The 72089-nt window shown below is 42.0% G+C and overlaps 2 protein-coding genes across 2 annotated transcripts in view; both read left to right on the forward strand.

The window, feature by feature from the left end:
- Positions 1-6545, forward strand: part of hs6st1a (heparan sulfate 6-O-sulfotransferase 1a) — a 109426-nt gene extending 102881 nt beyond the window's left edge. Inside the window, exon 2 of the mRNA XM_048237820.1 lies at positions 5738-6545. Coding sequence (XP_048093777.1) covers positions 5738-6473 — 736 coding nt within the window. The 3' untranslated portion in view covers positions 6474-6545. The remainder of the gene's footprint in view (positions 1-5737) is intronic.
- An 18809-nt stretch (positions 6546-25354) lies between these two features.
- Positions 25355-58300, forward strand: uggt1 (UDP-glucose glycoprotein glucosyltransferase 1). The gene is given in 41 exon segments (XM_048237947.1): positions 25355-25411; positions 26282-26423; positions 26700-26782; positions 30770-30900; positions 31195-31298; positions 31514-31688; positions 31980-32076; positions 32628-32709; positions 32832-32932; positions 34295-34357; positions 34360-34393; positions 36284-36344; positions 37605-37696; positions 38523-38673; positions 38862-38981; positions 39183-39268; positions 39387-39522; positions 39862-39993; positions 42228-42392; positions 42766-42886; positions 43737-43835; positions 46382-46476; positions 46851-47057; positions 47603-47734; positions 47933-48063; positions 48800-48895; positions 49186-49288; positions 49421-49500; positions 49787-49976; positions 50216-50374; positions 51040-51125; positions 51285-51369; positions 52607-52695; positions 52911-53015; positions 53527-53611; positions 54042-54224; positions 55023-55183; positions 56619-56733; positions 57067-57183; positions 57709-57871; positions 58130-58300. Coding segments are annotated over 41 exon segments (4620 nt in total). The 5' UTR covers positions 25355-25374; the 3' UTR covers positions 58156-58300.
- Positions 58301-72089: the final 13789 nt, after the last annotated feature.

Raw genomic sequence — 72089 nt, forward strand, 5'->3', positions numbered from 1 at the left:
CAGGCCTGGACGCATGTCATCTCATAATCTAGTTTTCTCTGCAGTGCGTCTCTGAGGTCTAATCCCTGTGTGTGTGTGTGTGTGTTAGAGTGCGGTTCGGGCCGCAAATTTCTGTCCGAACTTAGCCAGAGTTGCCCTGAACCGACCAAACCCGCATTCCAACACCATAATACCACAACAACTCACAGGCATTTTCATTTTTATGTCCGCAAACCGCACCGAGCCCCCAGATGATGCCTCAGTTATTCCCATGCTAGTGATTAAACATTCACGTTTGTGGATAGCCTGTTTTTCTTTAGCCCATTAAACGGAACAAGTGGAATTCTTGTCTACAGAATCAGATGAGCGTGCACACACACAGGTCACACACAGCGCACATTAACAAGAGGCCCAAGCAAGTAGAATTCCCTCACTGTCCCTCTGTCACTGATCCATGTGCAGCATCAACGTTAATTGGGGAACTCGAGAAAATCCTCCTCACTTTGAACGAGATGACCTTATAGCCTACCGGTAGCCTATGTCTTTACCACAGTAGGCTATACAACGCAAATAGGACTGCCTTCACATAGTAGGCCTAGACTTAATTTGCTTAGTTTTCTTTGGTCTTAAAATCTCCTGAAATTTTTTTTAACGTCACCCAACGTCACCCTGAAATGCGTTAACAATATACAATAACAGTATAACAATAAACAAATCTTGCACACAGGAAGAAATCTGTTAGGTCTTTTTTACATTTTATTTTATTCTCAAAAAACAAACGTTTGCATCATGTAAAGCAGATCTGTTGGTTACCCAACATAATAAGCTATTTTAAATGTAGAGCTTCTAATGCATATCGCCCCCATGTGTCCGAACCCGAACCGAACCCGACTACAATTTCTAAATATTTGTCTGAACCCGACCCGTCAGGTCCCGTCGGGCTCGGGTCGGGTAGCCACACTCTAGTGTGTGTGTATGTGTACTCATGAAGATACTTTATCTCCGCAAATATCTCCGGCTTGGCCAAATTGTATAGCAGCCATGCTAATAAAGCAAAATGGAATGGAATTGGAAGACACTTTTTTACGGTTCTTCTCTCTAAGGCCTCAGAGCCTGAGGTATGACAGTGGACACCAGTCGGACCATGCTGTTGTCCACTCGTGAGAAGAAACACTATCGTTTGATGGACTCTGTCACTTCTGGAGTGTAGGGTGGGACTGTTTAGAGTAAAGCTCATCTGAGGAGGCTCACAGCTGAATGCTAGGCTGGCAGCCATGACTTGTAGCCCTGTGGTCAGCAAGCCCCCTGTGTTCTATAATTCATTTGTGCAGAATAAAAGATATTAATGTCATACAGAAGAGATGGAAGACAGAGATCGCTTAAGTGCCCTGAGTGATCTCTTTATAGAAATGGTTAGTTTAGCCTGAGTTATGGTGCTTCAGTCTGTGGCCATCTTCAGGAGGATTTCTAGCATTATCAGTACTTTTCCAACTATCTGTGATATAACAGGATTAGTACATAAAAACAGGAACTGTTAGCAATGGATAGCCATTCAGTCGGGCAGGAAGACACACACAATTACTATGAACTTGATGAAAGCTCATTGCAAGTTGTCAGTTGAAGGCCTGATACGATTATGAACACTTGGACATTTTCAGCCGGTTGGAAATTGGACTAATTCTATTTTTATTTTTTATTTATTTTATTTATTAATTTGTTTGTTGTCTGTCTTGGATGTCTTGGTGTCAGATGGCGGCTGGCGACTCGCCCGCTCGATCCGCTATTGTCTTTGTTAGTCTATGTGTCAATGACAATGTCTTATATGTGGAGCGCTTTGGGTTGCACTCTGTGCATGTTAAATGTGCTATACAAATAAAACTGACTTGACTATTTTTTGTGACATGGAAAAAAAAATCACCCCTCCAGCAGAGGCTGGGAGTGTGAAGACTGAGAAATTACCCTGTTATTTATAGATCACCGCGCACACACATGCACAAAACAAACACACACACACACACACACACACACACACACACACACACACACGTTCGGTCAGACGCAATGGGGTAAAGCAGGTCACACCTGAAGTGTACGTGTCCTATTTCTTGAAAAAAAAAAAAGGGCAAAACAATAGCATGAGGCGGCCTTATGCAATAACGTGCTGCTCAGGGGTATTGTGTAACAGGCGTGATGGCTACTGTATACGGCACACAGATGTCTGAACCAATGTGCTTTTGGTGCGCTACCCATGCATAAACAGAGAAAGGGAGAATGAAAGACAAAAGGGGGGGATAAGGGAGGGAGGAGAGCAGGGAAGTAAAAGCTAAAGGGAAAAAAGAGACAGAGAACAAAAGAGGGAGGGATGGAGAGAGGGAGTGTAAGGGGTGAGAAAGCGAGAAAGAGAAAGAGAGTTGTATTGATATGTATGTGTGGGCAGTCAGGTAATGACCTTGGTAATGGATTGTATGGTTGTTATCAGGCCAGACAAAGTGGCTGAATCCCCACACTGCAGCCTGCCTCCCACACACTGCTGTTCATGTTCAGCTCACTTACACACACTCCAACTGTGTGTGTGTGTGTGTGTGCATTTGTTTGAGTAAGTGTGAGAAAGTGTGTGTGTGTGTGTGTGTGTGTGTGAAAAGGCAAGCACAGTTCTGGTTAAGATGCTTGCACCAGCACATTTACTTCCAGTTTCCCCTCTGCATTTGGGGACAGTGACCTGCTACCTCTCTCTCACAACACCCACCCCCCCAACTCCCTCTCTTGCTACCCCACTCTCTCTCTTCTCTTCTCTTCTCTCTCTCTCTCTCTCTCTCTCTCTCTCTCTCTCTCTCTCCTCTGTCTTTCTCTTTATCTCTCTCAAGGCAATTCAATGTTGCTTTATTAGCATGACTGTTGAGATACAGTGTTGCCAAAGCATGACAATAGTACATCATATTCAATTGTAAAATAACATGAAAAAGAAAAGGGAAGGGAAATAGATGGGGTGAACAGTAACACACACTCACTCACTCACTTACACTCACACACACACACACTCACTCACACACTCACACACACACACACACTCACTTACACACTCACACACACACACACTCACTCACACACTCACACACACACACACACACACACACACTGGATTGTATTTCTCTCCCTCCCTCTCTGTCTATGCCTATCTTTTCCTCTATGTCTACATTCTCTCTCTCTCTCTCTCGGCTCTTTTTGTTTTGTTTCTGTATCTTTCTTCCCTCATCTTCCTCTATTTTATCCTCTGACATTTCACTGTGTATCGACTCATTTGAGTTCAACATGCTGATCTCTCCATTTTCTATATGTGTCTGAAATCCAAACCGCAGGGAAATTACAACATCCCTGCCTGGCATGCTCAGACAAGATACAGTCAGTAACTCTGGATGGATATCGCCATCAAGTGGCCGTTTAGGGAAGTGTCTCCTATCTGCCCGCACTTGTTTGTGTGTTCCTCTGCAATGACTCCGTTTTACTTCAAAGGCAAAATGTAAAGATATTCTCCATTTACAAAACGTCTTAGAGCATACTCATCACGCTTCATCTTTTGCCTGACTTTCACAGCTGCAGGCTTATCAGGCTTGACTGTGTTTTTTCTTGAGCATGTGTGTGTGTGCGTGTGTGTGTGCTTTCTGGCTTTTTAGCAGATCCAGTATGTTTGCCGTATTGCCTTTGCTGTCAGGTCTATTATGTGGATTTATGACTTAATGGTGAAGACAATTTCTCATGCTTTCAAATGCAGTGCCACTACTGATAATGATGCCTACTTCAGCTCTCTCTTTCTCTCTCTCTCTCTGTCTCTCTTTCACACACACACACACACACACACACACACACACACACACACACATACATACATATATACTTATACACATACATGCATACAATCATCCTGTTTATGAATGAGTCAGATGCACCAAAGAGAGAGAGGGAGAGAGAGGGGGATGGTAAAAAGGGAGGGGGGAGGGGGGGAAGGAAGAGGGGGAGGTTCAGGACTGCTTCATGGTCCACATCTCCAATCCTGCTGAAGATCCTCAGCTGAAAGATGTGGATGTGTGTCAGCCCGTGCGTGTGTGTGTCTGTGCGTCTGTGTGTGTGTGTGTCTGTGCGTCTGTGTGTGTGTGTGTGTGTGTGTGTGTGTGTGTGTGTGTGTGTGTGTGATGTGGACATGTATGAGAATGTGTGTTCATGTGTGTGGTGTGTTGAGATGTGTGTTTGTGTGTCTGTGTGTGTATATCTGTGTGTGTGTGTGTGTGTGTGTGTGTGTGTGTGTGTTAAAGCAGAGCTGATATGTCTAGATAAGCAACATCAGTGTGTTGGGGCAGTAGCTCTGATCTGAGAGGACTGAGCTCCAGTGAACACACACACACACACACACACACACACACACACACACACACACACACACACACACACACACACACATCCATCATGTCCTGTTTGATTAGATTTCTGCCCTCCACTGCACTCCATGCCTGCAGAAAAGCACCACTCAGCACAAGCTCTGCCTGGACCCAGTGTTGGAGATGGATAATACTACCTGTAGAATTAAAAATACTTTGGCAAAAATGTATTTTTGTCATGCCAATAAAGCTCTATTGAATTGAACTGAGAGGAAACAGAGAGAGAGAGAGAAAGAAATAGAGAGAGAAAGAAAGAAAGAAAGAAAGAAAGAAAGAAAGAAAGAAAGAAAGAAAGAGAGAGAAAATAGATAGAGAGGCCATATTACTTGCTGGCTGTCTGGTGTGCCTCATTGTCCATGCTGCAGTTCTGTGTGATGTCTTATCTCTTGTCTGGACTCAGTGTGAGTGGGTCTGCCTTTGGTCCTCCCTCTGCTGTCTGTAATCATTATAGACAATAACATACAGCGCCCGCCAAGGGGCCTCGCCTCAGATTCCTCAACCCCCCCTCTCTCCGTCTCCCTTCCGTCTCTAGCTCCATCTCTCTTCATTCACAATGGCTTCTTTAGCCGGACTGTTTTGGAGACCATCTGGCCAAAACCAGTGCTAATATGAGTATATACAGTAGACATTATAGAATACAACATACCGTAATCAGTTTAACTATAACATGAATTTCTTCCTCAATATTTCTCTCTCTCTATCTCTCACTCTTTCTCTCTCTCTCTCTCGGTATATGTGTGGTTCTCTCATTCTGTCTGTTCCCCTTTACCACCCCCTTTACCACCTCGTCTCTCTGAACAGTCTGTGGTCTGTGTAATGCAGATACTATATATGGTGTAATGCAGATGGTCAGATGGGGAACATGGACTCTGTCACATGTAGAAGATGACTCAGAGATGAGGACATGTCATACGATGATGAACACCACTCTGTGTTCCTGTGTGTGTGTGTGTTTGTGTGTGTATTTTGTGTGTGTCTGGGTATCCTTGGGCGTGCTCTCATACCTTAAGCAAAGATGAATAAATAAGGTCCAGTGAGCTCATATTGCAGTGTCCTTACTCGCACCTTGACCTCAGACACACAGAAATGTTTGACAAAATAGTAGAGAGCGTTATTCTGGTCAACCCCTCCCCTCCGTCTTCTCTCTTTTGAACTTCAATTCCCTAGTTGATCTCTGCATGTAAAGCACCAGTGCTGAGACCTGGTTATTTCATGGATTGTAATTATGCTCAGACAATAAAGCGGGATCACTTGGTTTGATAGTGCGCTGTTAACACTAATTCTCTCTCTGTGTCTCTTTCTGTCTCTCTCTCTGTCTCCCATCACAGGAAGTACTACTACATCACGCTGCTGCGTGACCCAGTGTCGCGCTACCTGAGCGAGTGGCGGCACGTGCAGCGCGGAGCCACCTGGAAGACCTCGCTGCACATGTGCGACGGCCGCACGCCCACGCCCGAGGAGCTGCCCGCCTGCTACGAGGGCACGGACTGGTCAGGCTGCACGCTGCAACAGTTCATGGACTGCCCGTACAACCTGGCCAACAACCGTCAGGTGCGCATGCTGGCCGACCTTAGCCTGGTGGGCTGCTACAACATGTCCTTCATGCCCGAGAAGAAGCGCGCCCAGATCCTGCTCGAGTCGGCCAAGAAGAACCTGCGCGACATGGCCTTCTTCGGCCTGACCGAGTTCCAGCGCAAGACGCAGTACCTGTTCGAGCGCACCTTCCGCCTGCGCTTCATCCGCCCGTTCATCCAGTACAACAGCACGCGCGCCGCCGGCGTGGACCTGGACAACGACACCATCCTGCGCATCGAGGAGCTCAACGAGCTGGACATGCAGCTGTACGACTACGCCTGGGACCTGTTCCAGCAGCGCTACCAGTACCGCCGGCAGCTGGAGCGCCGGCAGATGCGCCTGCAGAGGAGCGGGGGGCTCTTCGCCCAGCGGCGCGGCGGGGGTCCCAGCGAGGACCCGCCGCAGCCCCACGGAGACGAGCCGCCGGCCGAGGAGGCCGCCCGGTTGCCCACGGAGGACTACATGAACCACATCATCACGCGATGGTAGCACAGGACCACAGGGGAGGGGCAGGCAAACAGATGGGAAGGGCAAAGAGAGGCAGCAGAGACTTAAAGGGGGGGGGGGGCATTTGGTATTTGGGGGGTGGTGCGGGAGGGCAAAAGGATATGAGGAAGTGGTTGAAGAGGAATCCCCTCTCATGAAATAGCATGCTCATAAAAGACTGGTGCCCACCCATCTTCCAACAGAGAGGCATGATGTCAGCAGTCAGCTGTCTCCTCCCAGAAGCCCTGTACCCCAATCCCTCTGTGTCTCAGACCAAACCTCCTTATATGTGGCCGGGGGACGTGTCTGTGTGGATGTGGGACTTCCCAGAATTCCTTGCGAGGCCCTTTCCTATGTGGAGCCGCCGTTGAGCTGCTGAGACAGCCGAGACAGTTGTCCCAGGCTTGAGACTGTGCAACCTCATGTCCCCATCCAGTGCACCCCTCCCTAGGGAAGTCAATCCACTGCACATAGTAAGAAAAAAAAGATTAAGAGAACAAAGATGAACAAAACATGTATAAAGAGATATTTGCTTAAGTGTCAGCTATCATTTCAGCTATGGATGTGTGACTTTGATGGTCCATGCCATTTTAATGGAACATGGCTTTTAAGTTTGGGTTTCTTTGTTCCTGATGCTCCTACCCAACGAGAACATTTAAAACTGTATGACCAACAGAGCTGCCTAAAGTCTTTCTGGATGCAATTTCTCAGCTTCTTACTATCCATTGACAAACGAAAACAATGGCTTGAAGATTTTTTTTTTTGTATTTTAAGTATGGACAGATTGGATTTGTGCTGGTTGGACCATTGCCTTTATTTAAGCCTTTCAGATTATGGGAAATCAGTAATTTAAGTGTACTAATATATTCTACCAGAGTGTTAAAGACTGTAGACTACTCAACAACTTTGACCCTGTTTCTCACACACACACACACACACACACACTGTACAGTACACTTACCCCTACACAAGTGGGAGACCAGTCACTCTCCCTAACAGTTAGGGGAGAGATAGAACACACACACACACACACACACACACACACACAGGGAGAGGGAGGGGGAGAAGCCAGTAGCCAGTCAGGGAGCTGACTGCATGTCATAGCTATGGAATCATGTTGCAACTGCCCTGTCATCACTGCTTGTGTTTGTTTATTTCATAATTTGTTGTAAGATCAAAGAAGGCATTACCTTTCCTTTTTACTTTTTTTAAAACATAGTTTTAATTTGTGTTGTCTGTGAACCAAGGGATCAACTAAAGGTGTGTTTGGCGCATTGGAAAATGTTCATGTGTGTGTGTGTGTGTGTGTGTGTGTGTGTGTGTGTGTGTGTGTGTGTGTGTGTGTAGGAGTGCAGAGGCAGTTGAGCAGGTGTGGTCTGAGGATTGCCTTGGCCAGAGGGCCGCTGCATTCTGCCTTACCATTCCCTTGAGAGCAGCCCACTGCTCCTCTACTGTGTACTCCTGTTCCACAGAGACACTGGATACTACGAATGCATGCTGTGTGTCACAGTCAATGTGCGCGCCATTACGTCAGGTTGATTAATTAGCTAACGTACGAGTATGGGAGTCTGAGGAGTATGTTTTAGTCTATACCATATTGTGTGTGTGTGTGTGTGTGTGTGTCTGTCTGTCTGTGTGTCTGTGTGTGCGTGCATCAACTGTAGTGTAAATTGTTTCATGACCAATCTAATGCCATGCTCTTCAGGGACTGAATATATCTTAAGCTAGTCTGAGCTCACTCGTAAGTCTCCTATGCAGTCTCATCACTAGGAGCTGCTGGTTGTTCTGCTGTCAAGTCAGTCAAGCAGCAACGGAGCAGACAGCAGCAGGAGTCTGTAACTGATCTGCCAGGCCTGGGTCAGACCCAGAGGGGATCCGGCCCTAGTGAGGACCAGGCCTGGGTCAAACCCAGATAGGCTCTATCCCAGCACTACCTGTGGGAGGTCAGGGGAAGGGGCACACCACTGGCTATTGGTCCCATTTAATTTATTCTTTTTTTTTTGTCTTTTTTGTGAAATATATGTAAACTTTTACCAAGAACTGAAATACTGCTTTGTTTGGGACATAATCACAGGAAATTAACTGCTTTCAAATTCTGGCTGATGTGTTTGACATTGTATTGTCTTCTTCTTTTCTGTGTTTTTGAAGAAGAAGCCGTGTGTAATGCTTACCGATGTTGTCCTTATTTCAGGTAGCTTTCATGGCGCGCTGAAACCCTCTGTAATGTATCATACCAGATAAGGGATATAATTCTGTTGTGTGAGGATGGCTGTGAGTTGCTCATGGTGTCAAGTCTGTTGGCAGTGCATTTCTGACCCAAGTTCGTGACTGGTTCCCTGTTGTCTCTGATATCATTCTGTGTGCATCCTCCACAGAGTGTCCTCATGTAAATCAACTAACTGGACTATGTAAGCAAGAATGTGTGTGTGTGTGTGTGTGTGTGTGTGTGTGTGTGTGTGTGTGTGTGTGTGTGTGAGTGTGAATGTTTGTTTGCGAGTGTGCTTGCATGTGTCCTGATAAGATTGGGGAATGCCCCCCATTTCCAGTTCAGATCTATTGAGTTCCCAATCCATCCATTTTTTTAGCCACCACCTCTCATGCAGTGCCCATACATGTGCTATCTCCTTGCTTTCAAATCCAGCCCAGCAAGTCTGAGGTAAGCGCAAGGACCGCAGGCCCAGGACATACAGTATGCTAAAGTAAAGCAAAGCAGGCCTGTTTGTTGTCCTTTGTGAATATGCGCCTGCACTTTATTAAGCTTGCCCAGCGCAATGGAACTAATGCATTAATCCCCAGAGTGCAAGTCCCAGCCTTTCTGGCACCGCAAACAAAGTCACTGAAGCGCTAAGAGCAGTGCTAAGCGCTACAAGCAACGGAGGACAAGCAAACAAACAGCGTTGCGTTTTTCTCCTTCTCCAAACTGGGCCTGCACGACTGCAGAAGTCGTGGCTTTGCACGAGACTATAATCAGGACGGGCGCTGACTGGGCGAGTTTGAACAGAATAAAAAAGGTTCAGGAGAACTGGAGGTCAGCAGAGTTTATACTGTCCAACTCTCTCCAATACAGTCATGTGGTCACTCTCTGGGTATATTTGTAATCATCACAAAAGCAGACTGGATCATTAAAGATACCAATAAAGAAAAAGAATTTCATTTTTATACAAAAGCACTCTCTCAGTCTCCTTGTCATTACTTCTATTTGGAAAAATACCATATGTCTGTTTGAATGGTCATAGTATATCTACAGTCATGGTGTATCTACAGTTCTACTCTGGTCTCACACATTAAAGGTTTATGAAGACTAATACATGTAGCTTGAACTTCATCTGCTGGTGTGTCATAAATCCAGCGCTTTTTAGAGAATGTTGGAGAATACACTAACGGGGGCTACACCGGGCACCGGTCTATTTTGTAGTGTTTATAGTTGAAGCTAAGGCCCGTTTCACACCGGGTGAGTGGTGTGAGCGGGTCAGCTGCGTGGCATGTCCGTTTTTATTTCGTTGAAAACGGTCTTCACTGATAAAAATCACACTTGCTAACATGGAAATGAGGTCCTATGTCCAAAATCCTGAACCACTCCTTTAATCTAAGATAAGATCTTGGTCATTGTAATGGTCATCTATACATGCTATATCTTCCTTTTTTCGGGACAGTTTGGGATACCCATATCTGGGAAAGTATGATGTGATAATATTTGCACATGCCAGGTTTTATATCAGAGACATGCTTTATATCCTTGTATCCGGTAAGGTCTGCTGTTTATCGTGATATACTGAAAGGTTTGCCATGTGATGAGTGAAGAGTTTGTGTGATATTTCACAAAGAGTAATGGGTATGCAGAGCTGCGAGCAAAATTCAAATATAACTAGATGTACCGCATAGCGGTACAAAATATGACCGCCGCTCAGTCCTGTACATCTGTTCCGCGAAAATAAATCACACTTCAATTTGTCTCCATATTTTACTCCATCCCCCACTCTTGAAACTTTTTTGTGTATGCTTGTTTGGCATGCCTGAGTGTGTGTAAAGCGGCTGCACAGAAAGTAGCCTACTGGTGCTGAAAAGGTGAATAGATTGTAGAATAGCCAAAGAAGATGTAGCATTGTTATAAAACCTTTAAAATCTCTAAACAATCACAAGTAGGGCAGTTCATCACAGTTCATCCATTGCAACTGGATTGATGAAAGGTCACTTACACCTGTAGGCTACATTGTATTTGGGAAAAGCAAAAGGTATCAGCATAATGTTATTTATTTATTTATTTATTTATTTTTATGTATTTATAAACAAAAACATCTCTGTCAGTTCCATGCCGTTTTCAACAGCTATCAAAAACAAAGGTCATTTTTTGGATGGATGGATTTTTTTGTTAATGTTTCTTCTTCTACATAAGATTTTAGTCATCTTTAGTTTCATAATAATAATTTTATTGTCAATGCACAAATTAAGTAACAGTAGTCTGAAACGTTATTGTTAATGCACAAATTAAGTAACAGTAGCCTAGTCTGAAACGAAATGCTGTTTTACATCTAACCAGTGGTGCAAATAACTGACATGTCCAAATGGGCCTTGATGAAATGCGCCGCTAGACTGTTCATACACATTTTAACGGGCCAAAGTTGAAGAGCTTTTGTCCGTTATTGTTCGTGCAAATATAGGCTGATTCATGTTCCCTTGCATTGTGTAACTGAGGTCCATGGCTAGTCTGGCTTTCATCAGACCAAGCAATCAAAATTTAAGAAATCAAAAATAAATAGCGGGCAGATCAGGCTGGGTTCACCCAGCCTAGTCCATAGGCACCCGATATTGTTTAATTTTCCGATTGAGATATACACGCTCTGGCTATTCTAAATGCAAAAATGCATCAGGAGTTATGACAAAACGGTAACTAACAAACTAGATCCTAATAGAAAGCTGTTAGCTTCCCTAAGCTACAGGTAGGATTATAAGGTAGGCCTATTTACAACATAAATTGTCAATAGGCTATGCTGGCTGACACAAATAAAATCTCCTTGAAAACCAATGGTTTACGCTTTACAGTATCAAGCGGACTTAAACTGTCATATCGTATTTAAAAAAGTTGTAATAACATTCACGCAGCTCCATGAGTCAAGGAAATCGCTGAATGAAGTAGCCACTTCTAAATGGGACCCACTACACAGTAGCTTAAGGTGTTTTGCTAAAGCAGCCATAATGAAATGAAGGTGTCATTGTTTGGATACTTCACACACACGCGTGCTTTTAATTTCACAGACTACAACTACCAAGCTGTAATCAAAGCACATCGATTCCCCTCACACCCCTGCACGCAAGACTACAAAAATAAACAGGCGCCTCAGTCTCAATGCATGTATAGGCAAAACTGTATCAGACCGTGTAACGCTGGTAAATCTTCCATTGCACAGAATGATTTTTGTAGCACGGCAAAAAAATGACAGTCGAAAGATACAAACAGTGCTGCTATCAATTTGCTTGGTATAACCGCATTTATAGTTTTCAACAAATGCAATAAATCAAATGCCTCCATCACTCAACCAACGCTAACGGTAACATTACCTAGGTCCTTATTGATATTACAAGATTAACGCATCCCGCAGTAAAAAACCAAGCATGTCCGATAAACATCCTCAGATTTATTTCGGCTTCAAGAAGAAATGGGAATTACACTTCATGTGAACATCGCCCTATCCTTATTAGATGTTCGCTGCGGTGTAAATTACAGTCCTTGTAGGAAGCGCCCATTGTTTTTCCAAACCACTTTTAACTTCCAACAAAACTAGATGTACCGCGATAGCGGGTATAAAATATGATGACCGCCAGTCCTGTACATCCGTTCGCTAAAATAAATCACACTTCAATTTGTCTCCATATTTTACTCCATCCCCACTCTTGAAACTTTTGTGTATGCTTGTTTGGCATGCCTGAGTGTGTGTGTGGCTGCACAGAAAGTACCCTACTGGTGCTGAAAAGGTGAATAGATTGTAGAATAGCCAAAGAAGATGTAGAATTGTTATAAAACCTTTAAAATCTCTAAACAATCACAAGTAGGGCAGTTCATCACAGTTCATCCATTGCAACTGGATTGATGAAAGGTCACTTACACCTGTAGGCTACATTGTATTTGGGAAAAGCAAAAGGTATCAGCATAATGTTATTTATTTATTTATTTATTTTTTTATGTATTTATAAAAAAAAAACATCTCTGTCAGTTCCATGCCGTTTTCAACAGCTATCAAAAAACAAAGGTCATTTTGGATGGATGGATTTTTTTGTGAATGTTTCTTCTTCTACATAAGATTTTAGTCATCTTTAGTTCATGTAATAATTTTATTGTCAATGCACAAATTAAGTAACAGTAGTCTGAAACGTTATTGTTAATGCACAAATTAAGTAACAGTAGCCTAGTCTGAAACGGCGCTGTTTTACATCTAACCAGTGGTGCAAATAACTGACATGTCCAAATGGGCCTTTGATGAAATGCGCCGCTAGACTGTTCATACACATTTTAACGGGCCAAAGTTGAAGAGCTTTTGTCCGCTATTGTTAAAAAAATATAGGCTGATTCATGTTCCCCTTGCATTGTTTAACTGAGGTCCATGGCTAGTCTGGCTTTCATCAGACCAAGCTCAATCTTTTAAGAAATCAAAAAATAAATAGCGGGGGCAGATCAGGCTGGGTTCACCCAGCCTAGTCCATAGGCACCCGATATTGTTTAATTTTCCGATTGAGATATACACGCTCTGGCTATTCTAAATGCAAAAATGCATCAGGAGTTATGACAAAACGGTAACTAACAAACTAGATCCTAATAGAAAGTTGTTAGCTTCCCCTAAGCTACAGGTAGGATTAGTAGGTAGGCCTATTGACAACATAAATTGTCAATAGGCTATGCTATGCACACAAATAAAATCTCCTTTGAAACCAATGGCTTACGCCTTTACAGTATCAAGCGGACTTAAACTGTCATATCGCGGGCGAAAGTTGTAATAACATTCACGCAGCTCCATGAGTCAAGGAAAGCAAAAAATGAAGTAGCCACTTCTAAATGGGACCTACTACACAGTAGCTTAAGGTGTTTTGCTAAAACAGCCATAATGAAATGAAGGTGTCATTGTTTGGATATTTCACACACACGTGCTTTTTTAATTTCACAGACTACAACTACCAAGCTGTAATCAAAGCACATCGATTCCCCTCTCACACCCTGCACGCACTTAAACAAAATAAACAGGCGCCTCAGTCTCACGCATGTATAGGCAAAACTGCATCAGACCGGTGTAACGTTGGTAAATCTTCCATTGCACAGAATGATTTTGTAGCACGTGCAATAAATGACAGTCGAAAGATACAAACAGTGCTGCTATACATTTGTTTTGGTATAACCGCATTTATAGTTTTCTACAAATGCAATAAATCAAATGCCTCCATCACTCAACCAACGCTAACGGTAACATTACCTAGGTCCTTATTGATATTACAAGATTAACGTATTCTGCAGTAAAAAACCAAGCATGTCCGATAAACATCCTCAGATTTATTTCGGCTTCAAGAAGAAATGGGAATTACACTTCATGTGAACATCGCCCTATCCTTATTAGATGTTCGCTGTGGTAAATTACAGTCCTTGTATGAAGGCCCATTGTTTTTTTTTCCAACCCCTTTAACTTCCAACAAAATTACGTCTCACTGCAACGATGCGCCATCTAGTGGACAAAACGACACTTCTTTCGCCAATACTGAAAATGCAGCCATGATGATGATGATGAATATTTATTTTGGCTTTCTTTTAATACTACTGATTTTCATTTTTACCGGGGCAAATCACAAATGAGTGATTATGAGCCAGGTTTATGTGGGCCCTTGAGACCAACATACCATAAAAAGATTCACAGAGAACTGTGTTCTGCCCCTACCCTCCTTTCGGGGTCCAGTCCAGCCGGGGGGGGCTGCAGGTGAAAACGAAAAAATGACGGTTCCATGCTATCCATGTGGGGGTACATGCTCACCAAGTTTTGTGTACCCCGGTCTTTCAGTGTCCTGGGAATCCTTGTTGGTGTACGTCACTAAATGTACACATAAATTATATTTTATTGTAAGGCCCCCCATGAACGAAAGTACACAAAACTTGGCATGCATTCAGAGGGTGTCATAATAATCCTACACTTTTAATTTTGTGCAGTTTTGACCTTGTCAGCCAGAGACATTGAGATGAAAACACCTAATTTTATGCTTTTTAATTTTTTAACTAGGTGGCGCTATACATGAAATAAGTGGTAATGGGATGGGCTGACATGCCCCCTTAAGACCAACATACAAAAAAAAAAGGTGGACCTCCTAGGCCCCACGGTTCTCGAGATATTCACAGAAAACTGTCTCCGCCACCTACAGGCCAGTTGGTGTATAGTAACATAAATTAATTTATTGTGTGGCCCCCCATGAACGGAATTCCACAAAACTTGGCGTGCATACAGAGGGTGTCATAATGATCCTACACTTCCAATTTCGTGCAGTTTTGACTATGTTAGGTCACAGATACCTTCAATTACACCACCTCATTTTTACTTTTTTGTGTTTAACTAGGTGGTGGCTTATACATGAAATGAGTGGTTATGGAATGCGTTGACATGGCCCCTTGAGATCAACATACAAAAAAATAATGGTCCTCCTAAACCTTACGGTTCTCGAGATATTCACAGAAAACTGTGTCTGCCCTACCCTCCTTTTCGGGGTGCAGTCCAGCGTGGGGCTACAGATCAAAACTAAAAACGATGGTTCCATGCTATCCATATGGGGTTACATGCCCACCAAGTTTTGTCTACCCCGGTCTTTCAGTGTCTCGGGAATCATTGACGGAAATTTGGACATGCGAAAAAAGAAAAAAGAAAAAAAAAAAAAAAAAAAAAATCTGATTAAACCTATATGACCGCCGCCGCTTTCGCTGCTGGCGGTCATAATTATCGCCTCACTGCAACGATGCGCCATCTAGTGGACAAACGACTACTTCTCGCCAATACTGAAAATGCAGCCATGATGATGATGATGAATATTTATTTTGGCTTTCTTTTAATCCTACTGAATTTGTAATTATGTATCGGCCGCTCTAATACCGATAGTATGTGGGTGCCTGTGTGTGTGCATGTGTATATGTGTGCACCGCCATTTACACGCCAATGAGTGTACAGTCACTAAATGTACACATAACCTTTTTTTTTTAGACCCCCCCATGGATGAAATTCTACTTAAACTTGGCATACCCCCAGAGAATGCCAGGTCAATCATACACATAAAATTTGGTGCAGTTCTGAACATCTTAACTGAAGATAGGGGTTTATTAAAGTAGAATAATATTGCATTTTCATTTTTTTACGGGGTGGGGGTGCAAATCACAAATGAGTGATTATGAGCCAGGTTGATGTGGGCCCTTGAGACCAACATACCATAAAAGATTCTTCATCCTCAGTGCCACGGTTCAGGTAGTTATTTAGGAAAACTGTTTTTTTTTATGGTTCGGGGCCCAGCACGGGTCGGGGGGGGGGGGGCTGGGGTGGTGGTCCCGGGATCTGAATGAAATTTTTCCCAAAAAGTCTAGTGGGGCTACATACATTTCATGTACCCCGGTGATTCGTGTCCCCCGTATCAATGACCAAAAATTCAGGGAGTAGATGACGGAAAAAATTCTTTAATTGTGTGCATGTGTGTGTGTACAAATTTATGTTTATGTGTGTGGGGTGTGTGTGTGTGTATGTGCGTGCTTGTGTGTTTGCCTGCGTATGTGTAAGGGTTTGTGCATGTGCATGCATGCGCACATATGTCTACTGTGTGAGTATGTGTCATAATGATGATTACTGTAAATGTATGTGTGTGTATCTGTTTATGCACATGTGTGCACATGGAATGGGTTAACATGACCCCTGGAGGCAAACATACGGAAAAATTGGTCATCCTAGGCCCTACAGTTCTCAAGATATTCACAGAGAACTGTGTCTGCCCCACCCTCCTTTCGGGGTCCAGTCCAGGGGGGCTACAGATCAAAACTAAGAATGACGGTTCCAAGTTTTGTGTACCCGGTCTTTCAGTGTCCGGGAATCCTTGTTGGTGTATCGCCACTAAATGTACACATAAATTATTTTATTGTAAGGCCCCCATAAACGAAAAGTACACAAAACTTGGCATGCATTCGAGGGTGTCATAATAATCCTACACTTTTAATTTCGTGGCAGTTTTGACCTTGTCAGCCAGAGATATTGTGATGAAAACACCTAATTTTTTGCTTTTTAATTTTTAACTAGGTGGCGCTATACATGAAATAAGTGGTAATGGGATGGGTTGACATGCCCCCCTTAAGACCAACATACATAAAAAAGGTGGACCTCCTAGGCCCTACGGTTCTCGAGATATTCACAGAAAACTGTCTCCGGCCACCTACAGGCCAGTTGGTGTATAGTAACATAAATTAATTTATTGTGTGGCCCCCATGAACGGAATTCCACAAAACTTGGCGTGCATACAGAGGGTGTCATAATGATCCTACACTTCCAATTTCGTGCAGTTTTGACTATGTTAGGTCACAGATACCTTCAATTACAACACCTCATTTTTTTTTTTTGTTTAACTAGGTGGCGCTATACATGAAATGAGTGGTTATGGAATGGGTTGACATGGCCCCTTGAGATCAACATACAAAAAAAATGGTCCTCCTAAACCCTACGGTTTTCGAGATATTCACAGAAAACTGTGTCTGCCCCACCCTCCTTCGGGGTCCAGTCCAGCGGGGGCTACAGATCAAAACGAAAAACGATGGTTCCATGCTATCCATGTGGGGTTACATGCACCCAAAGTTTCAGTGTCCCAGTAATCATTGACGGAAATTTGGGTACGCTAAAAAAAAAAAAAAAAAAAATCTGTCCTATATGAGCTGCTTGCCGGGCGGTCATAATTACATTTCATGTTCAAGTCATGTTTCATTCAAGTTCAATGTTCATTTTCTCACAAACCAACTTGGTGCTAATATATTCCAAACAGACACATCCACTGTTTAAGCAAGACCAAAGGCCACAGTCATGCCAGCATGCACAGTTCACTCCCCCTGCTACCCTGATTTGCATTTGTATAGCTCACAGCATTTTCATTTAAATGTTAAAGCCTCCCCTAGAATTAGGAGGAGGGGGGTCATGGGGGGACGACTGCCAAGCAAGGCCCACGTCAATTTCTGACAATTCATGGCAGTTTTCGGCATTGCCTGCAAACTGCCGCGAACAGCCATTAAACTAAACTTCCACAACAATCTACATTGCCGCATACTGACGGAAATCACACTTTTCATGCAGTGCTTCTTATCATGTTGACACGCTCTCAAGCAACTTCAAGATTTTCCCGAGTCACCCAACAAGTGGCCACTAAGCACTCCTTAAAACAGGACACATATTGCAACAAGCTGCCCTCATCCTCCATCCAAGTTCAGAGTCTTTAAACTGATCTTCGATAAGGGTAGCAGTGCTGAACCCACAGCTTATGGGTAGAGTACCCAATGATTCAGGAAGTGGCCCCACAGACATAACCACATGCTCTCTATGGGTCTTATTTGCAGAAGTGGGATTCGGCATAGAGCGTGCATTTTTTGATTGATTGATTGATTTGTTTATTTAAGTGTCAAACACTATGGTGCCCAGCCCTCATGGGCTTATTGAACACTGCAGTAATAATTTCACAATTATCTCCAGCTAACCATGTGACGCAACACAGAACCCAACATAACATAACTAAACCACTAAAAATAAGTACACATACAAATAGAGATGGCTTGTCATATGGGATACAAAATACTTTGCCGCAGATACCAGTAACAGACTAAAGTCACAGACTAAGCAACATGCTTCTATAGTGCAGCCCTAATGAGGCGGGGTCGAGGCAGTCTATAGAAAAGGAGAGAAATCAGTCTCTTCGTTGAGTCCATGGAGCGTTGTGGCTTTAAATTGGTCAAAACTGCTTCCACTGTAGGAGACGTGTGAGTCTGTCACCGCCCTCACCTGGTTTTGGACCACTTCAACAACCAGGACCTTCAGGGAATCAGGGCTGGAATGACCAGCAGCAAGGTAATGTGAGGCCATGGGGTAGTTGGGATTGTGTGTCCTGATGGCATACAGTATTTGTGTTCTGCCAATCTGTCCCTGAGTCTCCGTTTAGTACGGCCAATATAAAAGCAACCATGATCACATTCACCACACTCTAATCTATAAACAATGATTTTTGTGTTGCAGTTGGCATAGCTCAGTGTAGTGTCTTATTGCCCAAAACATCAGCAAATGTTGCTCCTTTCAATGTGCTCACAATGTCTGCAGGAGCCACAGCGAAAAGTTCCTGTGGTTCTGGGGAGCCATGTTGTGGGTTTTGGAGGAGGGGGCAAATGGCTCCTCACTAGTCTGTCCCGGAGTGTGGGCACCCTTCTGAAGGCAAATCTAGGGGGTTCAGAGAACACGGTGGCAAGCGAGGGGTCACTCTGTAGAATACCCCAGTTCCTGGAAATGATGCGCCTGATATCGTAGTCCAGGTGGCCATACTGTGAAGAAAATAAGATTTTAGATAGATAGATAGATAGATAGATACTTTATTGATCCTCAAGGGGAAATTCAAGATAGTTGTTGTTCACAAGGTGTTTTGTTAAGCAGGAGTTTCCTATCAGATGATCTGGCTTTGGACACTGCTTGGTCCAATAAGCTTTTCTAAGTATAACTATATAAATATATAATGGTCCAATAAGCTTTTCTCATATCCCCTCTGAACAAACTGATCGAACATCTCACTCATTTGGTTATCAAATTCCTCATCAGCTGTATTCCAGTTCGATGCTGGGGTGGGTGGCATTTTAAGGTAATGGTGGGAATCAATAAGCTGTTCTGATCCAGAGAATATTAAGAATAGGTCATCGATTCATCTGCCATACCATCTGATGTAATCTTTAAATGGATTGGTTAGGCTGTGTACATACCTTTCTTCCCATAGTTGCACCCATGGCTGCCCCCTTCACTTGTCTGTAGAGTTGATCCTGGAATAAAAAAACTTTGTTTTCAGTGTCCAGACTGTAAGCTCTACAATGAAGTCAGTGAGGCACCTAACCCCTCACTGCTCCTCTAGCGCCGCTGTAGCAAGGCAGCTCACTGCTCCGGGTTAGTGTGTTCACCTCACTGTGTGTTTACTTTGTACTCTATGTGTTCACTAATTCACGGATGGGATAAATGCAGAGACCAAATTAGTTGTTTAGGCAAGTATACTTGGCCGAGAAACCTGATTAAAAAAATAAAATAAAAAATTAGTCCAGAAATGGCGTGGATCCTTTCCAGAGCTCTTCTGTTCCAGATGCTATCTTCACCTCGAGTGATTTCCCAACACAGTGCGTTGAGCTGGCTGGCTGCTCAGGCCCATGGTAGTCCTCTCTGGCCCATTCAGCTGATGGAAAAAAAGGCCCAGCATCAGCAGCTATCAGTGTCCCCTGTGCTGTGAAACTGGACAATCACTCAACATTATCCCACTCTAGAGGTGTGGGTGTGTGTGTTTTTGCAAAGCCTCAAAAGAAATTGCTGTGTGTGTGTGTATGTGTGTTTGGCCCTAAACTTCAAAAGAAATTGCATTGTGTGTACAGTATGTGTGTGTGTCTGAGTGAGAAAGAGAGAGAGAGAGAAAGAGAAAGAGGGGGGAAGAGAGAGAGAGCTTGTGTGTGTGCCTGACCCACAAAAAAAGAAGTGCACCCCCTGGACACTTGGTTAGAGTCCACAGGCTGACTGAGATCTGAAGGGAGGGCCACTGAGGAAGGATGAGCTGCCAGCCATTTACCACTGGCCCCAGCTGCAGGGCATACAAGAGCAACAGCAACTGAGTGAAAAGGCAAGGTGATGAGCCACTGAAAGGCTGTTCTGATCTGTGAACAGCACCAGTAAGTTGAGCCGCAGCGGCATCATAATCACACTATATTGCAACAGGTAAAGGTGAACAGCCAGGAAACAACATGATATTGAGGAACTACTGCCACTGCAACCACTATGTCACTATGTCACTACCATGCCGACCATTTATGAGCATCCGTGCCACAGAATATTGTTTTTATCAAAGGTGCCATAGCAGAGGTCTATTTTCCTTTTCTCTACACAGTTCAGAAAACATGTGATGATAAAGGACATCTGGCCATAATAAGACCTTCAGAATAGAATACTTTTCACTTTGGGGTTGTTCCAGGGTGATGTCTGATATCTTTTGCCACGTACACCCACTGAACAGAGACAGCCTGCTGCAGGCAGCCCTTGGCACAAGTGAAGCATGACAGCCTACACTCCCAGCAAACATAAATCAAACCCGATCAAGCATTAGTAACAATTATTAATTACCATTAGCCACTCGTTTCCACACTAATTTCCCTTTATTACTCGACTCCTATCCTGCAATTAGGGAGAATTAGAGGTGCATTATGGGAAAGGAACAGCGTGATTAGAAATCTCTCCAACCGATCCTGCAGCCAGCTCTCAATTATAAGTGGGGGTTTCTGATACAGCAGATTTGAAGGGCTTGCCACTTTAATCAACCAGATGCCATATCTCTGAGTAATAGGTCTTAGCCAAGACATTAAGCATGTTATGGATGACTCACGATTCTCTGTGAATATATCATCTGATTTCACATAGATCAAATCCAAAACTACAGTTAAGACATGACCATACAACATGCATGTTATTTCACAACATATACTTTACTTCTCAAGCGAGCAGGAACAAGCAGGGACATAATAGCTTTGTCACCCACCAGCACTGAATCATGCCAGTAAAACTGATCTATCCTCGACGCAAGCCATCCATTCCCCCCAGCAGTCCCACGGTAATGGCTTGGTGGTGAGGTTTGCTCCTGCCCTCTGGCTCCTGTAATGAATACCCCCAAGATCCAGCACTAAACATCCCAAGGTCTTGTCCCACCAAGGTGACTGAGATTGCCCTTGCCCCTTTTTTTAGGCTCTGGCCATTGGTTCGACTTTAATGGAAGATCGCCCTGACCCCATAAACCAAGCAGACCCTCCACGGCATCCCACACCCTCTGTACTCCGATAAGCGTGTGCTGTGTTGTCAAACTTGATCTACGGTTTAATTCAATCCCGGCACATGCAATTTTGTCCTTCCCATCAGTGCTGGGATGGGAGGAGGGGGGTTCATGCCCACCACACCATCACCACAGCCTGGTATAAATAACCCTGTATGGCCTTGTTGCATCGGCCCTAGAGAGGTAAAGCCAGATGGATTCTAGGTCGGCCACCTCATAAACGGCCAATGCACTTTCACCCCTCAGCAGCAGTGAAATATTCACCCAAAATGATAAGGGCGGAGAGGATTTCTGTCAGTTATCGCTGGACCCCTGGGCCCTTTATCCATGCACACATAGGCCTCAGATCAGGTGTCTTATTACCTGAAATGCAAACAAAGGCAGTCCAACAGCCACAGGCCTGGGCGATCTTTATTCATGAGATATAGAGAAGCCATGCTGTTTTTTGATAGACGCAGAGCAAAATCCATACAAAGTCAGCAAGCCTCGAGATTTAAAAGTCTGATATGCTTATCCCTTGACACCATTCACTGTACCATTTTCCATTATTTTTTTTAAAAATCTTGTGTTTTGCTTTTTGCTAAACATGGTTAGGTCTCCATTCCTTGAGAAAATGCCTGTACACAGACCATTAAGCTATTTAAAAACACTATTCTAAGTGAAACCCTCCACCAAGTCTTTTCATCCAGATTCTATAAGATACTGTATATAACCTTTCAGTGATATGGGGTTTACCATCTAGGTCAAGGTCAAAGGGCTATGACAATCGTCATTTATTGACGGGTTCCCAGGAAATACAATGTCCCCAATAAAAACTCCACTGTGCTGAGATAAGAGACCAACCAGGACTATAACTGCCCCGTTAAGTATGAAATATCCACACTTTGGGTCAAATGAGAATAGGTTATCTGTGTAGGAGAAATATTTGTTGATAAAACCCACTGTCAGAACTGAACATATTGAAGCAGCTATGTGGTGCAGCTCTGGAACCAATTTCTGGATGTCATGCCCCAACTATTGCCTGTTTCAAATCTAGACGTAAGACATAAACTGTTTTCAGATGTTTTCCACTAACTATCAAATGCTTTTTCCGTTAATCAGATGTACTCTATCTTTTATTTTATTTTTTTATGTCTTTTGATTATTCTGTTTCAGTGATGGACTGCCTGTTTTACTTAACTTTTTTCTCTTGCCCTTTTATGCTTAAATGTAGCCTATAAGTGTCATATCCGCAATCTAATGATTTAATAGCTCCAAAATAGGTTGCTCTTTGGCCTACTGTATGCTCCTTCAATGGTTTCATGAAAATCGGACACAATCGTGTTTTTCCCCCCGGAATTGTATTTACAGACAACCCATCATCCAATATTATCAAGGAATCTGACCTGTCTACACCATTTGATTATGCACTAAATTAAATAAAGTGTGTAGGCCTACATAAAATATGATTTTGTGGGGAAATAGAGAGAGAGAGAGAGAGAGAGAGAGATTTTAATTGAATTGTGTTTTTTTTTGTAATGGAATTTTGTTAAATGTTTGTCGACTCAAAATATCTGGCATCTGCTATGCTATGGCATTATTTGCCACTATATAGGCTATATGGTCTTTCAATCTTCTGGGTCAGATGCGGGCGGCCACTGAGTTCTAAAATCTTGTGCCAGTTTAAATTATGGCTATTCGAATAATTGATGACAAATAACTGTAACTGAACTGTAACTGAACACTGGCATGTTGTGAGACATTACAACAATAGCCTAAATAGCCTACAAATTAGGGGTAGGCCTATGCCTATGCAATATAGGCTATAGGCTAGTCGACGAATATCGTTGTTTTAAAAATGTGCAAATTGACCAAAAGCCTATTTAAATTAGACTATTTAAATGTAGGCTATTTAAACAGAATTCACACACACACACACACACACACACACACACACACACACACACACACACACACACACACACACACACACACACACACACACATCTGACTTTCTCCAACTTTTGCACATCTCCATAGAACTTTTTATTTATTATTTTTGATTTCTCCTCCATCCATCTACCCATGTCTTTGATTGCCTAGCCCTTCTGCACACATAGGCTGACACCAGACATAATTTCACTGCATTTCTCACTTCCAGTAACTATATGCATGTGACAATAAACTTCCTTGTATCCTTGTAAACAAGTAGCCTACTCGGGGGGAAACACTCGAAATCACGCATTTCATAGGCTACATTCACTAAATCAGGAGGTGCGTGAATGCAGCATAATTTTATTTTCAACGCCTTATGCGGTGTCAACCCAACCTGAACGCAACCAGAGCCCGTCCTTATTAGACATTCTCTGACGCAACTGAATCTCACGTGATTCTGTGTTCTTTTTTTTTTTTCACGTCCGAATTGTTTTTTTTTTTTTCCAATCCTTTATTTCATCTTTGACATATACACAGTCAAAAACATTGTGCCCCAGCCAGTTGCGCCACAGCTGGGGCCTGAATCTTAATTTAAAAAAATTGTTACAAGGATAGATCTCATTAATCGTCTTGAAGTGCACTTCTTTCATTTTTGGTATAGGGGAAAGGATAAATATCTACTTCTAATTTTTTTTTTTTGTATCACTGAAAATTCAGATGATAATATGCTTCTTTTAACAGGAATAGGAAAACATTCATTCGTCATTGCATATCTAAGTACTTTGTTACCCTTGAACATGTTTTTTACTGCTAAAGGAATGGCTTTGATGACTGCAGAGTATAGCTTAAAGGAACATTCCAAATTGAATTTAGATTTAAACTCAGAATGAGATAAAACATTTCCCTCTCTATCCATGAAGTGGGCAATAGCCCAAACCCCTTTCTCCATCCACTCCTTATAAAACAAAGATTTTCCCTTGTATAATGTACGTTCCATACAATAGCTGTGTGTGGGGTGAAGTTATGCTTGTAAATCAATTTCCAGTATAGTAACACTTGTTTATGAAAATTAGATAGCTTAAATGGTAATTTAACTGGGTTAAAGTCACATGTTAGAAAAAACTGTATCCCTCCTACTTTATTAAAAAAAATAAGCAGGTAAACTAAACCAAATGCACTGTTCATTTTTTAAGAAATTTTGTAGCCATCTCAACTCAATTAGTACCATTCATCACTTCAAAATCAATTACATTCATTTCACCATCTTCAACTGGTTTCACTAAATCTCCTTTTCTTATTAAATGATTATTCCAAATAAAATGATAGTGACACTGATTTATTTCCTTGGTAGATTTCTCGAGAATAGCTTTGGAATAAGCTGGGTATATTAGTCTAGATATTCCTTCCATTTTTGTTAATAAAATTCTCCCAAAGATTGATATATTTCTCTGTAACCAACTATTTAAAATTATTTTATTTTTTTGTAGAACTGTGTTAAAGTTTTTTCCCTATCTGTAACATTTCTGGTAATATTTATGCCTAGATATTTAACCTAATTTTTAATTGGTATATTATTATAACTTTCGTGTAGCTTATAACTGTGTTTAGGCATGATTTCGCATTTCTTTAAATTTAGGGACAGTCCAGACGTGATTCTGTGTTCTGGATTTTGAGCCAAGATGGCATCATTATAGATAACTACTAGTTTGCCTGTATAAAATATCAAATATATTTGACTAATTTGATATTTGTATGCAATACACAATTATTATCTGCTTTTATAATTTAACAATTTAACTAGCTAAATATTAAATAAATAGAAATGGTACATGGATAAAGTCACCTTTGAACAGGCGAGAACACCGCGGACAGTGCCTTCCAACAGGACCCAACGTTTAACATTTACCTTCCAAACATGGCTACCACCGTAGGAAGTTTGGAAGCCGGTGGCGGTAAGTAGATCTTGTCTTCTGTCAAACTTATTAAGCTGGTGTCACAACTGAAAGGTACTGCATGCAAAGCATGTACTCATCTGTTGACTTTCTTTGTTTGAAACGTTACTGCATAATTGACATGCTTTCTGTCAACATTCAGATTGGGTTGGCCGCGTCCAAATAGCTAGCGAGAGATGACTAGCAATAAATTGATTGAACCTGCTTTTCTGGATAGCTAGCAACTTAATTTTGATGTTGGAAATAAACCCTGCTTAAATGTCTAAATGTGTTACACAAGGGATATAATATCAATTCGAATGAGACTAGCTAGTGACATTTATTACGATGCTACCAGGATGTAACACATCCATACATATGAGGACTCCACTAGGCGGTTACTTTTGATGTTAGTCTTAGTGCAAAGAATGAAGGAACCACTTGCACGAAAACTGGATGATATATAGAACAGACTTTCTGTTAGATGTAGTAAACATCTACATGTTGCCATGATCACATTAGCAGTGCAAGTTGAGGAAGGCATATCGAAATCCGGATGTGCTACTCGCCTGATACGCTTATTGGCTGTCTGAACACTGATCGGCCACGTTATGAGTTTTGATTGGCTTAGGAAAGTATGTCTCAATTTTTTCTTCTTTCCCACCGAGCTGTCAATTAGAAAGGACAGATTTGACAGGCGTTTGATTATATGACTAAACTCACCACTTATTTTGTTTGAGATAAGAAATAAAAATTATAGTGCTACATATTTCAAAATTATAAACAAATTTTGATATACTACGGATCTACTGTAAACAACCTGTCTCTTTTGCTTTCCCTTTGCATGGTCTCTAGTGTCACAAATAGGTAACGCTGTTCCTTGTTGTTCAGGCCCTCGCTCTGGAAGGATGTGGAAACTTTTGCTGGCATTGCTGGCTCTCCTACCAGATGTCTTTGCTGGGGCGGACTCAAAAGCTGTCACAACAACACTAACTACAAAGTGGCCTTCCACTCCCCTCCTCTTAGAGGCCAGGTACATTTCATCTGCAGTCTAGATACTTTTTCATGTTTTATTATTTTCAGTTGTCTAAAGAGTTGTCATTTCAACAGTGATATACATGTACTACCCTTTTGTATAGTATGTGGTAAGGTATAGTGGTATAGTGTTGCCTACAGTAAGTAACTGTATAGTAAATTATTAAATATGAAGTGTGTACTAATTACGGTTGAAGTCATTGCCATTACTGTTAGTAATGTTTAAATTTGTTTATGAAATGCATCTTACAAACAGTTGTTTTCTTTACTTTAGTGAATTCCTGGCTGAGGAAAACCAGGACAAGTTCTGGGATTTTGTGGAAGCCAATCAGCATATTGAAAATGATGAACATGATGGTGAGTTCAAAAAACACCTCCATTTTCATTCTAAAATCTTGTGCTATAGCTTGTCTTGGCATGTGGCAATCCACACACATTTGTCTCATACAGTTAGCTGTAACCTTCACAGTGCAGGTTTACATTTTTCACCTGTGTAATTTCTGGTTATTAAAGGGCTGTTCACACCAGGAGCGATAACTATAAAGATAAGATAACTATAACGATAAAATCATCCACACTAACCAAAAATAAGGAAGTTTCTCCTCGTGTTGTTGAATGTGATGGCTAATTCTGGATTCTGATTGGCTGTCAGCGTTTAATCATTCTCAAAATCGCATGATCCCCAACAATATCGTTCTTCATGTTGTTATCGTTATAGTTTATGTGTGGACGCAGTCATTCATATTAGCTAGGACTATATTTTTTTATGTTACCTTTAAGGGCCCTTAAACCCTTGCCCTTGGTGTACCATTTGAAATTGAATTTGTGCAACAGCAATAGCAAGCAACAACAACAATAATAAGGCCACAATAACATAATGATAACTAGATGTACCGCATAGCGATACAAAATATGACCGCCGCTCAGTCCTGTACATCCGTTCCGCGAAAATAAATCACACTTCAATTTGTCTCCATATTTTACTCCATCCCCCACTCTTGAAACTTTTGTGTATGCTTGTTTGGCATGCCTGAGTGTGTGTGTGCGGCTGCACAGAAAGTAGCCTACTGGTGCTGAAAAGGTGAATAGATTGTAGAATAGCCAAAGAAGATGTAGCATTGTTATAAAACCTCTAAAATCTCTAAACAATCACAAGTAGGGCAGTTCATCACAGTTCATCCATTACAACTGGATTGATGAAAGGTCACTTACACCTGTAGGCTACATTGTATTTGGGAAAAGCAAAAGGTATCAGCATAATGTTATTTATTTATTTATTTATTATTTTTTTATGTATTTTAAACAAAAACATCTCTGTCAGTTCCATGCGCTTTCAACAGCTATCAAAAAAACAAAGGTCATTTTTGGATGGATGGATTTTTGTTAATGTTTCTTCTTCTACATAAGATTTTAGTCATCTTTAGTTCATGCTTTATTGTCAATGCACAAATTAAGTAACAGTAGTCTGAAACGTTATTCTTAATGCACAAATTAAGTAACAGTAGCCTAGTCTGAAACGAAATGCTGTTTTACATCTAACCAGTGGTGCAAATAACTGACATGTCCAAATGGGCCTTGATGAAATGCGCCGCTAGACTGTTCATACACATTTTAACGGGCCAAAGTTGAAGAGCTTTTGTCCGTTATTGTTAGTGCAAATATAGGCTGATTCATGTTCCCTTGCATTGTTTAACTGAGGTCCATGGCTAGTCTGGCTTTCATCAGACCAAGCTCAATCTTTTAAGAAATCAAAAAAATAAATAGCGGGCAGATCAGGCTGGGTTCACCCAGCCTAGTCCATAGGCACCGATATTGTTTAATTTTCCGATTGAGATATACACGCTCTGGCTATTCTAAAGGCAAAAAATGCATCAGGGAGTAATGACAAAACGGTAACTAACAAACTAGATCCTAATAGAAAGCTGTTAGCTTCCCTAAGCTACAGGTAGGATTATAAGGTAGGCCTATTTACAACATAAATTGTCAATAGGCTATGCTGGCTTACACAAATAAAATCTCCTTTGGAAACCAATGGTTTAGCCTTACAGTATCAAGCGGACTTAAACTGTCATATCGCGGGCGAAAAGTTGTAATAACATTCACGCAGCTCCATGAGTCAAGGAAAGCGAATGAAGTAGCCACTTCTAAATGGGACCCACTACACAGTAGCTTAAGGTGTTTTGCTAAAGCAGCCATAATGAAATGAAGGTGTCATTGTTGGATACTTCACACATGTGCTTTTTAATTTCACAGACTACAACTACCAAGCTGTAATCAAAGCACATCGATTCCCCTCTCACACCTTGCACGCACTTAAAACAAAATAAACAGGCGCCTCAGTCTCGCATGTATAGGCAAAACTGTATCAGACCGGTGTAACGTTGGTAAATCTTCCATTGCACAGAATGATTTTGTAGCACGGCAATAAATGACAGTCTAAAGATACAAACAATGCTGCTATACATTTGCTTGGTATAACCAAGATTTATAGTTTTCTACAAATGCAATAAATCAAATGCCTCCATCACTCAACCAACGCTTAACGGTAACATTACCTAGGTCCTTATTGATATTACAAGATTAACGCATCTGCCTGCAGTAAAACCAAGCATGTCCGATAAACATCCTCAGATTTATTTCGCTTCAAGAAGAAATGGGAATTACACTTCATGTGAACATCGCCCTATCCTTATTAGATGTTCGCTCGCGGTAAATTACAGTCCTTGTATGAAGCGGCCCATTGTTTTTCCAACCCACTTTTAACTTCCAACAAAATTACGCCTCACTGCAACGATCGCACCATCTAGTGGACAAACGACTACTTCTCGCCAATACTGAAAATGCAGCCATGATGATGATGATGATGATGATGAATATTTATTTTGGCTTTGGCTTTTGGAAATTAAATTTTTCCGTAAAAGTCTAGTGGGGCTACATACCCACCAAATTTCATGTACCCGGTGGTTCGGTGTCCCTGGTATCAATGACCAAAAATTCAGGGAGTAGATGACGGAAAAATTTTGAATTGTGTGCATGTGTGCGTGTACAAATTTATGTTTATGTGTGTGTGTGCGTGTGTGTGTGTGTGTGTGTATGTTCGTGCTTGTGTGTTTGCCTGCGTATGTGTGTTTGTGCATGTGCATGCATGCGTACATATGTCTACTGTGTGAGTATGTGTCATAATGATGATTACTGTAAATGTATGTGTGTGCGTGTGTATCTGTTTATGCACATGTGTGCACATGGAATGGGTTAACATGACCCCTGGAGGCAAACATAAGGAAAAATTGGTCATCCTAGGCCCTACAGTTCTCAAGATATTCACAGAGAACTGTGTCTGCCCTACCCTCCTTCGGGGTCCAGTCCAGCGGGGCTACAGATCAAAACTAAGAATGACGGTTCCATGCTATCCATGTGGGGGTACATGCCCACCAAGTTTTGTGTACCCGGTCTTTCAGTGTCCCGAATCCTTGTTGGTGTAACGCCACTAAATGTACACATAAATTATTTTATTGTAAGGCCCCCATGAACGAAAAAAGTACACAAAACTTGGCATGCATTCGCATGAGATATTGTGATGAAAAAACCGAATTTTTGCTTTTTAATTTTTAACTAGGTGGCTTATACATGAAATAAGTGGTAATGGAATGGGTTGACATGCCCCCTTAAGACCAACATACATAAAAAAAGGTGGACCTCCTAGGCCCCACGGTTCTCGAGATATTCACAGAAAACTGTCTCCGCCACCTACAGGCCAGTTGGTGTATAGTAACATAAATTAATTTATTGTGTGGCCCCCCATGAACGGAATTCCACAAAACTTGGCGTGCCCACAGAGGGTGTCATAATGATCCTACACTTCCAATTTCGTGCAGTTTTGACTATGTTAGGTCACAGATACCTTCAATTACAACACCTCATTTTTACTTTTTGTGTTTAACTAGGTGGCGCTATACATGAAATGAGTGGTTATGGAATGGGTTGACATGGCCCCTTGAGATCAACATAAAAAAAAATGGTCCTCCCTAAACCCTACAGTTTTCGGAGATATTCACAGAAAACTGTGTCTGCCCTACCCTCCCTTCGGGGGTCCAGTCCAGCGGGGGCTACAGATCAAAACGAAAAACGATGGTTCCATGCTATCCATGTGGGGTTACATGCCCACCAAGTTCGTGGTACCCCGGTCTTTCAGTGTCCCGAATCATTGACGGAAATTTGGGCATGTTGTAAAAAAGAAAAAAAAAAAAAAAATCTGACTAAACCTATATGACCGCCGCTTCGCTGCGCGGCGGTCATAATAATAGCATCACACACAGTATTTGACATTGTGTTCTGATTCTGCAGGCACGGATCTGTCCTACTATGGGCTGATCCAGAAGCGAGCCCAGCCTCTGCTCAGCCCAGTGCAGCTGAACCTGCTGAAGTTCGCCCTTTCTCTCAGAGCTTACTCCTCCACTGTGCACTCCTTCCAGCAGGTCAGCCTCCACACTCCCTATTCCCCATTCCTAATCCAGAACATGCAACAACACAAAACATGTGGAAAGTTGGTTGGTGTTGGCATTGTATCAGTTGACAGTGTTGGCCCTATGAAATAATATGATATTAGATAGTATTGATATTGGTCGTGCATTATGTTCTGTGGAGGCCTGCTCTCAGTGCAGGCCCCAATCTCACCCACTCCTTCGGGATCCACTGTGTGTTGGGTTGAGAGAAATTCAAAGCATGTGTATATTATACCAAGCTGAATTGATTATGTTTTTTGTGTTCAGATTGCATCCAATGAGCCCCCTCCAGCGGGCTGTACTGCTTTCTTTAATGTTCACGGAAAGAAGAGTTGTAACACCGAGCATTTGTCAGACCTGCTGGACACTGTGTGGATTTTTGGGTTGAGAGAAATTCAAAGCATGTGTATATTATACCAAGAATGTTTTTGTGTTCGGCTTTCTTTAATGTTAAACTCGGTAAACAACACCTTCACTGGAATTGTTTGTCTCTAAATGCACTAAGCTAAGTGCACAATAAGTGTTTCATGATGTTCATGTTGGCCCCTCTGAAAAAGCTATGGTTGTTGTTGTTTTATTCCATTAGGCCAAAGCCATATCTTTTCAAAGGAGATCACAAATTCCCTTCGACCAACCCAGAGGCTCCTGTAGTCATCCTGTATGCTGAAATGGGGACTGATGAGTTCTCCAGGTTACACCAGCTGATGGTCTCCAAAGCCAACGAGGGCCTGATTGTCTATGTCTTGCGCCATTTTGTTGCCGTAAGTTGAAACTTTAGATACTGTATTGGGAAATTTTTAAAAATATCATTCTTGTTATCGGTCAATAAGTGCACTTCAACTCATCCTGAGCATTACCGGTAAATGTTACGCTTATTTTTCATGTTACTTACGAAAGTTTATGTTTTGGGGGCATCTGAACAATGTTGAGGTACTTTTGCACATTTTGTTGTAGTGGGATTATACATAGCATTTTCCTTGGAGAAGATTTAAATATGGGTGGGAATCATGTTTTTTTTTATCTGAGCCTTTCCCTTCTGCTTCACTCACCAGAATCCTAGCAAGAATAAAGTGTACCTGTCTGGCTATGGTGTCGAGCTCGCCATTAAAAATCAGGAATACAAAGCCAAGGACGACACTCAGGTTCAAGGTAAATTAATTCTCAGAAATCATACATTGGAGACCTTCACCTCTGTGATGGTCTTTGGCTTTTTAATTAGAGGTTTGTGTGAATAGTCTGGTACCTGTGAAGGTTCCACTGGAAGATATGTTCAATGGTACATGCTAAGTGGAGTGGTGGAACTTTGGTAGTGTTGCTGCCTAACAATCGGTTGACTTGGGGTCAAATCCCTCACCCGTTGTTGTGAGTCGGTGATGCTTTGGATGAAAACATCTGTTAAATACCAGGTCATTTTACTTTACTTTAAGTTTGTAAAGTTTTAAGGTGAAGTTTTTTTTAGTTTAAGTTAAGTGTGTTTAAGTGTCAGATAAACAATTGTAATTGGCCGGGTCAAAATCAGTTGAGTGGGAGAGGGGCCAGGAAGGTATGTGAGAGTAAATGAAATGAGCTGTCAGATTTGCGTGTGTTCCCAGGCTAGAAATGTTTAGTTTTCACACAATACAGTGTTGCATATACGCTGATTAAACTGCTAACTATGCATCCTGACCTGAAGCAGTAACAAGTCTTTCATCACTCAACAGGAGGTGGTGAAACCAATGCTACCCTTGTCGGAGAGAGAGACGGTGTTGATGAAGTCCAGGGCTTTCTCTTTGGCAAACTACGGTGAGTGAAGCAGTCATCCGTTTTTCTGTGAGAATAATCTACATTTTACATTGTGTAGATCTCTTAACGGAGACAGACTACAGATTTTTCCGGTTCATGTTTGTCTTGTTGATGTCCCACAGTACTATGTATCCTGAACTGAAGGAACAGCTGAGAGAACTCAGGAAGCACCTGGTAGAGAGCACCAATGAAATGGCTCCCCTCAAAGTGTGGCAGATGCAAGGTGGGTCATCCAACTTTCCTTTTTAAAGGCGAAACCAGTTGTCTTGAAAAAATCCACAATAAACAAACGTACGGGTTAAAATGTTGAATTTCACGTTTTTGCATAATTCAACAGTATACAGTCTACACTTTTCAACAAATTTCATGGATAAACATAGGTTTTGACTGTTAAACCCTGACTTTATTTAGGTGAAGATTAAACATATTAGCAGTCATTCCGTTTGTCCACGGAATGACTATTAATATTAATTAATATTACTACGCTAGGTTGAAGTACTCCCAAGTGCTATTGCGCCACACATTGTAGTTCTCCTGTTTATTCGCTTGGAAAATCGCCACGTTTCATGTTGAGAGACCTTACACATTTTTATCAACTACTCATGCAACTGTATTTAAGTAGGGAAAACGTGGATGTTTTTGATTACTGCTATCTTCCACCCTTTATGGCTACGTCTGAGCCCACTAGCATAGCAACATGCTAACACATTCGCACCGCGCACCAGAGCGCTTGAGTGCACATACCGACACGGGAGAGGTATGACTCAACTCGTGAAAGTTAAGGTAAGAACATATATTACTACTGACATTGGGTGGCGTGTTCCTTTAAAAAGGTGATTTTCTCCTCTTCTGGCGAATCGTGACAGGAGAACCATGCCAACTTTGGATGCAGTTATCTTAGCGATACTTTTTGCAATACCCTCGATATCTTTGCAAAGCTTAGTCAATGGCCGTTCATGTGAGTACATTAACTTTATTAACTTTATTAATTTTGTAAATTTGACCAAAACGACTGGTTTCGCCTTGCAGGGTCACAAATGAGAATCACAAAAAGACCACGCGGCCACTTTAAAGGAAGTATAGGGTGTTTTGAAGTATTTACCATGTAAATGTTCAGTTTAGTAAAAGTATTTGATTTTTTGGAGCATTTATTTGAAGTTACTACAGGTTTCCCACACTGACTGTGTAGTAAAGAATGTGCAGATGTGCCTCCTGCATGTTTTCCACGTGTGCAACTGTACTACAGCACTAGATGCGGAGAGGTGTTCTCCTCCAAGTTGCCCTACAGTATTCCCTAGGTCTTAATTAGTGGGTGTTATGCTAGCACCTCTGACTGGTTATATGAATGCTGTAGGCAGACCGAGACATACTCTCTCCTGGGGTTCTGGGCTCATTATAGCTTTATCAGGGTGAGGCTGCCCTGCTTGGCTGGCTGGCTTTGTCCCACAGCTTGCTTTTCTGTGCTGGGGCTGAGCTCCGTGGTGATGGAAGGAAGCCCACAGGGGATGGATCGTTTTTGTTTCATCACTTTATTTTTTTTTATTTTTTGTGCTGACGGTTTCTTCTCACGGTTTTCTACTTTCAGATCTCAGTTTCCAGACGGCAGCACGAATCCTGGCAGCACCAGCAGCTGACGCGCTCACCGTGATGAGGATCTGAGCCAGAACTTCCCCACCAAGGCCAGGTGCGCTATGGGAAATATTTAGGGCATGCCCATAGGTCTCAGCCTAATTCCATCATAAGTCCCACGATGCACAATGACTACACTATAGGGCCAGTGCCGGCTACATCATGGGTCTTGTGCTAGCTACATTACCAATCTTGTGCTATATATAGGGTTGCAAAGGCGCTGAAAATTTCCAGTAAATTTCCGGAAACTTTCCGGAAACTTACCATGGGAAGTTAAGCTGGGGAATTTTGGAAATATTCAAAATTGGAAACTATCATGGAATTAAAGGAAATTATGGGAATTAATGGGAATTTACGGGAATTTAATGGGAATTTTGGGTAATTCATACAAACTGTTTCATATACAAACATTAACATGTTGTTTCGTAATAAGCAGTATGATTTGTATGTTCGTATTTTTGCTAAGCTTAGCATACAAAGCTAGCTAGCATGCTAGCGGGAATCCCATTCTCTGCCTATGGTTTACTAGCGTGCTAAACTAGCAACACTGAACTGCCCAAGATGCACCACACCACTCAACAACAAAATCTGATTGGTTGGAACATTTTTCCCCCATGCATATAAATGCACCATAGGTTTCCTTTATGTCTAGCAGCCTATGCCGATTGCTGTGTGCATGTGATTGACATATGTGCAGGGTAGAAATTCGACTGAAATTGCATTTAATCAGGTTGTTTTAACTAATATTAGACTGCAAGATAGGGTTTTGTCCACTACATTTAAGTTCCCTGTTGTAGACTTGCCATATTAAAAAGTCCCAGTTTATTCCCATTAATTCCCGTTTATTCCCATTAATTCCCATATACAGTATTCCCATGGAAAGTTTCCAACTTAGAAAATTCCCGGAATTTTGCAACCCTAGCTATATACACCATGGGTCTCGTGCTAGCTACATTATGGATATTGTGCTACTGTTTATGCACCATGGGTCTTATGCTAGCTACCCCATGGGCCTTTTGATAACTCTAGAGAAGACTCTAGTAGCTCCAACCATAGGATTAATTTCTTCTCTGATTTATAATGGAGGCAATTTCAGGCCACCATTCTGTCTCAGTGCTCATGGCATGATGGAGCTGAGATATAGCAGAGCCATCTGTACAGGATCAAGACGTGGGCCCTCAAGGTCTTACTACACATGTTCCAGTTGGTAGGGTTACTAATAGAGGGCTGCTGTGTAGCAGATTGTTTGTATTTGTGTGTTTGTGTTTAATTTGCTCGCCATCTATCAAGGTCAGACAATAGACTGTGTAAAAAAAAATACTCAAATTGTTTAAATTGGTTGTTAATCATCTGCTGACGAAGATGAAACAGAAACAGGGAAAAAAATGTGTTTGGAATTTTTAATCATAAAATAGTGTCTGGACAGTTTTTCATGCTTTGTGCCTAATTGTAATGTAATAATGATAAAAAAGTGAGTGTGTTTAATTAACTTCGGGTAAAAAATTGTCCTGTCAGCAAATATGATAATAGTGTTCTTCAGCAGATTCAGACAAGGGCGCAACTGTTTAGCGCTCCAAGGCTAAACTGTTCAAACACCAGGGAGTAAAAATATTTCAGCTAACTTAGTCAGTGTTTTGAGTTAACCAAGCGGAACAGCCCATTGTGGAGACATGTTAAACTTGTATAGTTAACTCTACAATAGAAATAGATAATCTATTAATTTGATCAAATATAAATAAATTCACTTACCGTATATACAAATACGTAGACTGACAAGTAAATATAGAGGATGTAGAGGTAGATCTGAAACCATGACTGATATCTACTGAAATGTAAAGTGACGTATTCCCTTGTCAACTGAATTTGAGGGCACTGGGTAGGACCAGGCCTCAGGTCTCTGTGAAGGGATTGATGGGAGGATTTGTTTTTTACTGTGCCTCCTCAGGTCTATCACCAAGACGGCTGTGAGCGCGGAGATTCGTAAAGAGATTGAAGAAAACCAGAAGGTTAGTGGTTGAAACCTTAAGAACCTCCTGGCCAGTGATCCCTGTATGTTTGTGCTGTGTAGACTCTTACATTTGGCACATTGAAACGGTGGCAAGAGGAGCAGTCAAGAACATTGTTGCCGTTTTCTCGCAAATGAGTTAACAAACACATTCTAATGGCATGCAAACAGTGACATTTTGTGAAACATCTGTGTTGACAAGAAGCTTTGACTTAGTTCGCTGACACACCATGCGACACAAGCAAAACAAACAGCCGCTCTTTTCTTGTGTGTCTACAACCCTCTTCTCACCCTCCACTCCTCCCCTGTCTTTTCAACTTGTGGTCCACGTCCTATCCGCGCTTGTCAGCCAAAGAAAGAGAGAAACGGATGGAGTAATTAACTTGTCTGTGACTCCTATAGACACACTTCCTTCATTGTTTTAGCAGTTGCGTTTACTAACTGCAGTCATTTCTCATTGCCTCCGTAATGAGGGCATGTAATAGGCCTCTTTCTCATCCTGTACAGTAATTGCACAACATGGAACATGACAAGTGGACTCCTTTTCTCTCTTTCTTTTTCGTTTTTTTTTTGTGTCCCCTAATGGCATTTATCTTGCGGTAATGAGGCTGGATTTGCAAACTAACCAACAAGAGAATGGAAAATGCTGTAATATTCGCATACACAAAAGCTGAGCAGTCTGGCAGAATTATAGATCTCCTTGGCTTTGGTTTCCATACAATTATTTGCAAACCCATTAATTTAAGGCGCTTTTACTGGTGTGCTACCAGAGTGTCTTTGCATATTTTGTTGCAGTTCTCATCTTTCCTTTCAATGCTTTGTTGTAATGTCTTTGTTGAAAACCACTTTTTTGATTTGGCCACACAATTCTTTTTCACATCTTTCTCTGCCGAGTCCACAACTTGCCACATATCCGATCCGTCTTTAGTGCTAGTTGTCCTCCTCTTGTGCTTCTCCTGCAGCGATTAGTTAAGTGATGTCAATAGCTCATTCTGTAACACTGTCCTTATGGGTAAATGTCTGGATGAAGTTTTTTGGCATTTAGTCTATTTAGAAGTAATTATTTTTTATTTTCTGTATTAGTTAATTAGTTTAGTCCATTAATCACAAAGTGTTATTTTACTGTTACTTTAGTTAGTAAAACTATCTAAAGACAATTTTACAGCAGTTTCCATGGCATTAAATGTAGGGGTATGGTTGATCAGCCATCATTGATGTAGTTTTCTTCTTTTTTTCTTCTTTCCTCTCTTTTTTTCTTCAGTTCTTTAAAGGCACTCTGGGTCTTCAGCCAGGCGAGTCGGCCTTCTTCATCAACGGCCTCCACATTGACCTGGACGCGCAGGACATCTTCAGGTCAGCAGCACTGCAAAATACAGGCCACAGCTCCTGTCACGTTGTTATTATTCTGTGACTCATTCATTAGTCACTATCCCACTCGCTCTGTCAGCGCATGTCAGGGCCGGCGGCTGCAAGTGTGGATGGCTGTTCCACCGCGGCGTTAATCTGCGTGACCACTCTCCGTACTCTTGTCTGGATGAATTATTCAGACAGTGGAGAAACTGCAGCGCACCATAGTCTAGCTTTCCCCAGACTACCGCACGCGTGCACTCATAGATATTTCACACACCTAATGAAGATCTTGTCTGTGGCTGTAATTGTTATGCACATACCGGCATCTTCAGCACTCACTTGTACCTTGCTCATCCTAGCACAACCCCACACACTAATGCCTCACCCAGCTAATGCCAGTCCTTATACAGTCACATCCCTTATTATGATTATGTTTGTGATGCAGTGTCTGCGATTATGATTGTGATGTGATATCTGTTATTATGATTATGTTTGTGACGTGGTGTCTGTGATTGTGATCATAGTAATGATGCGTTGTCTGAGATTATGATTGTGATGCTGTGTGAGTATGTGAGTGATTATGATTGCAACGTGGTGTCTGATTGTCAATATGATTGTGACGTGGTGTGTAATTATGATCATGATTGAGACACGGTTGCGATTAAGATTGTGACACCATGTCTGATTATGAATATGACATGCTGTCTGATTGTGGTTGTCCTTGTGGTGTCTATGAATATGATTGTGATGCGGCATCTGTTATTGTGGTAATAATTGTGACGTGGTGTCTGTTTGTGATTCTGCCGCTGTGTGTGTGTGTCTCCCTCAGTGTGTTTGATGTGCTGCGTAACGAGGCTCGGGTGATGGAGGGTCTGCGCAGCCTGCTCATCGATACGCCCTTCATCCACGACATTCTCAAGCTCAACGTCCAGCCCTCCGACTCCGACTACGCCGTAGACATCCGCAGCCCCGCCATCAATGTGAGTTTGGACCATGACCTGGACAGTGAAGGACACATAAACGCACACTCTCTCCTTGTTTGTTGTGGATCAATAACCTGGCCTACATCTATAGACCAGAGATGGACAGTGTGTGCAATCTGTGGTATAACAAGGCAGCTGCAATGATAAATTCAGACAAATGGATGAATGCTTTGTTCTCGTTGCAGTGGATCAATAACCTGGAGACGGATCGGAGGTACGCCGGGTGGCCGTACAACGTCCAGGAGCTGCTGCGGCCCACCTTTCCTGGAGTCATCCGCCAGATCCGCAAAAACTTCCACAACCTGGTCAGTACAACACTACTGATGTATGTTGCTTTAAAGGAGTAAACAGGGAGAGTATGAGGGTTGCGACTGTAGTTACTGTGATGGTCAATATAATACAGACCTGTCAACAAAGATTAAGATCAACAAGATTAATGATCAGCATCAGCCTGGCTATAATGTGTGTGCGTGTGTGCGCTTCCGTGTGTGTGTGTTGCACCGCAGGTGATCATCCTGGACCCCAACCAGGAGAACTCTGCAGAGCTGCTGAGTGTGGCTGAGATGTTCTACAGTAACAACATCCCTCTGAGGTCAGTGTCTCCACAGGCTGGGCTCTCTGAAGGGTCAACAGTGGAGTACGTGTATGGATGGAGTGTGCTGATACTGGACACCTAGCTCAATGGCATGTGCGTTGTTGTTGTTGTGCAGGATTGGTTTGGTGTTTGTGGTGAATGATGAGGAGGACGTGGACGGCATGCAGGATGCTGGAGTCGCCATGCTGCGAGCCTTCAACTACATCGCTGATGAGGTGGACAACCAGCAAGCCTTTGATGCCATCATCAGTGTAAGTCTGCTAACAAAAGTGGATCACTTCATCAAGCTTTCACAAGAATCAAGCCACATCACATGCACTCACATTTCACGTTTTTTAAAAATGACTTTTGTGCAGTATATGACACCCTGCTGTTGCAATTGATGTGCGTACATGTTTCAGTCCTTGAGCTTTATTCTTGAAGACAATATTAGTTGCTCATACCGCTATGTAAATGAAGTTAGATATTTGAAAGATATTTGTAGTATGATCATTGTTTCTTAAAGATTGCATATGAAGGACTGAACTGAACTGAATGCATTCTTTGAGCACAGCACTAAAGCGATGTGTGTGTGCTGTGTGTCCCCCCAGATGCTGAACAGGGTCCCCAAGGGTGGGAATCTGAAGGTGGAGCACGTGGTGGGGGTCCTGGAGAAGAGCTACCCCTATGTGGAGGTCTCCAGCATTCTGGGCACTGACTCAGCCTACGACAAAAACAGGAAGGTGAGAGACACCACCAGTGCTGAGTCGGACTCCGCATTCTAAAGCACTCAGTGACTGCAGCAGGCTGCTGTTCGTTAGTGTTATGGCACACGGCCACTGTTTTCTGGTCAAATCAGTGGATCTGTAAATATGCTTTTACTGCTTCAATGAAATATGGTCAATAGCTGAATCAGCAGCATCTTTAGCCCTTTCGTGCCCGTGCCGAACATTCCATTTTTTGTGCTGGATGACCTCCTTACACAAAAAAAAGTATTTCTTGAGTATAATACATACCATCAATGGGATATACATAGCTGGCAGGCATTTCCGTCAAAATTTCTCGCCTTCAGCTGCTCCAACTACTACTGCCAGATTCTGCATTGCCAAACTTGAAATTAGGGCTGCACGATATTAGGAAAACATGCGATATGCGATAACATTATTGAGTACTGTGATATAACTTGCGATATTTAAATATGTTTTTCTCCAACCTCATACGCTGCGCATCCCACGTTATTAGGCTACCGGCATGCGGTGCAGAGGGAAAGTGAAAGTAAAGGTGTTGCGTCGCACAGTCCAGCGAAGTAGGCTAAACAACTTTTACAAATACTTGAATCCTGATTACCTCTCTGCTGCTGTCTGGGGCTTTTGCTAAATGCAAATCATGAAATACAAGCCTTACAGTGAAAGACAGATACCTTCTGATCCTATAACGATAACGAAAGAAAATGTACACAGAAAATTTATCGAAATTTATCGAAAATTAAGTAATCTTTGCGGTATGTCCATCGCAAATGTTGATATCGCGATAACGATAGATTTTACATATATCATGCAGCCCTACTTGAAATAATAAGAAACTACTGACAACGGCAATGTCAATGGAGAAAAAGTGTACACAATACGTATTTCTCATTTGGTCAACGCTCCCTGATCCCTTCAGAGACTTGGTTCCCCAGTAGCATGGATATTAGGGAGGGAAGGATATGGGAAGGGATATGTCAATGATCAATCCCAGAAAACTGTGAAACTGTTCTGGGGTCTCTTCGTCCCATGCCCCTGCACTGTGTGTTTGCATACGACGGCCTACTAAGCACAACCTCCCACCCGTTCCGGTTGGTAAAAGCCACATATGCCTGGGACAACAACATATAAAAAACAACATAACAAGTCTATTTCAGTGTTTTAGTGGCAGTCTACACCACCCTACGCACGCCACCTAAATCTATACCTTCTTCCTCCATCCTCACATGGTCTTCAACATTGTGAGCGCAAGCTCATCAGCAGTCAGCTACCTCTTCAGGCCTGCAAGGAGGTCTGTGTAGGTCTTGTCATCCTCCATCTGAAACAACAGTAAAATCATACAAATGTAATACCTTTATTAATTGAAAAAATAAAATCACAAAACTACAGATGCGTGCGTGTGTGCACATACATACACAAGAAGAGGTAGCCTAAACTATTGAAGCATTCTGAGTAACTCAAAAATATTAAGTATGAAAAGTCATTTTATTACACATGGGTTTAGCTACCCTAAATCTGATTGCCTGGCTGGCATCAAGATAAAGACAGATTACATTTCACCTAGTAACTAACTGCTGAAATGCAATAATGACATTTCTGACATAATATGTGATTTCACATCATGTTTTCTATAACTACATATTGAGAAGAGTAGAATATCAAGTCATGCCATCTTAGAAAATGTTGAGACAAGCACGTCTGATGTAGCAAGGTAAAACAGTTCACTACAAACTGCCTAGCGAGGTAATAACCTGAGGAGAGGCAATAAGTTAATTAGTACTACATTTCTGACAGAATCCGTGATTTCACATCTTGTTTTCTACAACTACATATTGAGAGGAGTAAAAATATCAATCAACTTATTTCATGTAGCAGCTAAGAGAACGCAACTTAGAAACGCGGCGCCACTGTTTTCTGGTCAAATCAGTGGATCTGTAAATATGCTTTTACTGCTTCAATGAAATATGGTCAATAGCTGAATCAACCGCATCTTTAATTATGTTTTTGTTGACCCGTGATTGAGTTCTAAAGCAGAGATTTCTCAGAACTCCTCTGCAGAGTCATCAGTCGTTTCTATATTTAATTTTTTGTGCATTAATGCGGTGTCTTTTTTTTAAACCACAACCAGTTGTGTGTTTATTGATTGCTTTGAGAGACTGTGGTCTTTAAGCCAGAGCTGTTGTTTGTAGGGTTCCTTTGGTCTGGTATAATGCCCATGTGCCCTCCTTCAGGAGGGTAAGGCCTACTTTCAGCAGACTGGTGTGGGACCTCTGCCGGTGGTGCTGTACAACGGCATGCCCTACCAGAGAGAGCAGCTAGACCCAGACGAGATGGAGACGGTCACCATGCAGAAGATCCTGGAGACCACCACCTTCTTCCAGAGGGCCGTCTACCTGGTGAGTCCCACCCAGACACAGGCAGGACGGCCAATGCATGAACAATATGCATGAACCTGTTCTGGGGACGGCAGGCAGAAAATTATGGTCTGGGGGATGATGGGAGATGATAGTCTGTAGGGTTTAGTCTGAGTCATATCCTATGATAAACAAATAAAGTTATGTTGGGATGGTTCATTTCATGTTGTCAAAGACCTAGTAGATAGAATTTCCAAGTATGTGTATAAAGCGGTCCTCTATCACTAGCCATGCCAAAATGTGACTAAATATCATTGGCAGGTGTTTGGAGGCTACGGCAAAGGCTCTGCTATGTGTAAAAAGTGTAAATGTGATCTCTCAATCTCTCTCTCTCTCCCTCTCTCTCTTTTCTTAGGGAGAGCTGGCCAGTGACCACGATGTGGTGGACTTCATCATGAACCAGCCTAATGTGGTCCCGCGCATCAACTCCAGGATCCTGTCCACCAGCAGGCACCACCTGGACCTCTCCCACACCAGTGAGTGTCCACCTCATCCCACCCTACCACCCTGCCATTATACCACCCTGCCATCATTTTAGTAATGAGGATTGTATTGCTAATTGAATACAATGAGCAAGACCCTAAGCTCAGACATCAGTGCATCAGCTCAATGCTCCCACATGTCGCTTTAGTTCACACCCCAGACACTTTGTTCACTGAGTGACTTTGTGTATTGTTTAAATGAAGTACCAGTAAGTGACTAGTACTGTAGGTAAAATGTGAGTAAATTAAAGCATTAAGGCTGAGTGAAATGTGTAAACTACTCCAAATCCCTCAGTAAGTTGGGGTTTGAAGAGCACTGATAGTCTGTGGCCAAAATCAAAGGAGCATGCAGAGTTGCAGACGTTTGGAATTGTTTCTTTTCAGCACTGCTCGGGTCCCCATTATCACACAGGGCTGATTTTGTTCCTTTGTCACCTCATTCATAAAATGCACATGATTTACACTGGGCTGCCCTGGGAAGATTGGATTGTGTTTTTGAAAGAGCTGTACCGCTGGAAGGCCACTGGGGACCATCCCTGGCATTGGAATTCAGAGCGAAATGTGTTGTTGGTAGTGTGGGGTACAAATCTCTTTGTTGAGAGGGAGACAGAAGTGAAGAATTTACATTGCCTATTTGTTCCAGCCATGAATACAAATCAGGATCCAAAAGCATGAATTTGAATTATGAATGAAACTTTCATTCATAACCATTTATTTCTCACAGTAACTAATACCATGAATCAGAGAGGACAGGTCAAAAAACAAACCAAAAATGTATTCCCCAAATGTAAATCTACTTCCAACAGTTTTGTGTTTTTTTCCCCTCTCACTTTTCTGACCCCAGACAACCATTTCATCGATGACTACGCCCGCTTCCTCTTCCTGGACACGAGAGAGAAGAACACGGCGGTGGCCAACAGCATGAACTACATGACAAAGAAAGGTAAGGCTAGAGCCGACACCGATACCCATGTGAAATCGCCAACTCTGGGACGCAATGAGAGTTTGATGATAGATGTATTATCCTCTATCACCTGGTCCCTCAACACATACACACACAGTCACTATGCTCAGTCCATTGGCCCTCTCTCTCTCACACACACACACACACACACTCTTATACACAGAGACATGTAGAATGTGAAGGGCCCTGTACTGTTGCATTGAGATTTGTCAGACCTTATTTTTAAACAGCACTTTCTCTGCAGTGCACCCCCTAAATGAGGCCTTTTATCTTTCATTTTCTCTTGTTTCTCTTTCTCTCTCTTTCTCTTTGTGGTGCTATTTAAGGCATGTCCTCCAGGGAATCTTTTGGTAATTGCCTCCTCTTGCCTGAGCCCTTTAAAAGCGCTTGACTCATCTAGTCTCGTGTGTTTAACGTGACTAATAAGTGAAGCCTGCACCGTCCGCGACCAATGGATTCATTACGTTCCTGCTGCGCTTATGTGGATGTTAATGAACCATGCCCATACACACTACCACCCCTATGTATGTGTGTGTGTGTGTGTGTGTGTGTGTGTGTGTGAGAGAAAGGGATCTCGACTGTAATCCCTTAGCCATTTCTTTCCCTGTATTTGTTATAGACGAAAAGGCATGTTGCAACAGACTAAAATCAGAATCATTACACGCATAGTTGTTTATAGATCTTATAGTTCTTATTTTCTGTTTTTCTTTGTTTGACATCTGAGTCCCCTGTCTTTCATGGCTGTTATCTTAGCGTTTGCCTGTCCTGGAATGTCATGCCTGATATTAGGGCTGCACGATATATATAAAAAATCTATATCGACATCAACGCTTGCGATGGACATACCGCAAAGATTACTTAATGTTCGATAAATTTCGATACATTTTCTGTGCCGTGCGCATTCCATACAGTCTATGGTGTATTCACATTCTGAATGTCAACATATTTTACCAAGCCGATGCGGTCATGCTGCCCTAGAAGCCCGTCCCTACCAGTTTAGGTGTGTATTGTTTTAGGTGTTGAGGCGGGAGCTAAGTCGTGATTGCTGAAGATAGTGAGTCGAGCGAGGTAGGCTACACTTGGGTGAAGAGGAATTGGTGATTAAAAGGAAAAGCATGTCTGTTATATGGAAATATTTTGGTTTTATGAAGGATGACGTGTTACAAACACAGCGCCAAATGCGTCCTTCTCCACCGTGTTAAAATAAACAATTTCTTTCGTTATCGTTTTATCAGAAGATATCTGTCTTTCACTGTAAAGTTTGTATTTCATGATTTGCATTTAGCAAAAGCCCCAGACAGCAGCAGAGAGGTAATCAGGATTTGTTATTTGTAAAAGTTGTTTAGCCTACTTCTTAGCCTGGACTGTGCGATTGCAGCCCAATTACTTTTACTTTCCGCTGCCCTCGTCGGCATGCCGGTAGCCTAATAACGTGGGATGTGCAGCGAATGAGGTTACAGACTGAGATGACCGCCGCGATATAGCTTAAGTAGCTTTTTTGCTAGGCCCATCAAAGGCTGGCAATGTGGAATATTCCACTGGTTGGTGCACAAGTGTTTGGCTGTCTATCCGTCTTTTACGAGGATTTTCTTGGAGCAGATCTTCCACACAACTTCGATAGCCAGTAGGCCTCTTAGCTGTCCACTTTCATCAGGCCATATATAGCCTAGGCTACATAATATTTTATATTGTTTATGTAGAAAATTATACATTTCTGTAATTATAGATTTATCCCCAACCCTACAGTCTATGCTAGCAGCAAGTAGAATGGAGAAAAACATTAAATATACTGCTCAAAAAAATTAAGGGAACACTTCAATCATACACTGGATCGGTACCCTGACACTGTTTAGTTCTGAGCACAAGTAAAACTTTTGAGGCGAGTGTTTTATTTTGCAAGAACTGTCAGACATTCTGTGAATGTAGTTTGAGAATGGAGAAAAGGGTGGAAGGTTTCAAAGAATGTGTTTTAACAATTGTGGAAAACCTGTGTTCCCTTAATTTTTTTGAGCAGTATATTTAAATATCGCAAGTTATATCGTTATCGCAGTACTCAATGATGTTATCGCATGTTTTTCTAATATCGTGCAGCCCTACCTGATATGCCTGTCTACTGATACTCTGTGACAGCTTTTTGTCCAAATAGATTTGTGATGACTGACCTGTCTCTTACAGTCAGTGACTTTTATAATACACTCCTTAACCTGGGACATCATAATGCACTCCTTATTAGAGGTGAAAACTTCCAGACTCGGACAGGGAAAGTCCTGCCATGTTTTACCTGACCTATTAACCTCCAAATCTAGCAGTTTCTCCATCCATCTCCCACCTGGATTGGGCTAATCACCTAATTCATATGGTTACTTATTTTTTTATTATATACTTGATGAGATACTGTGTTCTTTGTATTACTGTTAATGGGGCCATTAAAAAAAGCTCTGTTAACCTGGAGGTTGCACCACTAATACAAATATCCCATTTTCCAATTCCACCTTCCACTACCTTGTGTTATTGTGTATTTGCAGATGATGGCATCATCCGGCCAGTGACGTTCTGGGTGGTGGGCGACTTTGATCAGCCTTCAGGCAGACAGATGCTGTACGACGCCATCAGGCACATGGTAAGACGCCCATATGGCAGGAAGGACCAGCTGATGCCATTCTGGTATTTCCCCTTATTTCAGTTCCCTGATGGAGTTGACGTTCATCCATTGTCATGTAGCTATTCATCCATCTACAGTATTTGATTAACTTTGTTTCTGTGCTGATCGTGTTTTCTTTTCTATGACTTACGTGACTGTCTCCCATAACACCTTTTATGCCCTGTTTGCATGTTTGAAGTAAAATTGTGTTACTGCATAATGTGTGCTCTTCACTGAAACTTGCCAGACTTTTGCCTCATGTCTAAGAGTAGATGTACAGGAAGATGATCCATGGCATATGTAATGGAGTGGAGTCCCTGAGTTTATATGCCACTCTGCTTTGCTCTGGGCAGAAATCAAGTAACAACGTCCGGCTGGGCATGATCAACAACCCCAGCGAGAACCCCACCAACGAGAGCAGCCTGATTGCTCGCGCCATCTGGGCAGCCATGCAGACCCAGACCGCCAACAACGCCAAGAACTTTATCACTAAGATGGCCAAGGAGGAGACCGCTAAAGCCATATACGCTGGGGCAGACATCAGCGACTTCGCAGTTGGGGTACGAAAACCTTACTCAGCCTCCCTTCCTCTCTAGTGTTGTCTACTCCTGAACACTGAACCACAGTCAAAGATCACTGATTGCCAACTGCTCCACTTCAACCCTTTCTGCTGCAGTTGTTGAATTTCCCTGCTTCTATTGAGTAGTTTTAGTAGCAGGTTATCCTAGTTTCAGATGCCAATGTTGTGTCTGTAGCTCAGTGGCTAGAGCAGGCTGTTCAAAGACAACAGCGCACATAGGGTTCCAATACGGGTCCAAATGCCCACAGGGACACAGGTTCGGTCCTGACCCATTGACCATTTTCCACCATCACTCCCATATCTTTATCCCACTCATAGCCTGTGAATGTCTACTGTCCTATGAAAGCCCCCGCCACAAACTCAAGTATAGGTGTCTACTTCTAAACAGTGAGCTAAAGATCATGTCACTGAAATGTGCAACTTCAACTGCTGAGTAAGCCAATATGAGTAATCATATTAATATAATCAAAGTTCCAGTTGGTCTCTTGTGTAATATGTGCACTGGTGCTTGTGTCTGTGGTGCAGGGCATGGATGTGTCTCTGTTTAAGAGCGCGTACAGCGGCCCCAAGGTGGACTTCCTGCTGTCTCACGCTGCCTACTGTCGGGATGTCCTCAAGCTACAGAAGGGTCAGAGGGCCGTCATCAGCAATGGCCGAGTGAGTGATTAGTGGTGACGCACCATAATGAGCCAATGCATTGCTAAAGTTACCATTTTTACAAAAGCTTTAATTTTGTCCATTATGTCAAACTGTGGGAACACGGATAGAAATGTTATACTTTTCCCTACATTTATTGTCATCATTATCAGTACTGGGTACTATATCAATAATAATAATTTATGATATTTCTTGCAGATTATTGGTCCTCTGGAGGAAGGGGAGGTCTTTAATCAAGATGACTTCCTGCTTCTAGAGAGCATAATTTTGAAGACGTCTGGAGAGCGAATCAAGACCATTGTCCAGAGACTAGGCGTGGAAGAGGACAGGTATGACAACCAGTCAGCTTTTCATCATTTTTTTAATGAAGCCAAATTTTTCATTTCATTTTTAATTCTAGTCTTACATTTGTACCTGTAAGTTTTATGTGGAAGTTTTACTAGTGTGCATAAACATTTGGAGAAGTTGACAGTCCCTTTCTGGGTCAGCTCCTCAAACTTCTTAGAAGTGCTTTTTGATGTGCGGCTCAACTTCTCGTCTCTCTTCCTGGAGCAATGCGATTAGAATGTCACACTTTCTAAAAGTGTAATCTCGGCGGTAATTACTATGTCTTAATGAAGTGTGTCAGTCGGGGGTAAAAAAAGAATCCATTATAGATGCGGCACTTTTAGAGTGTTTTCTGGAAGAGACGACAAAGAAAAGTGTGCTCGAGTGACGAGATGTTAATTATGGCCTCGGCAAAGTTCTGCCTGTCTGCCAATTAGCAGGGTGGCACTTGAAGTGGTATCAGGTGTCTCTATCTTCTCTGGCATCTGTCTCAATGACGAGTGTGATAGACAGAGGGTGTACCTGTTCACACACTCACACTTTTATTTTTGAGTTCCTCGGCAGGTATGTTTTGCTCAAACTAAAACTACTGCGTACTGTACTGTCCCCTTCCGTTTGCCCCCGCTTATTCTCCACTCTACCTCCAACTTCATCTACCTTTCTCCCTCCCTCTCTCTCTCTTTCTTTCTTTCTTTCTTTCTTTCTTTCTTTCTTTCTTTCTTTCTTTCTCTCTCTCAGGGCCAGTGATTTGGTGATGAAAGTGGACTCTTTGCTGTCATCACAGCCCAAAGGCGAGGCCAGGATGGAGTATGGCTTTGCCGATGACCGATACAGGTAGAGTCCTGCCGGAGGCCGGGCGCGCTTAATCACACGGCCCGCACTCACCTCCCCCCAGTCTGACTCCTCAGACCATCTCCAAATAACTCAATGTCTGGATTTTTTGTCTCTCTCTTTTTTAGTTTGTTTCTTTTTTGTCTTGCTTGTTTGTGTCATTTCTGTTGTTTCCTTGTACTGAATTAGCTGTTTTAGTAGGTTGTATGACCTTTGTTTGCTCACCTCTGATAGCTAGAGAGAAAGAGTATTAGTATCCTCGGCTCTAAGTTTTGTCCCTCCGTCCCCTGTAGTGCTGTGAAGATTAGGCCGAAAGAGGAGGAAGTGTACTTTGACGTGGTTGCCGTGGTCGACCCCGTGACCAGAGATGCACAGAAGTTGGCGCCTCTGCTCCTGGTAAGATTAAGAGCATCCCTTTAAAACTCACACATCATTTCCTGCAGTCAGAAACTGGCCCTCCGCTCCTGTGATACCAACGTCCTCCTGTGAGGGGCGCTATCTGAGCCTGTGCCATTTTTCTCTCCTCAGGTGCTAAAGCAACTGGTCAATGTCCACCTGCGCATCTTCATGAACTGCCAGTCCCGACTCTCGGACATGCCGCTGAAGAGGTGAGACTCTGCTGGCTGGTGCAAGTGTTATGTTTCTATTTATGCTTGAGTTAGACTGCAGAACAGATTATATGGTGCCAATGTTGGCAGCATAATCATAGGTTGAGGAGGGTTAGATAAATAATAAATATAATGTAAATTAATTTTAAGTGATACCTATGCACAATGTAAAGACACATACAAGTTATTATCTGTGCACTATCAAACTGTACCCTCTAGCGGGCTGCTGGCGGCCATGTTGTTCAAGCGGAGCTATTTCTCTATGGCCTCTCCCCTCTGATCTTAGCTTTTACCGCTACGTGCTGGAGCCGGAGTTGAGCTTCCAGGCTGATAACAGCCTATCGCTGGGACCCATGGCCAAGTTCCTGGACATGCCCCAGTCGCCCCTATTCACCCTGAACATCAACACCCCCGACAGCTGGATGGTGGAGTCGGTCCACACACGCTACGACCTGGACAACATCTACCTGGAGGAGGTGAGCATGCTTCTGTGCTTAGGGGAACACTTTCTTTAGTGTGTTGTGTGGAAGTCATCATAAATGTACACAGTATTGCTCATGGCAATATTTTGCTACATATGCACCCAAAACAGCATAGTCTACCAACTGTGTTTTAGAACCTAGAAATGTAAATGCATACTGGTAGTGATTTGAATAACAATCTTATCTGTGTGTGTGTGTGTGTGTGTGTGTGTGTGTGTGTGTGTGTGTGTCAGGTGGACAGTGTTGTCCCTGCGGAGTATGAGCTAGAGTATCTGCTCCTGGAAGGCCACTGTTTTGACGTGAGCACAGGGCAGCCACCCCGTGGCCTGCAGTTCACCCTGGGCACGGCCACTGACCCCGTCATCGTGGACACCATCGTCATGGCCAACCTGGTAAGGGGGAGAGAGAGAGACCGTATAACAGCTGGCTCTAAACACCAGGGTTGCCAGGTCTGCTACCTTGGTCTGCTACATGGTCACCAGACACATTCAGCAAAGAAATGTAGCCTGGGCCTCAGTAGTCTAAAGATGAATATCACTCATCTGAGTGTTTTTTTTTTTATTTATTTATTTATTTATTTTTGTAGTTTAAAACTCAGCAAAACTTGCTGGACCTCAGAAATAAGAGTTTACACACAGTTATACTTGTTGACTAGTGAGGATTATTTGCCTTGTTTATATTTTATAACCTGTAGTCTGGGGGTAGATGCTAGCCAGGTGGGCATTCTCTGGGTGCTCATGTTCAGTGTTGCTCTTTCAAAGACTCACACATGGGTCCTCTTAAAACTCGCCCACGCACGCACGCACGCACGCACACACACACACTCACACTCACACAGACACACACACACACTGGTGGTTGGAACAGCAGGATCATGGAAGAAATTGGGGATTGCTATTGGCCTCAAAATACCGGCAGGCACCACAGACTGTCCTGAAGATGTTCTTATCAGGCCTGTGAGAGTTCTCTTTAGTGTTGCAGCTTTGTGCGTGCACATGTTTGTTTACTGTATGTGTGCCTGTGTAGTGGTGATGTTCTGTATCTCTCTCCTTCACAGGGCTACTTCCAGCTCAAGGCTAACCCAGGAGCCTGGGTCCTCAAACTCCGCAAGGGCAGATCTGAAGACATCTACAAAATCTACAGGTACAATTATGTGTGTATGTGTGGATACTGTACGTACGTGTGAGAGTTTGCTACTTTTGCTTTTCTGTTTGTGTGTGTATGTGTGTCCTCTTTTTTGTGTGTGTTGTGTGTGTGTGTGGAGGTCATAGAGATATCTAAATAATTTACTGTCCTTGTCAGCCACGATGGCACCGACTCCCCTGCCGACGCTGATGATCTCATTGTGGTCCTCAACAACTTCAAGAGCAAGATCATCAAAGTGAAGGTGAGCAGGAGCCTCTCAAAGGCACCGCCTCTGCTGCCGCTGCCAGGAGGACAGAGGTGGCCTATGGGCTTTTTACGCCTTTATATTCAACTACACCTTTTTTTTTTAACTGACCACTGAAACAGAACTGTGATTTTTATTTCACTCTCATTTGTTAGTGAGAACAAATCCGCTTCATTCATGGTCCATTATGTGCTGTTGTGCGTGAATCACTCCGCCTGGCATTGGGGTGGCCTTGGCAGGAAGACAGATAGCCAGAGAGAGACACAGACAGACAGACTTTTCGGTAGATAGACAAGGAGATGTCTAGATATACAGACAGGTTTGAAGACGTGCAGGGAAGAAGGAAGTTAACAAACTAATGGAGGAAGACGGAATAAGGCAGACAGATAGAAAGACAGGCTCAGAGGAAGGCAGACAGATGGCAGACAGACGGGGTGGCAGATAGACAGGCAGGCTCAGAGGAAGGCAGGCAGACAGACAGATAGACAGGCAGGCTCAGAGGAAGGCAGACAGATGGCAGACAGACGGGGTGGCAGATAGACAGGCAGGCTCAGAGGAAGGCAGACAGATGGCAGACAGACGGGGTGGCAGATAGACAGGCAGGCTCTTTATGTGTGCAGCTTCAGACAGCAACGAGCTGCAGCAGTTTAAAGGAGGCAGCCTGATCTCCCCTCAGCCCCCTTATTACACAGGATAGCCTGTCAGCTCTAATCACCACCTGTGTGTGTGTGTGTGGTCTCTGTATGGGGGCAACTTGTGTGTGTGTGTGTGTGTGTGTGAGAGTTCATATTCTGTTTGGAGGCTGTCTGAGTCAGTGTGTGTTTGTCTAAGGCCCTCATGTTGCCTGCATCAGTCAGCATGATGCCACTGGGCTTGGCACAATGTGTGTATCTTCTAGTAGTGAAATCATTCCTTTTGGATATAGTTTCACCCATCACTGGAAGTGACAAGTATAAGGGAGTTAAGAGAGAAATAAAGCATGTCACTTTGGAGTTTTTACTCAAAAAAGGGAATACATTTGCTTTCAGAACAGTGACAAGTTGGACATTCCAACCTAGCTAGTCATAATACTTTGTTACAAGTACACAAATAACAGATAACTGCCTACACTGCTATATAGGAGCAGGCCAATTGACATGTCATATGGTCTGCTGAAGTGAAGCGCCATAAAGGATATGGATGTTGAGGCCGCCCTGCGCTGTTTAATGCGGTGTGCGTATTTTCGGTGCTGCAGGTCCAGAAGAAGCCGGAGAAGATGAACGAGGAGCTGCTGAGCGATGGTGCCCACGAGAACGACTCGGGATTCTGGGAATCTCTCACAAGGTACGAGTGAGAGATTACTGCAAGACATCATCACCAAACTGATTGTAAATCTCTGAGCACTTGATGGCAGACTTTTTCCCCCCTAATTGTTTTGCAGTCTGTCGAGCTGTTCGGTTGCATCTCTATATATTGGTGGAGGGGGGTTTAATGGAGGCTCTCAGGTGCTCATTCTGTTTTTCGCTCATGCTTCAAACTCAAGTGTGTCATGTCCACAGAGGCTTCACGGGCGGGAGCAAGACAGACGAGAGCAAGCAGGAGAAGGACGACGTCATCAACATCTTCTCCGTGGCCTCGGGGCACCTGTACGAACGCTTCCTCAGGTGAGACAGAGGATGACCACCTCCACCTGGGATACACATTAAAAATGTCTTATTTCGATCAAATGTGAAATGGCACCTGAAGATCAGTCATTGATTTAACATTCTCAGGCCAAAGCTGAAACAATGACAAATTGAGAGAATTGGCCTTGATTTTTTTTTTGGTGAAAATGTCAGTCTGTCCCTGATGTTTTATTTAAGAGTAGGAAAGAGGAAAGTTAGTCTTAAGCTTTAGCGTGACCCCAGCGACATGGTGACATTCTCCGACATTTTGGTTTAATGCTGGAGGGTTCCCTTCAGGATCAGGATGAGCTCGATTTCGAGTCCCCATCTCTTTCTCGGAGGGTTGGTGATCTTTGGAATTGCCTCCTCCAATCAGCCCCGACATCATTCCTGCTGATTGCATTAATTTCACTTGAAGGTCAGGGAGATGGCAATAAAGAGAGGGAGGAGTCCATCTGAAGTCTGATGACCAGGAGCTGACATTGTTCTGTCCGTATGTCTGTCTTTGCAGGATCATGATGCTCTCCGTGCTGAAGCACACAAAGACGCCCGTCAAGTTCTGGTTCCTGAAGAACTACCTGTCCCCAACATTCAAAGCAAGTATCTGCTGCAGGTGGCACTGTGAACAGCTGCACATGTCAGATTGAAAGAGAATAGTGGGGGTTCATTTCCTCAGTCATATTATTGAGCATTATCATCTGGAACCAGAGAGCCCCAAAGTTATTAATTTTGGTTTTAATGATGAAAATCACTGGAAAGAGCTTATATTGTGTTGGTGCAGTGTTACAGAAAATTTGCCATTTTGTTCATTATGAGATTGAAGATGGTATATCATCTTGCAAATAATATTGCATGTCCAACTAGTAGTTCCTACAGCTGGGTCACGTCTGCTCCTCCGTATTCATTTTCTCAGAAGTCAGGGAATGATCCCTCCAAGCTGTTCTCACTCTCCATCTCTCTCTCTGTCTGTTTGTCCATCATTCTGGAGATCTTGCCTCTTCATCTCTCTCTCTCTGTGTTTTTCAGGAGTTCATCCCTTACATGGCAGAGGAGTATGGCTTCCAGTATGAGCTCATCCAGTACAAGTGGCCCCGCTGGCTGCACCAGCAGACGGAGAAGCAGCGCATCATCTGGGGCTACAAGATCCTCTTCCTGGACGTGCTCTTCCCCCTGGCCGTGGACAAGATCCTCTTTGTGGACGCTGACCAGGTACCGCTCAGATAAGCTGCAGATGGTTAGTTCACCAGGTAACACAGTAATGCTGGAGATGGCAGTTGACCAGAGGGCCATACTACGAAGCGACTTATCCAAGTGGAAGTGATCGATGATATCAGAACACTGTATCTGCATCTGTGGTTTCAAAAGTGACCTGATCTTTACCTGTTAGTTCTTACCCTCTCAGGTGCTGCTCTGCTAGACTGTATTGTACCTACTATTGCTCTAACAGGGGTCAGAGTCGCTCTAGTCATGTTGAAACGCAGCTGGAGCTCACCAAAGCTTAGAGCAAGGAGTTGGGTGCAGTGCACTACTGCCCCCTAGGGAACATATATGGATTTTTTTTTTTATCATAATCATCATTAGACACAAAAAGACAACAATTGTAGGAATGGGAGAGGCAGAAGCAGTTTTTAGAGACTTGCACCTGCTGAAAGTGTATACAGTAGTACAAGTATATATACTCTTTTGATCCCGTGAGGGAAATTTGGTCTCTGCATTTATCCCAATCCGTGAATTAGTGAAACACACACAGCACACAGTGAACACACAGTGAGGTGAAGCACACACTAATCCCGGCACAGTGAGCTGCCTGCTACAGAGGCGCTCGGGGAGCAGTGAGGGGTTAGGTGCCTTGCTCAAGGGCACTTCAGCCGTGCATACTGGTCAGGGTTCGAACCGGCAACCCTCCGGTTACAGGTCCGAAGTGCTAACCAGTAGGCCACGGCTGCCCCAGTAGATTTTCTGTCATACAGCGCTGATATAACCGCTTGTCTCGCCATCTGTCCTCAGATCGTGCGCACTGACCTGAAGGAGCTACGTGACTTTGACCTGGAGGGGGCGCCGTACGGCTACACACCCTTCTGCGAGAGCCGCAGGGAGATGGACGGCTACCGCTTCTGGAAGTCTGGCTACTGGGCCAGCCACCTGGCCGGACGCAAGTACCACATCAGGTAAGGGCCGGCAGTGGTGGCAAGAATGGGCTTAAAGATCAGAACCCTGAGAGCAGTCTAAGGAGTGTGTGTGTGTGTGTGTGTGTGTGTGTGTGTGTGTATATATATATATATGTATGTCTTGTTTTTGATGTTTTGTGTGTGTGACATTTAAATGTGTTCATTAGTGAGGAGGCGGCAGCATTTTGGTGGGTGCTGTGTAAATTTGATTGACCTTTGCCAGTGTTTTTTTGCCCCTCCTGTCACTAGACTTGATTTTTGTTGTTTATGACAGAGGTGTGTGTGTGTGTGTGTGTGTGTGTGTGTGTGTGTGTGTGTGTGTGTGTGTGTTGCTCGAACTCCCTCTTCCCATTATTGTACATGTCCGTAAGGGAGATTATTGGTGCAGAAACAGTCATTTCTACAGGTACACTGCTATGTGTATGTATACAACACAAATAAAGGCTTTTCTCAAGTGCATTCAAGCACACTGATACACTAACATCACTAAAATAGCATAATGTAGATATTCAGATAGCCATGTTGTATGGTAAGTCAAGACCACAGATGACTACAGCTTTTACACATTTGTGAGTAGCCTCTCGTATTTGAGAGTAAATGCTGGTCATTTAAAGGAGGAAAGTTTCCATTTGCAGTTCTCTCCATCTGCACACCACTCCTCTTTGAACAAACAAAAACTAGACACAAACCCCCACGGAGCTGAGGCAGCTGATCTCCTGTGAATTCGGCTCAGACATGGTCACAGAGTTTGACACCCACACACACACCATACCTGGCATAAACGCTTTCCTCTAGTGGGGAGCACTGTAGACTTTGAGCGGCGTCCTGGGATTGGGGGTGTTGGGTTGACATTTAGAGTGCCGCGGTGGCCAGCGCAGATGAATGGCCACTCCTGATATAATTCACTTATCTCACCAGCAGGAAAGCTTTATGGGCTGCTATGGGGAGCAAAAAATATCATATTTTGGTGAATTCTCATAGTTCAGACGCTATTGATTTCATAAATCTCTGAAACACTTTGTTGCATACACACTATCACTACAGTATGGTGTACAGTAGTGTGTATTTATCATTATAGTCATTAACTTATGACTTTTATAGTCTATAACGTATGACCACTTCATGACTATAAATAAACTATGTTTGTTATTTGAAGTTGAATTTTCCTTGTTTTCTCATTTGTAAAGCAATTTAAATGAATGCAGTGTGTGAATATTTGCCTTGCCGTACTTACAAAGGTCATGTCCCTAATTGTAACCTTATAATATTAGTTCTGTGTTATAATTAGTTAATACACACTGTGACATGAGTTATTACAGTGTAATTAACTGTGAGGGCACAGTTAAGGGGTATGTAAGTGTTGCCTGTATGTCTGATTTATGCCATATATATTCTGCTCTCATCTGTCTCTCTCTCGCGTGTGTGTGTGTGACAGTGCCCTGTATGTGGTGGACCTAAAGAAGTTCAGGAAGATTGCAGCAGGGGACCGTCTGAGGGGACAGTACCAGGGACTCAGTCAAGATCCCAACAGTCTCTCTAACCTGGACCAGGTGAGGCAGCTTCTCACTCACCTACCAACTCATTTGAACTCTTGACTACAGTGGCAACATTAGTTAATTGTATATTTACCATGTCTTTGTCAACATTTGTTGAATAGTTATTGTTGTAAGATACTTTATAGTTATGTTACCCATATAGTTATGTTACCTAAGAGATTGTCACAAAATGTTGTAGCCTGCTTCTGTGCGGTTTTATTGTCTTCATTATATTTTATAGTCCATTTGCTGTAAATATTTGTATTTTTATGGACAAAACAAAAAGTTTTGGAATGTGTGTCCATTTGAAATGCACAGTGCTGATGCAAGCTCTGCTGCTCTCCTCAGGATCTGCCCAACAACATGATCCATCAGGTCCCCATCAAGTCCCTCCCTCAGGAGTGGCTGTGGTGCGAGACCTGGTGTGACGACGCGTCCAAGAAGAAGGCCAAGACTATCGATCTGGTGGGTAGATGGCACCCAGCCGCTTACCTTCTGTTCAATTATATTCTCTTAAAGAAAAGCAAAAAAGAGTAATATTGTTCCCTGTACAATCATTCTGGTTAAAACAGTGGATCCCAGACCTTTAATGGCAAAGCCCTCTTTGAGGAATGGCAACCATTCTCCTCCACCACCATGTAAAGACTGAGACAGTCACATATCACCTGCAATTTACTCCTTAAAAAAGACGTCCATCAGCTGTTGCATAACTTTTCTTGAGCAATGGTTTTTGCATTTGAACAGTTAAGCATGCTCCATTAAATCAGTTAGCCATTTTTATATTTCATATTCATATTTAATTTATAAAATAAAGTAAATGAAGTAGGATAAACAATTGGTCCTGACCACAAACTGATGCACCACATAATCAGCAGTCCCTCTGCTAGAGCACAACAACATTCCACTGAGCATGACCTGAAGTCTGATCTATTGTATCACCCCCAGTGCACTGAGCATGACCTGAAGTCTGATCTATTGTATCACCCCCAGTGCAATAACCCCCAGACCAAAGAGCCCAAGCTACAGGCGGCCGTGCGCATCGTGGCCGAGTGGAGCGACTACGACAAGGAGGTGAAGCGCTTCCACAGAAAGTTCCAGAAGGATAAGGAGAGTGGAGGAAGTAGCACAGAGGACGACCAGAGCGCACAAACAGGTGGGCCTGCTGGAGATATCACACACTGCCTGCCTGATAGGAGTCTGCTTTGAAGACCTGATTAGAGAAGGTTGGAGATGAATGGATGGAGATGTAATCATTAACTATATTTTCCCCTCCTTCCTTCCTTTTTTCCGCTCCCTTTATCCCTCCCTCTCTCTCTCACACACACACTCACATACATACGCACACACACATTCTCTCTCTTTCTGTCTTTCTTTCTCTCTTTTCCTCTTTCTTTCTGTCTCTGTGTTGCAGATTCTGACCCGCATACCGAACTGTGAGCACAGCCCTTACAGTTGAGGAAGACTCGACTCTGTTTAAAGAGTTGCTTGCGTGTTTGTTTTTTTGAACTGAAGCCAATTCTCATGGAACATGGCTGCTATTTGAGCTGAGAGACTTGATCCAAAAAAAGAAACATCATCTTTGGTTTGTCTTTGGTGTAGGGTTGTAGGTATGGCATCGCCTAGTGTTTGGGAGAGGGAGAGGTCTGGGCTCAGAGCTCATATTGAGAGAATTGGTCACTTCTGGCCTCATTGGTACTGTACGTCCCATGCTCTCTCATTTAGAGTTTTTGACTTGTGAGCCCAGGTATATACACACACACACATTGATTTGATTGTGATTTATTTGTTGCACAACACAGAATGCTTTTCTGATTAATTGTTAAAATATTTGTTAAAAGTAAATTTGTAGTACATTTTCTGTGTATATGTGTGTGTGTGAGAAAGAGAGAGAGAGAGTCTGCACGTGTGTGGTGGGACCATGGAGTAGTAGTTTGTATCTCCTCTGCATTACCTTACATGAGTGGAGCCATTGTGTGTGTGTGTGAATTTATTTGTTTGTTTGTGTGTGTTTGTGATGTCTTTCAGACTTTCAAAGAGAAAAGAATACAACACATTTGTATAAACCATAAGACCACTGCTCCATTTGCCTCATAAAGCCACCCCTCATATAGAATAGTGTCAGACTCAGGGAGGAATACTTAGGCCTGTCACAAGCATGGACAGCATGGTAACAAGTGTGATTTTACTCCAAATGCAATGTGTATCAGGCCTATGCATTGAAAAAAAACCTTGGCATTCCAGTCCAGTGCCACTATATATGTTTTCATTACTGCTAGGATTTAAGGGTCAAAGCCACCGTTTCAGAGACCAGATCACAGCACTGGGTTAATGGCTGACGGCTCACGGTCTCGCTCGTCCTAGCTCTGTATTTTCTGATGAAATGTATACAGGAAGGAGGCAATCAAGTCTCCTAATGGAAGTTCCCTTTCAACAAAGCACAGTTCAGAGACAATGAAGTCTCAAGGCTCCAGTTAGTTTCTCCTGATCCAGCAGGTAGTGAATGGCGTCCTCTACTGGCACCAGTCAGAATTGCATGGATAAAACAAAAAATAATAATTTCCAAATGGCTGGATTTTATAATCCTCCTCTATTTCGGCTGATGTCTTTGGTTATGTTAGTCTTTTTGCGGAGAGTGATTGGCCACTATTTAAGGTTTCCTCTTTTATTGTCATCACAGCCATAAACAAAAAGCTCAATCTGCATCTGAAACAGGTTTGCGGCACAAGCAGTCCTATCCCATAGTCCACTGCTCCTACCCGTGTGTAGAGGCTGGCTGCTCTTTTGGGGGAACTTGACCACTTGGCTGATGCTGTTATGAACTCCCCCCATCCCTTGAGAGGTTTCATTTGTGTTCCCCCAAATGCCTTTCTGAGAGACAGCATAGTTGGTGATGAGCAGATTGTGTTGTACTTTGTGCCTTTTCCTGTAAGGAAGAGTGAAGGTGCAAAGGCCCCTTTGGCCATCATGCTGTTTGTGTGTGTGTTTTTTTTTTTCAGCTGTTCTCTGTTTTTTGGGTATGTGTCAATCATTCTGGGGATAAAAAAGCAGACTACTTTCTAGTCACTTGTGGACTTTTGTTTGATTCTAAGATTGTATGAAGTGAATTATGGCATATCAATATTTTGTAATAAAATACAACTACCAAACACAACATTTCTGTGGTGTCCTTTCTATAATGTGTTCAGTAAAGTGCTGTGCTGTCCAGAGATAAGACTCAAGTCATCCCTTGTGTGCTGATGTTCTTTGCACTCATCAGTTTAACAGGGGAGCTGAGATATCAGAAGATGTAAAACGGTAACACTTTTCAAATATTGAAAATGGTTGGCTTTATTTTGAAAATAGATGTTCTGCCTCAGAGAGGTGAAAAGACCATGAATTTCTAATGTAAATTTGGTGCTCAGAAATGAGTGAATAATATTGCACCTGGTAACACATTTAGTGACTGTAGTGGCCTTGGTAGACTGGTTTTAACACTGAATCCTTTCTTATCCTTTTTTAAAGGGTCTGAGAAAGTCTGAACGTTCCAAGCTTGTTCTCCTTTGGATACACATGATGCCACCTACCTATGAATAATTACATTTGGGTCATTCTGTGTCAAATCAGACAAAATCCAGGAAAATGGTTAATGTCTCACATTCTGCTCAGTTTGTCTACCTAATATTTACTGTAGGTCGCAAAATTAAGACCTGTAAAATATTTTTGTTAAATTCAAATGTTAATACATTTGTATCACCTACGATTTTGGATCATTTTTTACACTCAGAAATGCCTGTATCCATATGGCACCAATCATTATTTTGTCTGCAAATGCAATAGTTTATTCATGTTGAGTCAATATTTGAAGTCTAACAAATGCACATGAAGATAGTATAAAACAAGGTGTGGTTGCATTTTTTGGTAATGTTCATAGGACTAAAATGGTATGTGGGGTAGCTTGCCTTGTAGGAACACAAAAATCAATGTGGGAATAGCGCAGTTTGTAGTAATTTTGTGTATAAAGTGCCAATAATGTACCATTTTTCATTCATACATAAATACACTAAATGTTACATTTATAAAACTGTTAAATGTTATAAAACATTTATATGAAACCGTTATTGCGTGACAGAGCAGAAATGGGGCTTTCCAACAAGACCACGCACTTGTCTGTACTTTAAAGTATGAAAAACAAAAAAAAATAATGAAATTAATTCAAATTGCATGATATTTACAGTCTATACTTCTCTGCGTTCACCTGCGCACTCATTACTCTCGTTTGAATTACTCGCGAACCCGAGAATGCATAGATATGGCACACATGTCATATGAAAGAGACACAGAGCTACCATTTGATACCAAGTACATCCTTCTGGGTTATAAAACAGACAAAGTGACAGCAAAATAATTACAGTGCATGAAAATGCACTGTACTTTTCTTCCTAGGCAACAACTTTGTCTTATTATTCTTCCGCTTAACACTTTTTCCGTACGCAATTTCTCTTGAACAGTTTAATTTAGAAACTTTGTTCAAACGTAACGTAACGTGTAACGTAGAGCACTTGTATCAATTGACTTGTAGTCGTGCAAGAAAATCAAAGCGATCTGTAGAATTTTATTAATGAGAAATGATTTCACAGATGCACAACTTCGGATGCATTAGTTCACATTTGGGTTTACAAATACACGAATGTTGTGCATGTTCTCAGATTATGAAACACGGATGTGCAAATGTGTTTCGCACCAACTGCGCTGCAACGATTGGAGCAAAAGTGTTGAGTGCATGACTCTTGAAAGTTGTGACTCACAGGATAGGATTTGTGTACCTGTAAAAGGGATTTGTGAACACGTAGCCCCTATTTTGTGTTAACAGGATATAAAAAAAAAATATGTACAACTTCAACTTTACTGTTACACTTTTAATAATAATAATAATAATAATAATAAAGCTTTATTTGTATAGCACCTTTCATACACAGAATGCAGCTCAAAGTGCTTTACATTTGAAGCATGTAACACAATAATAGTCAGTCAGTCATTATCAATCACTTTTCTTTGCTGTTTATGTTATACTCAGCAACATATCAAAAATATAGAAAATGGCGTCATAAGACTGGCAGCCTTAACCCTCTTACCCCCACAAGCCGCCATATGGCAACTGTGGCAAGGAAAAACTCCCATATTCCAGGAAGAAACCTTGAGCAGAACCTGACTTAATAGGGGAGCCCATCTGCTTCTGGCTGGCTAAGCCCTCCAATAGTAGCAGATGTAGAATAATCTGAAAATGTAGTCTACAGGATAAGATGAGTTAACTAAAAGCTTTCCTGTACAGGTATGTTTTCAGATCTTTTTTAAAATATTTACTGAACTTCGCCTGCTTGATGTACAGAGGCAGGGTGTTCCATAGTTTGGGGGCATAATGGATAAGCGCAGCTTCTCCACTTTGTTTGTGGAGCACTTTGGAGTGCGATTAAAAGATTAGAATTGGATGATCTAAGTTTCCTTTGTGGTTGATAACATATTAAAAGCTCAGAGATATATGAAGGTGCTATGCCATTCAGAGCTTTGTAAGTAATTAACATAACCTTAAAATCAATTCTATAGGAAATAGGGAGCCAGTGCAGTTCAGCCAACACAGGGGTGATGTGTTCTCTCTTCTTAGTCTTAGTTAAAAAGTCTAGCAGAGTTCTGTATGAGTGCCAATTTCTTTAGATGTTTTTGGGAAGACCAGTGAAAAGTGCATTGCAGTAGTCTAACCTGCTAGTGATAAAGGCGTGAATTAGTTTTTCTGCATCTTGTTGAGTTAAAAGGGCCGCACTTTGGCAATGTTTCTCAAGTGGAAATAGGCTGTCTGAGTAACTTTACTGATATGGGGCTTAAAACTTAACTCTGCATCTAAGATGACACGAGGCTTGTTACTTTTGGTTTGACCTGGTGTGCCAAGTTCCCCAGATTACTAAGAATAATATCTAAGCTTTAGTTTTGGTCCAACCAGAAGTACCTCTGTTTTGTCATCATTTAGTTTCAAAAAGTTTTTGCTCATCCACTGATTAATGGAGGTTAGGCATGCAGTGAGGGAGCAAAGGCCATCTGGGTTAGTTGGCTCCACAGAAAGATACAATTGGGTATCATCATCTGCGTAGCTGTGGAAGTTTACATTATGCTGACTTATGGCGTTTCCCAATGGAAGCATATATAGAAAATAGCAGGGGACCAAGGCAGCTCCCTGGGCCACACCAAAAGGCAAGTCATGTTTTCAGATACATGATCTCCTAGACTGATATAAAAATCTCTGCCAGTAATGTAGGTTTGAAACCAGTTTAGAGCATTATCAGAGAGACCCATCCACTTCGCAAGGCGGTGAATTAGGATGCTATGATCAATGGTGTCAAATGCCGCACTCAAATCCAGAAGAATAAGGATTGAGACTTTGTTTGAGTCGGTAGCTAGTCTGAGATCATTGACTATCTTTACTAGAGCCGTTTCTGTGCTGTGATTTGATCTAAAAACCTGATTGGAATTTTTCAAGGATACTGTTTTCGTTGAGGAAGGTATTTAACTGATTGCAAACAACTTTTTCAAGTACTTTGCTCAAAAACGATAAATTTGATATAGGCCTGTAGTTGCTCAGATTGGTATGGTCAAGATTTGACTTTTTAAGTAAAGGTTTCACAACAGCGGTTTTAAAAGCAGTTGGAAATATACCTGTTTCTAATGAGGTATTTATTACCTTGAGAAAAAAGGGAGCTAAGCCATCATATACTTTTTTGAGGAATGTAGTAGGGATTGGATCTAAAACACATGTTGAGGAGCCGGTTTGAGTTATAATTTTACCAAGCTCAGATTGAGTAATAGTGCTAAAGGACCTTAATTTTGGGGGGCTGTAACTTAGTTTTTCTCCATGTTCTCTCAGCTTTCCTACATGATCTTTTTAGATCATGGATATTTTCGTTCATCCAAGGTGTCAGTTTGCTACAGGGCCTTTTTTAGTCTTTAAGGGTGCCACTCTGTCAAGCAGAAGCCTAATTCACGATTAAGAGCCTCTACCATTTGATCAATGGGATGATGTAAAATATCTAAATTTATGGAGTCTATAAGAGCTATGAACTGCTGTTCTGCTCTAATGTCCAAGAGTCGCGATTTGATTGCAATTTCGGGATGAATTTTTGGAGTATGTAGTACAATATTAAAAGATACACAATGATGATCAGACATATTTATATCATTTACTGATAAGTCTGTGACTTCTATCCCTCTGGAAATGACTAGATCGAGGGTGTTGCCAAGGTTGTGGGTGGGTCCTGTAACATGCTGCTTTAGCTCTAAACTGTCCAACACATTAAGGAACTTACTGGCTTTAGCATCAGTTGTCTTATTGACATGAATATTGAAGTCGCCATTTACAATTATCCGATCATAGCTAGTGATGATGAGCGACATAAGTTCAGAAAACTGGTTGAGAAAGCCAGTCCATAGTTTAGGAGGGCGGTATAAGGTTAATAGAAGTACAGCTGGGTCAGCCTTCAGAGTGAGGGCAATATACTCAAAGGAAGCGAATTAGCCAAAGTTGACTCGTGTGCAACTATATTTGTTTGAGAGAATGGAGGCAATTCCACCACCTCGTTTGCCTTGTCTAATTGAGTGGAAGAAATTATAATTTGGGGACAAGTCTCAACAAGAACAGCTTAAGCTGTCTGAAGTCAACCAGGTTTCAACAAGAAACAGAAAATCCAATTTTTTTTCACTAATAAAATCATTGATTGCAAAGGTTTTGGTAGTAAGTGCACCTATATTTAGTAAACCCATGTTAGCTGAAAATGCCTCTGGCTTTTGAGGAATATGCTGAGGTATGGAAAGAATATTTGTTAGGTTTCTAGTTTTAAATTTGTCTTTTCTTTTTACTATCGTTGGGTAGAAATCAAGCGTTGGAATAGAACTATAAGCATAAGTCATGCTATTGCATGACACAGCTTGATCTATGGTAGTAGTATTGTATGTTACCCTGCAGAAAACATTCTCAGACTCATCCACATGTATAATGCCATTCGAATCAATACCTGGGGGGCGTGAATCTGTAATATTTTCTACAGAATGTCAATGTCTCAGTGTGGACGCTTTTATGACTTTAGTGTGCACATGCAAAATCTGCAGTTAAATGTGCTCGCCACTTTTGCACCCAATATACCTTCATATCTATGCCAGGTGTTCAGGCCACCTGCAGCCTCAGGCTTTAAGCATACAATCTGGGTCAATTAAGACTACACATCCTATTTAACTGTTTCCTCTGCCCAAAACTGTTTCAAAATAAAAGTCCTCACTACAATAATCCACTGTTAAACAATTTAACCCATTAAACTACTCAACATTTTACATTCAACTTTTAAACGGTCTACTTTTAAACTATCATTAAACTATCTATCTATTAAACTAGCTGTCTATCAACAACTTTTAAACTGTCTACATTCAACTTTTAAACTATATACATTCAACTCAATCATTAAACTATCTATCTATTAAACTAGCTGTCTATCAACAACTTTTAACTTGTCATCAACTACGTCAACACTTGTCATCAACTATAGAGTGTCCCAGTGACTTCCGTTTTACTTCCGCTACAAGGGACCTGTCTTTCAAAAAAATATGAACGGTAGTTAATGGAGAGATAACAATTATTTTTTGGTCCAGTTTGAATTGTGCCACGAATTTCACATATGATGTGTGGGAATTTAAAAGATAATTTTTCACTTCAAGAAAGTACTGTTGTTCGATAGACTTCAAAAGTTATGTTGGTTTTGTGCGAATCCGCTCAGTGGACTACATCTCTCGTCTCGAACGATGTACGTCACCAACGTAATGAAACTATAAGATTAGCATGCTAGCTGTTATGCTAGTTAACGGTTGCATCTTGCTGCCTGCTATGTCACTTAACAGTATCTAATGTACAGTCTATGGACGAATACAACTTAACTGATGTGTTTAATCCTCTGACTCATGGTATTTTCATCGGCAAGGAAAGCCCAATTAAGATCTGTTGCTGGTATGCTTGTACAATCTAGTGTGGCTGTGAATGAGCTAACGTCACTAGCGCGATTGATGGGTTTGTAGTCGTTGGAATTACGATCTTTCACAATGTTGTAATTCAATAGTTACGAAACAAACTGCAAATGTCTTTACATGAAAAATTGTCTTTAACATTGACAAACATCATGTGGGTAATTCAAGGCACAAGTCAACCGGAACCAGAAAATCATTTCTTTTTCGCCATAGACTGGCGTTCAAATTTTTTTAAAAGATAGGTCCCATGGAGGCAAATGGAAGTGGCGTCACTGGGACACTCAATGACTCCTACCTACTGTAGCTAGTTAGCATTGTTAGCATTTTAAGATTTTTAGCAAAACTGCTAGAAAACATTAGCTAAGTTGCATGGTTAGCATATTTAGCAAAACTGCTAGAAAACATTAGCTAAGTTGGCTAAGTAGCATGGTTAGCATTGCTAACATAGTTAGCATGTTTAAGAAAACTGCTAGAAAACATTAGCTAAGTAGCATGGTTATCATAGTTAAAAATGTTAGCATAACTGCTAGCAAACATTAGAGCCATCCCAGCAAACACACTAATGTGGCCATCACGTGGCCGCAACATGATTTTCCAACCAATGTTTACGTTGCCGCCACGTTATTTAGCAACATTACCGCGACATATCAGCAACATGCAGGCAACCTTTCTGCAACTTAATGGCCACGTAACCGCAACGTTATAGCAACATTGAAACCCATGTTGGAGGTCGCCAGAATGTTGTCAGGATGTAAAAAAAAAACAGCTCTGGGCGGACCTGCAGATGCAGTCCTCATTTGCCCACTCACTTGGTTTAAGAAGAACAGAGCGACATTTCACATTTGATTACACCATTTATTTAAATTAATTTAATTTGGGAGTTCCTGCCGATGACTTGACGTGCTGCTGCTGCTGCTGCCGGGCCTGCAAGCAAAGAAGAAAACCTTTAGCTTTCAGGTAAGAGCTGCACTTTTTTTGAATTTGTGCAGACTGTCCCGAAGTTTTACTTACGTTTTATTGTGCTGCATACTCCGGGTTCTGAGCAGTGGCAGCTTCTCCTTCCCCTTCAGGTTGCTGCCTCCAAATTTAGTAGTGTGGGCTACAGAAAACAAAATTTCAATTAAGAGAGGCACAACATAGGCAATGTTTTCTGTCACCAACCATGAGAGAAAGGGTTCCACTTTCATCTCACACACACAGGTTACTTGCTTGTGTCTTAGAACATGCCAAACTAACGTCTTCTCTGGGGAGTCCGTTACTGCATATATCTCATAAAATCATAGCACACCATCTATTAATTACACTTGTCATATTCAATAACATTCACATATCATATTAATATTAAAACACTAACATTACAGTACAGTAAAGTACAGTAACAAAGCAGTACAATAAACGTAAATCTCCGATTGTTTTTTTGTATCATTCAATTAGCTCAAAGTTATCCTAGCATGCTACATGCTAGCCCCATTCTAATGCAATTGCTGCTACGCGATGCTAATCACTCGCTAGCCTTAACAATCTTTGCTAGCAGATAAATTACTCACCGGCGTTCAAAAGAAGTGGATAAAGACGTGAAAACAATGAGGAAAGATTAAGGACAAAGTAGAAATAGTAAAACGACTTAAGAGGTATTAAAAATGATTCACGATAGAAAGGTGTCAAGGAGTAAAAGGTTTTGATTCAAAGTCTATTCATTCAAGTGTAACGTTATCGAGTCCGTTGAACGTAAAATAAACAAATTCTGGTATCCAAGCAAAGCATTTCCCGTTGACTAGAAAATCGTATGTCCTTCTGGATTTTTAATTATTTTGTTATTTATTCAATTTATGTACCTATTTACTTAACATTGGCAACTAATTTTGGGTTTAGTAACCAATGCTTAGGTGGGTTACACCTTCACCCCTCTCCATCCAAAAAGCGTTGCAATATGACTGCCGAGTGGAGGGACTTGCCTAAAAGGACTTTGGATCAGTCAAACTCAGCTAGCTAGACAAAATTGTTCTTGTATAGCTGTCTTTGCACACTTTTTCATTTTGCTTGATATTTTATTAAACTGTGAGTGTGTGAACAGAAAGTATTAAGACATTATTACCTTTTTTTCTTTTCCAGGGACCGAACTGAAGAGGGATCGATCCACAATTTTGGAGACAACCGGAGGCAAAATTGATAACCCTGACTCAGTTGCGACAGCAGAACCAGCATCTCTACGGCTTAAGGACAACTTTAGCTTGATAGAAAACTTGCAACACTTAATTGACATATGAACTGATGTTGGATTGGCACCACTTAGCCTACTTGCTGATCGAATAATTTGGTGAATACAATAATAATTGAATTATAATTAAGCTGGTGTTGTAATGTAGAATTATTTTCTCATGCTATGACTTCATACAACATTTGGGTTCTATGGAATTATTTGTTTTCTTATTGGACAGGAGACAGCTATTCCCAAAAGTGGGAATATCCCAGGTCAATAGAATAATCTGGTGTTTTAAGGTTAATTAGTCGGCGGCAGAATTAATGTATTGAATCAACACAGCATTTGTGATCGCGGGGTTGTTACCTTCGCCACTCGGCCTCAGAACCTCGAGGTTACAGCCAAACAAAACACCTGTGATTATATCATTACCCAACACTCCTACTCACACAATTTCAAATTGCTTAACCTCATTTCAGCCTTGGTAACTGAATACTAAAATTAAACTCAGGTTGATTGTCAGTTATCAGTCTTATCCTGTGGGTCATGTACACTGCTGTTATTTTCTTATAACTTAAATTTGGACTATAAAGCATAGTTTGGATTGGATTCTGATTAGCAGTCAGTGGTTTAGCTACTCTCCACCTCAGCCTCTCCAAGGTCTTTATGCTCTCTCCTGGTTAACCAAAGCCTACCCTGCAACGTGGTTTGTTTGTACACATCACTTGAATTCATGAAACACATGAATTTTACTTCAAATGTAAATAGAAAGAATTGTCAGTGTGATTTATTAATGTGTTCCCTACATGCATTTAAAATAAATAATTCATCAATTCAGTATCTGAATATATTTGATTGCAATTTTTTTTTAACTGGGTCAGAGTTTGTGGAAATTAGAAAATTGTAGTTCTGGATGGTCAACATTAATCTCAGTTTAGCATTATTTTTGTGGGGATGAGTCATCAGGTAGTAAATAAACAGTACAAACCAGTGGTCCATTTTTCTGGTTTGACTTAAAAAAAAAAAAAAAAAAAAAAATATCTCTGATTATTATTGCATTTGATATAACCTCAGCTAACAATTGGTGTTGGGAAACAGCAACATTGCTAAATGACCATAGGGCCACGTTGCTCAAGTCACCAAATGGCAACGTTACCAAATGACCATAGCGCCGCAACGTTGCCAAATGACCATAGGGCCACGTTGCTCAAGTCACCAAATGGCAAAAGTACCAAATGACCAAAGCGCCACGTTGCGGCCACGTTATTTACACCACCAAATGGCAACGTTACCAAATGACCATAGGGCCACGTTGCTCAAGTCACCAAATGGCCACTTCATAGTGGCAACGTTGTGGCCACGTTGCAGGAAGGTTGCCAGAAGATTAGTTGGCCGTGACCAACTGGCAACTTATAGGCAACGTGGCTGTTTAGTTGTGTGTTAGCTGGGATTCCAACTTTCAGTTATCATTAAATATCTACCTATACGCAGGGCTCTACACTAACATTTTTTTCCAGGAGCACTTGTGCGCTAACCTGACCCTAGCCAGATGAATGTCGTTCCGCTTAGCTCCGCCTAGCTTCACTCACATCCATCTGGGACCTCTTCCATTGAGAGTGATTTCTCCAACCAACTTTATGGTTTAGCCAATCAGGGCCTTAGGGGGAGTTTCATAGATGTGACATTGCGTGAAGGCGACTGTGAGTCTGTTATTAAGCGCCACGGGTTGGCTTCGATGTGAGTGGTTGAAGTAGCACGTCAATAGATGACGGACAAGTGGCTTATTCAATCATATGCAAGCATTTTTTGATTAGGCCCAGCCTTCTGAAGCAACAAGATGGATGAGTGGAGCTAGGCGGAGCGAAATTCATCTGGCTATTGCCAGGTTACTTGTGCGCCCAAGTTAAAACAATTAGGAGCACAGACAAAAATTTGGGCGCACAGTCACTTCTGTACTTAACTTACACATAATCATTACACTGCAGCTAACAGTTAAACATGCCAGTGCACCAATTGCAAATATTAAGATTGACTGACAACATTTAGGCTACAGGAAACAGGATTTTAAAGATCAGTGCCTACTTTATTTTCAGTCTGTTCTATTTTCCTACATTTTGTTAATGTAAAATAATATAATACATTGCCATATTTGCATTTAGCCTGTATATCAAGTATCCTGCCAAATGTAGGCTAATTTATTTATGAATCCATCTGTAGCTAATCCAAATATGCCCATGGTGACCTATCTGACTGCATACTGCCTAATACTACTACTAAAACAGTCCATTTTCTCTTCCACAAACCCAACATAGGCTATCAAGGATATATATTTTTTTTAAATATCTGCATTGATGGGGGCAGGAGGAGGCAAACGTTAGGTAGGCAAACTTTCGTTTTGCACTTCAGCTTGTATTCGGTGTAAACAAACAAGCATGCGTGGAAGCCTGGAGTTGTCAGCGTTCTACCTTTGAATAAAATGGGAGTATTACGGGAGGCTACTTTTGTGCCTGTTCGCTACAGCTATATTTTGCATATTGCAGCCAATACGTTAACTGGGCTAAAAGGCATGTTAGGTTACCTTTCCTTCTCTCACTGCATTCTCAGAATCTCATCCTGTTCCTCCTATATCCGATGAATTCGGTGGAATCTTCAATCTTTGCATCTTGGCTGGCTAGTCTAACTTTCCGCTTTTTCTGCGCGCTCTTGGTAGATTTGATAGAAGCGACAACTAGCGAGTCACAACGCAAAACTGCTAACGTTGATGGGAGGTGTAGTTTTTATGCTGCATTCGCGATGTGATTCTATGGTTTGCACAGTAATGTTTCTCGATGTTGCGGTGTATTTTGTAGACAAACATTGACATAGTTAGAAGTCATTCGCACCAGTGCGCCTAAATCTTTTTTTGCACTCGCACGCCATCATATTTACTCGCATGTGCGAGTGAAATGGGCGCACTGTAGAGCCCTGATATGCCATTAAACTATTTGAATATCAACATTCATTAAACTTCCAGTCTGTCAACAACTTTTAAACTATTTACCTTCAACTTTTAAACGGTCTATTTTTAAACTATCATTAAACTATCTATCTATTAAACTAGGTGTCTATCAACACCTTTTAAACTATCTACATTTATTTTTTAAACAGTCTACTTTTAAACTACCATTAAACTATCTATCTATTAAAATAGCTGTATATCAACAACTTTAAAACTATGTACATTCAACTTTTAAACTTTAAAGCTATCTACATTCAACTTTTAAACGGTCTACTTTTGAACTATCAACTTTTATTAAGCTATGCAACCACCATGTCTGTCCTAGCATCACCACAGTAACCAGCTCTGTATTATCTATTTTAACTATTAACGTTTTTCATGTGACGTATTCTAGGTTCTATAGCTTTGTTTACATCCACCTGGTAGGTGTACATCGTTGTCTGCAGCTGCCTCTCAGTAGGCTATATAAGTATATAGACTTTTTTGATCCCGTGAGGGAAATTTGGTCTCTGCATTTAACCCAATCGGTGAATTAGTGAAACACAAACAGCACACAGTGAGGTGAAGCACACACTAATCCCAGCGCAGTGAGCTGCCTGCTACAATGGCAATGGAGCAGTGAGGGGTTAGGTGCCTTGATCAAGGGCACTTCAGCCACGGCCCACTGGTCGGGGCTCGAACCGGCAACCCTCCGGTTGCAAGTCCAGAGTGCTAACCAGTGGGCCACGGCTGCCCTCATCTGCCTACATCTCTGTATTTCAGCAATGTCAACATTTCAGGCATCAGTAAAGGTGATGATGAAACGTTATCCCATTGTTCAATATTTGATAGCCTGTCCCATGAACGTTATTTCCCTAAAATCGCCCTGATTTGGTGCATTGATCTGTATCGATAACGTTATGGGAGAACCTGCATGTAGCCTATGGTAGCCTAACTTTTTTTCTCTGTTCAAAACTCGGTTTACACGAAGACGACAGACTTTCTTAGAAGCTGTGAAATTTGGCCAGAAAGGAACATGTCTTCCCTCTGAAAGTTAACACAAAATCAAACAATATTAGATAATTTAACTTCAACTGAACAGCGACAGGTTTTGGTAGGCAGTAGACTCAGCAGACGTTAAAATGGTAGCCTACATAGCAGTCA

The sequence above is a fragment of the Alosa alosa genome, chromosome 1, assembly GCF_017589495.1.
Source record: "Alosa alosa isolate M-15738 ecotype Scorff River chromosome 1, AALO_Geno_1.1, whole genome shotgun sequence".
Lineage (NCBI taxonomy): Eukaryota > Metazoa > Chordata > Actinopteri > Clupeiformes > Clupeidae > Alosa > Alosa alosa.